Source organism: Excalfactoria chinensis, chromosome 5, assembly GCF_039878825.1.
Source record: "Excalfactoria chinensis isolate bCotChi1 chromosome 5, bCotChi1.hap2, whole genome shotgun sequence".
NCBI lineage: Eukaryota > Metazoa > Chordata > Aves > Galliformes > Phasianidae > Excalfactoria > Excalfactoria chinensis.
Genome location: NC_092829.1, coordinates 35,672,545 through 35,726,653, shown reverse-complemented (window position 1 = coordinate 35,726,653; position 54,109 = coordinate 35,672,545). Strand labels below are relative to the sequence as shown.

Sequence of the window (54,109 nt, the reverse complement as noted above, 5' to 3'; positions counted from 1 at the left end):
GTGGGCCTCGGTTTTGCTTTGTGCTTTGCTGTTCCATACCCTCACTTATTTTTTCCTTCAAGCGTGAACCTCAGGATGGAGGATATTAGGAAATAATGTTACTCCTTGGGATTTCGGAGGAGGGTGTTTCACAGGGCTGCAGAAGGAAGCAGCTCCGAGCACCCAAGCCGGCACATTGTCACCGCAGCCCTGCTTGCATCCAAGCCCATTGTCAACCAAAGGAACTTGAAAATTAAGGCCATTTATCTACCCCCTTCCTTACCCCCCACCGTGCCTCTCTTGGCAGGGCAGCTAAGCAGTTCGCATTGTTTCAAACTTAATGCTTGCAGATGGTTTTATTTAGAATTTGTTTTATTGGTGAGACATGCTTCCTCTGTTGATTAAATTACGCCTACTTTTTGTCAGTCAGCACGCTGCCCCCGGCCTCATGGCAGAGCTGGGGGCAGAGCTCGAGGCAGGGCTCGGTGTATCATTGCTGTCTGTTGGGCTGCTTTATGGGGCGGTGGGCTGAAACAGCGAAGCTCTGCGAGCACGGAACCTCGTGTCCCCCGCGGGACGCGACGACACCGGGGCGGGGGCACCCACCGCCCGCCGGGGGCCGCACCGACTCTCGCCGGGGCCGGCGGAGCAGCCCGGGGCTCGGCTCCCCGTGGCTCCAGCAGCCCGGCCCGGCGGCAGGTGCTAGAGGTAGCCGCAGCGGGAGGGCGGCGCGGGGCCAGCGCGGGGCAGCCCCTCCGAGCCGGGCCGGGCCAAGTCCCTGAGCAGCGGGCTCCCCCCGCGTCCTGCCCGGGAGCCGCTTCAGTCTTTAAAAGCCCCCCCCACCCCCTCCCGAGCCCCTGCCCGCCCGGGGCGGCTACAGATCGCCGCCGGCTCCGCGCGGGACTCGCAGGCTCCGGAGCAGGAGGTGGGAAGCGGGGACGGTTTGGATTTCGCTGGTGTTGTTTTTCTGCTCTGTGCGGGTTTTGTGGCGGTTTTTGTTTTTTCCCCTCCCTCCTCCCGCTTCCCCGCGGGCGCCAGCACCGGGCGGGCAGCTGCAGGAAGGCGGGAGCGCGGCGGCCCCGGGGAGCCCCAGCGGGCCGGGCCGGGCGGGCCGGCGGCGCCTCCCCCCGGTTCGGGGGGTCCCCGGGCTCGGCCCCCGAACGCCCCTCTCTTCCGTTCTCCATGTCATTTCCTGTGCTAATAAGATGGTGGTCACGGCCGGGAGGGAGGGAGCCGCCGCCGCCTCCGTCGAGCCCGGCCCGGCCCCGGGACCCGTCCTCGCCTGCGACTAGCGAGCGGGGCCGGCGGGGCGGCGGGGAGGCAGCGCGCAGCCAGCCGGGCCCCCCAGGGCGGAGCGGGCCCCCGGACGCCTAGGCGGGCCCCCCGCGCCCGCAGCGCCGAGGTGAGTCAGCCCCGCTGGTAGCCAAGGTGGCCACGAAAATGGCTGCGGAGAGCGGGCGGGGGAGAGGAGGGGGGGAAGGAAGGAGGCGGCGAAGGGGCCGGGCGGCACGAGGGCCCCGCCCGGGGGTCGCGCCGGAGGGCTGCGGGAAAGGGGTGCCCGCGGCGCCCCCCGGTCCGGTTGCGCCCCTCTCCCCCTCGGCCTTCCCCGGCGGGAGGCGCCCGGCCCTGCCCCGCCACTCCCCGCCGCTCCGCTCCCGCCCGCACCGCGGCGGCGGCTGCGCCCGCCCTCCCCCCGCGGCGGAGAGCGGGGCCCGCGAGTGACGGAGCCGGCGGCCAATGGACGGCGGGGGCGGGGCGGCGCGGGGCGCTCCCCGGGGGCGCGGGAGCCGGGGCCCGGCCGGGTCGGGCGGAGCGCCCCGCGGGTGGGGCTGGAACTTCTTCGCGGCTCGCCTCGGCGCGGGGCAGGGGCAGGGTTGGAAGTTTGAGGACCGTTTCCAGTCCCGGTCGTGCGCGTCGGGCGCGGGAGTGCTGCATGCGGCCAGCTCCTTGCCGCACGCCCTGGCTGCGTTCTGTGCTTGCGGAAAATCCGTCTGCCCTGTCTTTAACAGCGCGCTTGTTTGCCTGTATCCTGCGCGGTGGGAAGTGGAAAAGTTGACATTGCGCTGCCCGCCTCAACTAGCGTGTTTAGTCGCGTGAAAAACTTCACCTGGTCTGAGCCGCGCCGGTGTTTCATGCACTCTTTTTCAGTTGATAAATGTTTTTTACTTCTCCGCGAACACTCCATAGGCGCCCGATGTTTGGAGCCACAAGGAAACCCATGTCTCCTCCGCTGCATGTCCCTGAGGGGATTCCAGCTCTGCTCCCCCTTGCAGGTCCCCAGCTGTGTACACACAGCCTTGCTGGTGCCCATGGGCAAAGCTGTTGGCTTGGCACTGCTTCCTCTTCCCCACAATTAATGTCTTTCTCTAGCACCAGGAAATACAAGGCCAGCCCAGGCATTGCTTTCTGTGCTGCAGGTAGCAAGGCATAGCTCCAGGTGCTGTGTGCTGAGCAGCCTGTTTGCTATCCCTGGGACTCAGCTCCCAGCAAAGCCACCTGGGCAAGGTTTCAAACCCCTAAATTTCCCCTTGTGCAATAGCAAGTTCTATAAGCAATGAAAGTGGAAAGGGAAATGACTATTTAAGCTTTCTAAAGCGTTGTGTATAAACCCGACAATAGAAATGCGTTCCTGATGAGGACAGTGCATTCTTATTGTTGAGTGCAGATTGTAATCAGAGAGGGAAGTACTGGGATGGTGTTTGTCTGCTCCTTGCAGGGAATGCTGCAATCAGAGATACTGCATTGGGGCAGCCCATCTTGCTGCAGAAGGGCTGTGATGGCCAAGCAGGCTGGGGCTGGCTGGGCTTGCAGGCAGGGGATTCGAGGTAGCAGCAGGAGATGCTGGAGTTCAACCTGGCACTCCAAGTGCAAAGCGCAGCACTTTACTGAGCCAGCTTATGAGGAATTCCTTCTCATTGTGAGCTTTGCCGGTTGCTGTTAGGAATAACTTGCTCTTAAAATGCTTCTTTGGCCACCAGAACGTGCATTCGGTTCATGGCATCAGAACTACATCTTTGAAGTGGCTGTTGCTGATGTGGTGTTGGCATTGGTGTGAAGGTTTGCATGAAGAAACTAAAAGTTGTCCCAAAGACAAAATGATTGGGGTTTTTGGTTGATAACCAAGTAATAACACTGACATCCAAAGTGAAGTGAGAGGCTGCTAGAGCTTGGGTTGGGGATTCAGGGCTGAGTAACTGAGAGGCAATGACTTGTTCTCTGTGGTGAGAGAGCTGGTGGACATTTCTGACACTTCCTTAGCCTTGAGAATGTGCATCTGTGACCTACGAAGAACAAATTTTCATAAGAAAGCCAAAACAAGCAAAGAATTGTCTTTATTCCTCAATTTGGGTTGCAGCTTTCTGGTGTTCTAAGAGATGTGGAGTCAGCTTTCTTCTTTTTGGCCCACACCTGGGTAGGCTCTGGAGGTGCATCCTTACTGCAGCTTGGAGCTCTCTGAACACGGCTCCCTCTGTCCCCAGGGCTGAGGTGAGGCAGGGCCATGCTGGTGGGGGGCAGCCAGCACGTGCTGCTGTTGAGTGAAGCCTGGGGCTCCTTGAGGAGTCCCTCCTGTTGTATTCCTGTCTTCTGCACTATTTCACAAAGTCAAATGCCTTTTAAGCCTTTGCTGTTATGTTTCCTGGTTGTTGCTGTGCTTGTGAGAGGAATAGCCCACATCCCCCGGAGCTGTTGTTCAGAGGGCTCCTCTGTCCACAGCACAGGGAGGCAGCGCTCCAGCCTTTCATGCTCGGAACAGCTTCTCTGCAGTCAGAAGGTAAAAACATTATACGTATAATTTAAGGTTTAAGGTGCAATCTGCAGGAACTGGCAGCCCCCAGAGAGGAATCGGTAATGCATACTGCAGAGTAGCATTTCAGCACAATCTCTCGGTCACAAACAGCCATCAATAAGGGGCCCATCAGAAGGGTATTACAAGCAAAGTCATCCCACTTGAGCACTGACATTTTCATTTCTCTGCCCCCTTCCTTCACTCCTCCTTAGGCTTTGGCTCTTCAGCCAGGGTAGTTCTACATCTGTCATTTGCACAGGAAAAGCTAGTTTGTTAGTGGACAAAGCTCACCATGTCTCGTGCATTGGTAGTTGTTTTGCCCCTGAGAAATACGTTTTAGGAACTTGCATGATAATAAGAGTTGTTGGTGAAGGAGTTCAGGCTGATGCAGTGTTAGCACAGAGGATCAATTTCAGAAAAGACGTAGGTGTCTTGGGCTGAGGCTGATGGAGAATGGATTTCCAAACTTCAGTGCCTCTGTCAGAAGCCAGGTCCTATGGTGCTGCAGGGAAGGGTTCACCAATGGAGGGACAAAAATAAGCATCAGTGACAGGGCTGAGCTCCTCTACGCTGTCAGCAGCGTCCTGCCTTGCTCCAGGAGCCCACATGCATGCGGGTCCCAGGTGAGCCCTGCCCAACTTTCCTGAGTGCGAGTTGGAGTGCTGTGGGCATGCAGCGTGTGCTGGCACCCAGTGACCTCTGTTTTAATATGTATCATATTGAAGGCCAGTAATTGGAGCTGGCATTGGTCAGGGGTATCAACTGTTTCCAGGCTTGAAACGTTGTCCAGTGCATTCCCTCTCGGTACAATGAGGCTTTATTTTGAAAATGTGTTGTATAAACTATGTATTAATAAGCTGGGTGGACTTAAATGCAGCCCTGCAACTGGAAAGCTGAACAGATGGGTTGTATGTACCGTCATCCTTGAAGGGCATCCTGATTTTGCCTGGCGTTAGCTTTTCTCTCCTGGCACAATGCTCTTTACACCTTTCATTCAGTTAACCCTTGGCATCCCCATGTCACTGTACTGCAGGGTCTTTGGTAGGTTTTTGTTCCTGTGTTTCTTCCTTCCAAAATTGCTGGAGATTACTTCATGTGGTCTGCCGTTTTCCTTAAATTGGAGACATGTTGTTTGGAAAGACTAACGCAGATGTTAAAAATGCCGTGGTTTGCAGGGTCCAGTCTTCTCATCCATCCAGTGGAAATTAATGAAAACACTTGGAAACCATCTGAAGGAAAAAGCAGTACTGATGACAAACTTTTGTGAACAATAAAATACATTCTGGAGTTGTCATGTACTCGTCTAGGCATGCAGTGTTTGTTTTTGGGTTTTCTGAGCCCATAGTGAGAGCAGCCAGTTTCTGAAGAATAGAAACTTCTCGGTTACTGATTTTTATTATTTTTTTTTTAATTCCCTTTATGATTGTACAGAAAGGTTTCATATGTATGGCATATAGATAAGTTGCTCTGTTCTTCAACAAATCTCTTCTAAGCCGAGCAGAGAAGGACTGGCTGATGGGGTACAGCAGGACCTGGCTTCTTGCAGAGCCTTGCCAGCCAGCACTGCATTGCCATTGCAATGACAGCACCTCCAGAAAGGTGGATCCGCTTACTGCACGCATCCCCTAGATGTGTTGAGAGCTGGCACCAACTAAATCAGAGGCTAACGTGCTCCTCAGCTCTGATGGACTTAGCTGTCAGTTCTGTTTCTCTTTAACCATAGTCTCATTCTGCAGTCCGGTGTTGAAATGTTGCCCTTGAGGTCTCTTGGGGTAGTCAGTGAATTTTTGTAGCCTCCTTGACTTGCATGCACAAAGTCATTGCAATGTGCTCCCTCTTCTTCTTGGCCTGGAACTGAACAACTTCTTCTGTGCTTCCACTAAACCAGCGTTATAGAAATGCCCACAGCGTAAAGGATTAGCTGTTTCTGTGCAACCCAACACCTTTATGTCGAAGACGCACTTGATGGGGGGTGTTGAAGGGATGGACCAGAGGTGCTTAGCCCCTACTGGAAAGTTTTTTGCTGCATTAGGATATGTGGGGTCTGAACACCCCTCTCTGTATGGAAGGGAATGTGTGGATCGAGTGATGGTGGTGGTGAATTCAGCACACGGATATCTGATTTCTTGGCAGATCTGACACTGGGAGTATCTGGACTGCTGCCTGCACCAAGGAAAGGGGTCGGGGTGACCCATGCTTGGCCAGTGCTCGTCCAAGCCGTGTAATATGAGCCCCTAACCTGCAGACAGATTTACCAGCCCTGAATAATGTCTGTTGTGCTGCGAGATCTTATCTCCCTAATAGCCTGCAAGAGGGTACAAACGAGAAGAAATAAATATGGCTCTTGCTTTTGCTTTCCCTGCCTTTGTAGAACAGTTGATTTGTTCTCATTCTGCCTGCTGTGTTCCTTAGTGCTTTTCAGGGGCTGAGCTGGTTTGTTGAAATTTTAGGAACAGTTGAAAGTATGATTTACTCTGACTTTTACATTTTCCACCCACATAACTTGGGGCGTAGGAGGAGGAAGGTAGAATCTGTGGGAAGAAAGGAGCCACTTGCTGTGTCCTGTAGCTCAGGTGGTGCAAAAGTCCTATGACAGACACAGAGGAGCTACTGTGTGATGTTGTTCAACAGAAACAAACAGGTACCAACTGAACAAACAATACCAAATTTCTGTGTTGTTGCATCTGTACCCATAGGTCCCAGTGAATGGCCATTCTCATTGCAGTCAGGGCTGCTTGCCTAGAAGGGTCGACATGCTCTGCTGCAGAGGCTTTGACAGCTGATACCTGAAGCCTGAAGTTGGGGTGCTGGGACGGGGCCAGCCTGGAAGCCCTGGGGCCTGATGGAAGGCTGAGGGTGTCTCACCTGCCTTCAGGGTAATGAGCTGAGGGTGTGTTTTGTAGGTAATGCCAGCTGCTCAAAAAACCCAACGTCATGTGGCCGTATTAAAGATGGAATTGTGGTTTGTGCTTTCATGTGACAAAATTCAGGAGCAGTTTCTTTAAAATCAGTAGCCTGTACAAAGACAGAGCTGTTCTTGGTATCGCTACTGTGTCTGTTCTTGGCTTTGTGCAGGGAAAGGGCACTCTGGTGAAGCACGCTGAACTTTTGGACTTGGTCGGGCGGTTTGAATTTCGAGCATTGCTTGGCCACGTGTGTGCAAGCCTTTCTGTGCTGCCTGTCTGCCCCATCCACCACCACAAAACAGTCACCAGCAGGAGGAAAAAAAGCAGTACTGCAGTTAGCAGGGGAAAAAGAAACCCTTGAACTTGTCTAAAAGTGTTGAGTGAAAGTCTGTGTGACCGTAAGGTGCATACGCTCTACAGAGGGGATAGTTTAGACACTAAGGAAATATATGTGAGGCTGATCGCTGGCCTGATGCCAGCCACTGAAGGGCACCGGAGGCTAAAATGCCAGGCAGTGCTGGTAGTGCTGGCACTTCAGCCCGTGACGGTTGGGTTGCACGAATTATCTCTCTGCCTTCCAGCTAATTTTATCCTGTTGATTTTTCATGAATCATTTCCCATCTCTGTGGGTTAGAAATTAAAGTGGAAGTATGCTAGCCAGAATAGCCACATCTGCTATTTAGAAAGCAGTGTCTGGGGTTTGCTTCCTGCCTGCCCCCACACATTCCCTTCCCTTTCCCTGTTTACCTCCACCAATGTTAAATGCATTGAGGCCAGTGTTAGCCGGCCCATGTAGGGCATGGGCTAGCTGGAGCGGCTGGTCTCCAGTGGGGCCCCAGGCTGGCAGGGCTTGGCAGAGTGGCTTAGGTTTCCTCTGTGTGCCTTGTGGAATGTTGATGGACCTCTTCTAAGGGTCTGTTCCCTCTCCCAGCCTAGAGCTGTGGCCTCACTCCAAACTTCCCATCTTTCCACAGGTAAGAATAGTAGAAGATATCTGAGCACGTTCCTCTGAGGCAAAGAAAGCGCTAGATTAATGAGAGGGTCTCTGGAGCTTGTTGATGTTCATTTTTCATCTCTCTTCACATATCACAGAAAGTCCAAGAGGCTGAAAGAGTGATCTTGTTGAGACAGTCCTGAAAATAGCTGTCTGGATGGGCAAGGAAATGATGGTTTGGGTGGTATGCCATCAGGCCAGAGTAAACGTAGAGCGATTAGTGCTTGAGACTCAGTGTTGTGGAAAGTGTCTTATACTCCTCAAACAGTATTTTGTTCTTTATGAACTTCTTTAACTCAGTGCATGAAAACCCAAATAATAGCTAATGTTGGAGTAAACCAGTGAAATACAAGTGGCTTAGGAGCTAAAGGTAGTGACTGATAGGGAGTCAGCATTCAATATGTAAACTGAAGTGGCGGTATAAACAGTGAGGAGGATGAAGGATGCTCTGAGCTAAAGGACAGAATTAGTGTACAAATAAATCAGCTGCATGTGGATTAAGATGAGTGTAGAAAGTGATTTTTCACCTCTGAAAGATCAAGTCTCTGACATTGCCGTGCTAGATGAGGGGAGCATATAATTGAGCTATTTTAAGATAGGGCTTGATCATTACAGAAGAGTCTCTGCAATATGATATGCAGAGCTGCATTTTTAAAGAAGTAGGCTTGATGACCCTTCCCTTCAAATGAGGGCAAGAGAGAAGCCAGTTCTGTTTGACACCTATTCCATGATGTAGAAGAAAGTGTGACTCACCACTGGTGAAATGTGTAGTTGAAATAAGTTTGGTGATCTGGAACTATTTACAGGGACAGAACAGCTATGCAATTAGTTTTTTAGGTGGCCTTGCTGGGATAACTCCACTTGTCTGTTTGAAAATGGTTTTATGAACTTGGAGATGGGTGACCTGAACCTGATCTGTGAATCTGTCACTTACAAGAATGGGTCAGAATAGACAGGCAGCTCTCCAAAGCTTTCTGTACCAAGTTCTAGCAGAAAAAGGCTGCCGTGAGTATGGACATGCTGACAGGGATGTAATAATGAGTAGGGTCAAGGAGAAGTTTTTATGTCTGTAGTCTTTATGTTTATTTCAGATTCAGCCTTACATCAGTGTGGCTTTCTGATGCCAGTATCTTAACATACTGTAGGGCAAATTGGAACAGTGACACAGAAGATCACCTTGCTGGAAAGCTGTGAAGGTTCTGAACAGGGATATATCCAAGGCTCAGTTCTGTATGTTTTTGTTCAACACCACTATCACCATCCAAACACCTTTGAGTAGTGCCTTAAGGAACAACACTTATGTCTGTCACTTGATGGAGTTCTTGTTCTGCCCTTGGGTAGAAAAATGCTGGTGGAATGGCATCTTGTTTTAGTACTGAATTTTTGTTCCTGTTTAACTTCATGCATGTAGGTGTGTATTTATGTTGAGGAAGCCAAAGGCAAAGGAGTGCAACTGGCAGTCCTGACCAAAGATGGTGAGGTTTCTTACAGCCATTAACTCCAAAAGTAATTCTGTCCATTTGCTTAAAGGAGCCCCTTGTTGCACTGAGTGCTTCAGTCAATTCCAGAAGGCTGCAGGGTACTTTAAAATAACTGCTGACTGGTGCCCAAAACTAAAGAGATTCATGCATAACTTGTCAGCGACAGCAATTAGCAATTGAAATGAAATGCTCTTGGCTTCTCTTCCCCTTCCTTGCTAGACTGGGAGAGTTTTGTATAGGCTTTATAGGCTAAAGGTAAGGGCATGTGACTTGCAAGGGATCAGTCAGGTTGACCTAATTCTCTCTTCTGCCCTTAAACTATGAATCTGGGAGATCTGTGCTGAGATCCAAATACCAAAAATGATAAGTTTCCAGTTTAAGAGAATTGTTTTCAATGTCTTTTAAAAACCACAAGTCTCTTGCAGTTGCAGTAGCAGCTGTCTTTGCTCCACAGCACGCTGCACAGTTTCAGAGGCTTGGTTTGCATGGGAGCTTTACTTTGTCAGCATCCTGCTGTGCAAATATATCCTTACTCAACACTTAAAGTATAGAAGTTGCACCAAATCATCCAGTTTGCAGAGCCTTCTGTTGATCCATAATGTTTCGTGCTCCTGGGTCAGCAGAGGGCAAATGCTCTGGACTGACTGGAATATAGAATTTGATGTCAAATCCTGTAAATTCAGCAGTGTGTTTTCCACCTTGACTAGAAGTCGCCATGAGTTCAATAAGACGAACTAATTTATCCTAATTTGGGGATTAGCTCGGAAGTACTTTTCTGTCTTCCTCTTCTGAAATAGGTCTATCCTGAGGAAGATGGTGACAGGTTTCGATGGTGTGTTTTGCTAACAAACCGTGGAAAAACAAGAGTGATAAATTATCTTGCACCTATTTGAAATGAATAGAGGAGATAGGAATTTCCATGTCCCCTGGCTTCCTGCAATGGGAACGACACTGGGAAATTGATGTCATGGCACCCAAATGCTGTTATCTCAGTTGCTAGTCTTGAGCTGGTCATTGAAGCCTCTGACAACTCACAGCATTCCCTGCTGTAAAACAGGTTTAAGTCCCATGGTTTTAAAGGTGGTTCTTGTCATGAATTGGACCAAATCCGTTTACAAATCATGAATAATTTATTGATTTGAGTAAGCGACCACAAACAAAAACAGCGCTGGGCGACCACGGGAGTCACAGCTCCGCACGTGTGGCGCGCCCTCCCCCTGTTGGCCCCAGCTTTTATAGTCTCTCTTGTATTCTGAGTGGCTGCCGTGTTGGCCTTCCACGCCTGCGCTCCCTTGTTGCCGGGCAGTATTGCTCCGAGTGGCTTTTCTCTTCTTGTTGATTGGTCCCATTCTTCCCGCCACTCTGTTCCCCGCCGCTATGCTTTCCCGCCACTCGTTGCCACGTGGCGGGTAGACAGAAGCCGCAGAAACAGGGGCGGCGAGTGCAGGAGCCGCAGGGGCGCTTACAAAACCCGGAAGCCCGCTTGACTCCGTTCCGCACAGCCCCCTCCCCAACAACAACAACAACAACAACAACATACCCAACACAATGAACAAACTTTCACCAACTTTTTACAATCCCTCCTTTTTCTTTAAGCTAACTTATTTTGTTCATTGAATCTTTGGAGTGCCTGCCGGCTTAATGCATGTATCTCGTTATCTTCATCATCTTGTTCTATGGTCTTATATTTAGCTCCTACTAACATTAAATGAGCAGCTTCTGATCGGTTCTTTACTATCGTGGTTACCCAATTGAAAATACATTGTCCAAAGGTTAACACCATAATTAACAACAGAGGTAATAATGTGGTGAGCCAAGGTGAGTAATTAAACCAGGATTCATACCAACTTTGGTGAGCCTCATTTTCTTTTTTTTACGTTTTTCCAATCCTTCCCTCAATTTGGTCATTGTGTCTCTTACCACCCCAGTATGGTCTGCATACATGCAGCAATCCTCCCGAAGGGCTGCACACAGTCCCCCTTTTTTTTTTTTTTTTCAGAAAAACCAGATCCAATGCCCTTCGATTTTGAAGAACTACTTCTGAAAGGGACCTTATTGATTTTTCTAACGCTGAGATGGACTGTTCAATTTTAGCCAAGTCCTCATCTACAGCAATGCGCAGAGCTGTGAATTCTTGGCTCTGCCTAACTAATGATGCTGTTCCTGTACCAGCTCCTGCAGCTCCTAAATCCTCAGTGTGGTATTGAATCCTTGGTATAATTATTACCTGTACACAAAAATCATGTGATATATTCCTTAAGCCTAATTAGACTCCACCGGAAAGGTTGATGTGAGCAGTGTTGTGCTGCCACACAAAACGTGATTACTGCGAGAACTCCTAAGCACCGTCGCTCATTTATATCTCCCGGTTTTGGGGAGTTCAGTAAAGTCCAGCTGGATCCTTGCAAAGGGTCGATATGCCAATTCTCGCCCTCCTGGGATCCTTTTTCTCATATTTTTCACATTTACCCTCCGGCAGGTCATACATCCATTGACAATCCCCTTTGCCACGTTATATACCCCTATACACATATAATTATTAGCAAACTGGTCCACTAAGGCCTGAGTACCCCAATGTGTTTGTTCATGGAACCTCCGTAACAGCTTTGTAGCTACTGACTTTGGTAAAACCTCTCGTCCATCAGGTAGTATCCATTTCCCCGTTTCATTTTCCCGAATCCCCATTTGTATCATCTTTTCTTTTTCCACAGACGTGAAACAAAGCAGGGGAAGGGGATTCTGTCCACCTTCTGCAAACATGGCTGGGCAATCCTCCCTCTCGGTTACCTTATATATACACATAAGAGCGGCCCTTTTGGCCTCCTGGTCAGCTAGATTATTTCCTCTAATTTGTGGATCCAGTCCTCGCTGGTGACCTTTTACATGTACTACTGCAATCTCTCTTGGTTCTCTAATAGCTTTCAAAACTTTAAGGATCAATTCCTGATGAATTAACCCCCTTCCCTGTGAGTTTATAAGTCCTCTTTCCTCCCATATTTTCCCAAAAGTGTGTAGTATCCCATACGCATATTTAGAATCTGTATATATTGTACCACTCTTGCCCTTTAATAGTTTTAAGGCTTGCAACAGGGCATACAATTCACAAGCTTGAGCAGACCAGCTCGGGCTTAATGGTCCTGATTCTATCACTTCAAATGTTTTCCATTTACCAATGCATAGCCTGACTTTCTCTTTCCTTCAACTACTCTAGATGAACCATCTATGTATATCTTCTCCCCTGTAGGTAATTCCATGTCATCTAGATCGAGTCTCAGTTTTATTTGCTCCTCTATACTCCTAAGGCAATCATATTCTAGGGGCTCGCTGGGTTCACCATAGAGAAACTGAGCTGGGTTCTGCACTGAAGTTGTTTCTAGGGTCAGTTTTGGGGAGGAAATCAGAATTCCCTCATACTTTAACAATCTTGCATCTGTGACCCATTTGTCAGCTTTTTGTTCGTGGCATTCCAGTTCAGTCCAGTGTGCATTACAAATATCACACTCCATAACCAAATAACAAGACAAAAACTTATTGGTTGTGCAGAATCGTTCCAAATGTCCACTGCTTGGGGATTATTTAGGAACAAGGTCTCCTCCGCTCACAAACTATCAGTCCGGCATGAAGACTAGATTCCCAGTTTGTACCTTCAGGCACATTGGGAGCAACGCTGTCTCATGTGCCATTACCAGCAAGCTGCTGGCCAGTGTTGACGTCAAATCACTGGCTGCACTGCAGACATTAACCAAGGAGACGTTGACCAAAACCGGTGCTGAAATGTTCGGATCCTCACGGTGCACAGGATGGCTTGTCGTTTGGTGCCGGCTTAACCCAATGTGCCGGCAGCCAGCAGAGCCCACTTGGTGTCCCAACACAGGTGTATCCTCTGCCCATGACGAGGAGTGGCATAGGGTCTGGGAGCCATGACCCTCCGTCAGGTCTGATCAGGACCTGACCTATTGGAGTCTGTTCAGTCAGCTGATGGTCTCCCATCCGATTCTCCAGATGCTTTAAACTAAACAGTGCACACAGGAGGAGAGTGTCTGGGCACAGCTCAAGCCCCTCTAGCCCTCCCCCCTCTTTAAGTGCACGAAGACGCCCCTTCAAGGTCTGATGCGCACCCTCCATAATAGATTTGTTAGTGCTGTTGCCAGGAATGCTGAAGGTATGCTTAATGCCCCAAGCTGTACACCAGTGTCCAAAACGTGCACTTCTATATCCTGGGCCATTGTCAGTCTTTAACTCCTGAGGTGCACCCATGACAGCGACAGCCATTTGCAACACTCTTATGCACTGCATGGCAGTCTGTCCAGATTGTGCCACAGCCCAGAGAAAACCACTACATGTGTCAATTGTGACATGCAAGTGATGGAAACACCCAAACTCTGGGAAACCCGTAGCATCCATCTGCCGAACCTTATTTGGTCTCAAACCTATGCAACAACAACTGAAATGTGGAGCATCTGGGGTTCACCCCTGCAGGAAACGTGTTAGCCGAATGGCAACCTGGGCAATTCTGTACAACATCACGTGCAACAACTGGAATGTGAAACATCCTGTGTGATGACCATGCTGACTGCTGGAACCACCCACGTGACACTTGCAACACTCCACGTATATTATAGGGGGAGATTACTTTAATTTCCCCTCCAAAGCTTATCTTTTGTGCTTCCTCTACCAAGAGAGCAGCAGCTACTACTACTTTTGCAGGCAACTAGGCCAGCCCCGGCTAACAGGGTCTAATAATTTAGATAGGCAAGCCACAGGCTTTTTGCCTCCTGCCCAATCCTGGGCAAGCACCCCATAAGCTGTCCCCTCCGCACTGTTTACAAACAGAAAAAATGGTTTCTTTAACTCCGGGAAGCTCAGGACTGGAGGGTGCACAAGTTCCTTCTTTAATTTATTTAATTGTCTTTCATCTGTTTCTGTCCATTTAAGTAACCCATCTTTGTTTAATTTACTATAAAGAAATTTAACTTTTCCACTGTAATCCTCTATCCATTGTCAACAATATCCTATTAATCCCAACAACTGTCGTACCTGCCTTTTTGTTGTTGGGGCTTTTAGGGCCAAGATCCCCTCGACTCTCTCTGGGTCCAGTTTTTTTGTCCCTTTGCTCAGCAAATAACCCAAATACTTCACCTCTTCCTCCACAAACTGCAGTTTTGATCTAGAAACCCTTAACCCTTGTAAACTAAGGAAATTTAACAACTGTACACTAGCCTGCCTCACGCTATCTTCATCTGTCCCTGCTATTAACAAATCATCCACATACTGTAACATTGTTGTTCCCGGTGTTCTATTATAATCCTGTAAAATTTGTTCCAAGGCCTGACCAAATAAATTTGGGGATTCTATAAATCCCTGGGGAAGGACCATCCATCTTAGCTGTTGCTTCCCATGAGTATCAGGGTCTTCCCATTCGAAAGCAAAATAATCCCTGCTGTCCTTGTCTAAGGGGCATGCCCAAAATGCATCCTTTAAATCTATTACACTATACAACCGGTCATCTGGGTGCAATTGGCTTAATAGGGTATGGGGATTTGGCACTACAGGAAACCTGGTTACAGTTCTCTTATTGATTTCCCTTAAATCATGTACCAGCCTGTATTGGCCATCCTCCTCTTTTTTTTTTTTTTTTTTTTACTTATTTTGTAAACCTCCGCCCTGTTCCGCGGACACTCGGTACCTGGCCCTGGGCTGAGGGAAACGACACGAGGGCCCCGCGAGGTGCCTCCACCCGCCCGCTCGGCCGCCCGACGTCCGGGACGGCGCGCCGAGGGGAAACCCGGCAACCGGCCCCGGCGACCCTCGGGGGAGCGTCCGCCCGCGGGGGCGCACCCGTCGTCCGCCGCCACCACCTCGCCCTCCTCCCGGGGCCCGGGGTTTCCCTCCGTAACCCGGCGCCTGCCGGCAACTGCGCCCGGGATAAGAAGCGCGGCTCGGACCGCCCCGCCCGCGCGGGACTCGAGCCGCCCGGCCACCGATCGGACGGCCCGGACCCGGAGGCGGACCGGCGCCGCGGGGAGAGCGCGAGGAAAGAGGGGAAGGCCGCAGCGAGGGGGGCGGGTCGGTGCTCCCGGCCCCCGGCGCGACGACACCCTCCCCGCCAACCCCCCCCTTCCTTGGCAGACGGGGCCGTCGGTTCGGGTGAGGGTATGTAGGGCGGTGGTGACACTGGGACTTCTAAATCCCTTCTCTTCTTCTTCCGCCCTCCTTTTTCTTTAGAGGGTATAAATGCATAAGGTATCCAGACGTGGGCATACTCACTTTCCTCTGAACTACCCAGTCCTCAGAGGAGCCAAAAAAAAAGGCCAAAATACACTCTCCCCTTTTATGGGCTTATTGCCCCACACTAAATCATTTTGACTTTACTTTTTCCCCGCCTAGAAGGGGAATCATTCCAATTCTCAATCATTAGCCCTAATGGACTGTCTGGGGGACTAGGGGGTATACCTATACCCACACCACTAGTTCCCCCACCCATGGGACCAGAAGGCTTACTCTTCTTCTGTCCCATCTTCCGGAGCACCTTCACACACACTCACAACGCTTCCCCCTTTTCGTGGCCCAGTCCCTCGCGGGATGTGGGAACCGCACTACCGAGGGGTCCGCACTCACTCCGCCCACAATTGGACGTCTCAGTCGTTGTGCTCCGGGATACCCAACCCCAACCGAACGGATCACCGGCCTATACTTACCCACCCCGTGGGTCTTCGCTCGGTCTTCGTGCACAAAGATTACTAGGGGTTTACCGGTTTTATTTTGTTTGCGTCCTTATTTTAGGTTCGTCGGTGAAGGGCTTGAGCAGGAGTTTCCACTCCTGGGGCCGCTGAAATCAGCGGGGCGCCCCCCCAGAAGGACCCCTGATCAAATCTCCTTCATCCGAGTCACGGCACCAAATTGTCATGAATTGGACCAAATCCGTTTACAAATCATGAATAATTTATTGATTTGAGTAAGCGACCGCAAACAAAAACAGCGCTGGGCGACCACGGGAGTCACAGCTCCGCACGTGTGGCGCGCCCTCCCCCTGTTGGCCCCAGCTTTTATAGTCTCTCTTGTATTCTGAGTGGCTGCCGTGTTGGCCTTCCACGCCTGCGCTCCCTTGTTGCCGGGCAGTATTGCTCCGAGTGGCTTTTCTCTTCTTGTTGATTGGTCCCATTCTTCCCGCCACTCTGTTCCCCGCCGCTATGCTTTCCCGCCACTCGTTGCCACGTGGCGGGTAGACAGAAGCCGCAGAAACAGGGGCGGCGAGTGCAGGAGCCGCAGGGGCGCTTACAAAACCCGGAAGCCCGCTTGACTCCGTTCCGCACAGCCCCCTCCCCAACAACAACAACAACAACAACAACATACCCAACACAATGAACAAACTTTCACCAACTTTTTACAGTTCTCAAAACTTCTTCAGAAAACTCTAGGAAAATTGGTGGTGCTTCCAGTTATCTTGTAGTCCTTGATAATGATGTCCTTGACAAAATGTCTTATGCTTTTGCTGAGTTCACGGCTACTGATTGTAGTGGAGTAATTGGTAACGATTAAGCCATGTCCTGTTTGCAGGCCACACTGCTCAAATCCTGCATTGCCTGTGCCCTCTAATTTGTATTGGTGAAGTTTGAATTTTTGAGTGCCCCAGCTTGCATCTCACCACACAAGGTTGCATTCAGCCCTGCTTTGCAGCTGTTATGGAAGAGCCCAGCACCCATCAGCTGGCCTTGCAGCAAGCAGGGGGCAGGCCACCAGTGTGTCACTGTTTGGGACGCTGCTCTGCCATGCCACAGGGCAGCTTCACCCAAAGGAGCATTGTACTTTGACAGAGGGATGTTAAGCCAAGGCATCATAGTGCGGGGTTAGGCTCTCTGTGGAGGGTCCTCCTCCGAACAGTCTGCTTCTCACAGTTACTCGGTGGGGTCTCCTGAGGTGTGTGTTGGCTGTGCCATGGGCTGTGTGGCCAGCTGATACTTTGTTAAGTGGCCTGAAAGGGTTGGCATGGCCAAAGACCTCAATAAGTGAGTGCATCTTGAGGAAAACAGTCTCCCCAGGTTGTTGGTGTATGTTGGGGGGCAGCTCAGAGCCTTGAATGCGGCGCTTTATTCCCTGTCTTGGCTTATCAGTAGCTGAGTGTTCTGGATTACTATTTCTGGTAATAATATGCAACTGGAGGGAAAAAAAAAAAGTGTGAATTAAAGTCCATCTTAATGCATGGGTCTGCACTTCGAAATATTATACAAGCTGTGCAAAATGTTAAAAGAAGAGGCAATGAACTCTAGGAGGCCGGCAGTGAGAAATAGAAGGAATGAGCTGTGCAGTGAGGAGGGGATGGATTCCTATATGGCTATTTCACATGCAAGAATGTCCAAATCTGGGAAACGTGCCAGTAAAATGTAAAATTAAAGCTCTGTTTTGGAGCCTGATCCAGGCAGATAAGAGTCTGTGGCTGTTAACTAATAACTACAAGAGGGGCAGTGATAAAGGCGGCATTCTTGAGGACAGGAATTCACAGGTTTGTTCATGCCAAAACCCATTCGGATTTTTTTTTTCTTTTTTTTTTCTTTTTTTTTTTTTTTTTTTTTTTTTGTTCCACGCATTTAACATCTCGGATGAGCTGGTGTTTTCTGTTGCCTTTATTGTTGGGGAGATGATAATGCCAAGGCAGATCTTTAGGTGTGTTGTGTAACAATGTTGCAAGTTGTTGTCTACTTTGTAATGAGAATGAGAGACTGTGTAGCACTGTCTGTGCCCATTGGGATTTGCAGCAGCCACGCTGGTGTCCGGGGCCTCCGGAGGGTTGTTGGGCCTCCTACCATGACTGCCTTTCTTGTCCAGAGGAGCTGCTGTTGTGTGCAGACAGCACCTAGATCCTCACAGCATCCCTCTGACTTAGGGACTGACCTCCCTAAAGCGCTGCTGGGGCATTGCAGTAGGATGTGTGCATGCTGGCATCAGGAGGACTGAGTATCTTGGTGGCTGCAGGGACATGTGTGTCCTAGGAATGCCTTCAACAGCTAACCAAAGCAGTCCGCTCTGCTTATGCTTACATGCTGCTTCTCTGTTATCTGAAGTCTCCAAAGGAACTTCATCTTTAAGTATAAAAACACAGCTAAAAAATAAATAATCAATGCTCAAATAATGAAGTACAGGAAGGATGTGAAATGTGTGGAGTGTGCCTTAGAAACTTGTAGTTGTGGAAAACTAGGGGGAAAGGGCAAGCAAGAAGAAACAGTGGGCAGTAAAATTAAGAAAAATTAACAACAGCTTTACATGCACCAGGAACTAGAAGAGTCCTAAGTGCAGGGTCATCTACAGGCACCTGGAACTGGAGAAATGGGGAATATTTCTTCCCTCGAGGAATAGTATTGTCATCCGATTAAGTCAGCCAGTTACAGCAGCAGTGCAGCGCTCTCTGTTGTAACATTAGCTTGGGAAATAACTAAACAACAGCTACTAAAGCAGAACATTTTTAAGTTAGCTGTTTTGTCTAGCTTGAATTAAGGGATGTTAAAATGCTGGCTGAGCAGCTCTCTGTGGGCCAGAAATACTGAAAACATTTTTTGTTTTAAATATATATATATTCATAATGAGTTAGACTGAAAAAAATGTTCTGTGCTAGCGATGAAGTCATAAATAAGTAAGCTAATACCAAGTTTACTCTGGCCAAACTGGGATATTAGGTTACCTTCTATTTGATGCAGGCTTCCTGTTGTTGGAGTGAGGCACCTGTAAAACAATATAATAATGGTAGGGATTTGGTTTGGTTAAAGGGGACATCAATTACAATGCTCTATCTGTACAGAAAATAGGTATTTTTTATTTTTTGGTGACATTGCTGTGGTTTGGATGGATAAAGGTAGTGGTTGGTATGCCTTAAGTCTTTAGTGCATGGGAATTGTAAGCAGCCAGAATGATCCAATGTGTCACACTGCATGAGTGAAAACCTGACCAAATGAAAGGTTGCAGGATGACAATGAGAACCACGCTTGTCCAGGTGCATCTCTATCAGTGTCTACTAGGATTCATTTATCAACAAGTTTATCGGTGTCCTGGAGAAAAACACAGAGTTAATTTTGATGATCTTTGTGGTGAACATAAAGTCTGGGAGAATCACAGGTGATGAAAACAAGCAAGTTAGCAACAGGCCTGGGATCTTACATTTACTGGGTAAGAAAACAGCAGGCTAGGTGAATCTATGTTTAGTGGGACACCCAGAAAAGTGGGTAGCAGGGGTTGTTGCCTGGTAGCTTTTCAGGATCAAGGACTCCTGGAGCTGTGAAGTGTTTTGCCAGACATAAAATCCCAGCTGTGCACAATGGTCAGAAAGTAAATGCGGAACTTGGACACAAACGTGTAGATCTTGATCAGGGGGGTGGTGTCTCAGTGCAAGGTACTGCTTCAGCCTGTGCAGGAACATGGCTGTCAGGAATGTAACTGATAAGTTGGAGTGACTTCAGGGAGGACCATGAGAATGAAGGGCTGGGAAGTATGCTGTACAGTGGACTGGGAACCTCCGTTTATGAAACCAACACTAGATATTTTATTTCTTTTTTCCTCCTGCTCATCTTGGAGGTGTGCTGTAGTTGAAGCAGGAACTGACTCGAGGAAGTGCCCCAGCCTGCGTTGTGCAGGAGGTCAGCCTGCACAGCCCTGGTGTCCCTCTTGCTTCATAAAGCAGGAATCCCTCGAGGAAGAGGAAGCCATTGTCTGCTCACAGGGACATATGTCTGCAGCTCTTCCTACTGAAGAGCCTTAGGCTTTGTGGGCATTTAAGTTCCAGATGCCCTGTCCTCCAAGCTTTTATTTCGGCAGCATTCTCTGCAGATCGTCTGCACCACTGCCAGCATATTCCTCTCCTGTGCCAGCACAGGCCCCACAGCTACCAGCTGTGGGGCAGCATCTTTTTGTTCTTTAAGCAGCACCCCACACACACATACATGCAGCTGCTGCTTTTTTTTTCTCCTGAGCTGCTTTTCTGCAGACTTCTCAGGAAGATTGTTGCTTCTCCTAGAGGAAAGCCAGTAGCCTCTGCCTGTAGCTCCAGTAGAGACAGGACCAGAAGGCTTTGTTCTTGCTCTGGAGAATGCAGATGAGGGGTTCACCCTGCTGAAATGCTGCGATACCCCACCACTTTTCTTCTGACTTGCGTATCATAATTTGAAAAGAAAATGTATCTTGTGTTGGACATCATGTAACAGTCTCTTAAAAGTGTGCATGTTTGCATCTGTCTGCTTGCACTTACCTTGAGGCTCTGCTTTCAGAGTGCTGTATGAACGTTAACTGGTGCTTCCTTGGTATGCATGTGATAAAGGTCTTTCAGACTGCAGGTTGGCATGTGAGAAGTCTGGCTGGAAAAATTAATCATTTATTCCCCTAGCACAAAGAAGGGCTGCAAAGGCTGGGAGTAGACTTCCTTCTTCTTGTAAACAGTGTGCAAGCGCAGACCAGATTTCCACAGTACTCAGTCCTCCATAAGCGTGCGCAGCATAAGAGAATTCCTGTCTTCAGGGATTTGTGGCCCATGAACATGACTTTTAAGGGTATCCAGAGTCAAGTCATAATGGAGATGAGCTCTTCCACTGATTTTCTTGACAGAAGCTGGCAGCTCAGCTGCTGCAACCTCTCTTTCATGTGCTGTGCATGTGCAGCAAAAGGGAAAAAGGGGGATCATGGGGTCTGGAGAGCAGCTGCAAAGCTGTCCAATTTGGTATCAGGCCTCAGAACAGCCAGTTTATGTGCTTTGGGTGAGATCTTAAGATGAATGGAATCTAGATCTTTGATGCTCTGATTTATACTGACTTGCAAAAACAATCTTAGCTAAACTAATTCTGAGTTATTATCACTTTCCACATCAATATTTTCAGCAGCATCCGGTAGCAAGAAATGTGGGGGGTTAACAATTTGAAGCTTTCTGCCTTAAGAGGCTCCTGGCTCTTGTGGAGAGCTAAGGGAAAAGCATTTTCACTGCAGCAGCCTGCATTCTACAAGGGTGATGGTGATCACTCAGCTTTATTCATTGCAAGGGATGGGAAGGCTGAGAACATGACCTGTGCAGTCACTTTGGGGTCTTGCAGTAGGCTGTTACCTGCCTGTCAGAGGTGTCTGGAGCACACAGAAAGCTCCATCATCAGATGTGATAACTTGCTCTGTTCACAAAAGAAGACTGGCATATGTTAGATTTGTAGACAGGGTCTGGTTCATGCCACCATTTGTATTTCTCCTTCTTTGCAATCTGGCTGCAAAGGCTTGTTCTGAAATAATCATGCTCGGTGTTTCAGTAACACAACCTATCCATAAGTCTTAAATTCCATGTGTACCTTTTCTGTGGAGCACACTTTGCATTCCCTGTGCCTCAGGTTCCTCTGTGGTGTTTCACATTCTTTACTTGATATGCAACTGATCTGCTGTTTCCTTCTCATGGTAGAAAGGAGTTTACACCTACATTTGTGTGAAGATGCCTTGGCATTGTCCTGATGGCTGGAACAGCACCAGTTCTTGGTGCTGTGGGGAGGCCTGCTGGTTGGATCCTCATCTGAAGGGGGAAGGTTGTGATTTCCTGGATGCTCACTTTTCTCCTTCCTTCCTTCCTTTTTTTCAGAACATGAGTGAAAACTTGAAGGACTGTCTGAACCAGACCCAAGCTTCCTTAGGAGAGATGGTGACAATAAAAACAGAGGCCTGCTCTCCACACCGGGACCAGGAGTATGGACAACCTTGGTAGGCAGCTGAGCTTTAGTCAGATGCACTCTTTCCTCTTCTCTCTGCATCCATACTTGAACCTCACAAAGTTGCTAAAAAACTCTCACTAGTGAGATTTTCCTTGAGGTGTGTGGCAGGGATGTCACCCTTTCATGTGCTATGTATGTCTGCTGCATGGTCTAGTTCACATCTGGCCTTGTGGTGCTGGCTTGTGTGGAGAGCCATGCCTTGCCTTTGGCCAACACATTCCGGGGCTTTAGTAGAGCAAAGCAACCTTTCTGCTGGTGGGAATCTTCTCTGCATGTATCTAATGGGTGGGTGAGCTAGCTGCATGTTATGCATGGAGGTGTTCTAGCTGAAGCCACAAAATCCTGTAGGATTTAGCCAGAAGGTATCTCAAGTACTGTCTTTTGGCAGCGCGGGTTAAAATTTGAATCATTTCTCTGCTGCAGGTATGAGGACTGAGTTGTTCAGCCCCTATGGCCTCATTTTCTTTGTTCCTCTGTTTGATTTCCCAGGTTTTAGTAGGTTAAAGTTGTCTTTCTGTTGTTTTTCTCCCCAGCTCTGGAAGGCCTGATCCACAGTCCATGGATGTGGAGCCCAAGAAACTGAAAGGGAAACGGGATTTGATCATGACCAAGAGTTTCCAGCAAGTGGATTTCTGGTGTAAGTGTACTGTTAGTGAGAGAACAGTAGTACCTCTGTTTGTATGGAGCTCAGGCTTCCCTAACTGGCAGCCTGTTGTCCTGGGGCAGGAAGCAGGGAAAGAAAAAGCCAAGGACAAATGTGCCTACTCTCTGAAGAAGATGCATTTGATTAGGAATGCCATCACCTGTCTCCAAAGCAGGATGAAGGATATAGCATGAGGGTATTTCTCTTCAGTGACATTGGTTTTCCTTCCCATCAGGTGTGTGACCAGCAAGTCTCTCTGTTCTGACTTTGCAGACAGTGAGTGGGTTTCACTGTACATGAAGCCATCAGTGGTAAATCTGCATTCACCATTGGTGATTGCATGAGGGGATAGAGAGGCTTTTATTTTTTTGTTAGAGCGTGCTGGTTTGGGATGGACAGGTATGAGCTGGGGCAGAGCAATTGCTGAGAGGCATGTGATGAGACAAGTGGCAAGTCTACGTGGTGATGGGAATTTCAGCTCTACCTGCCACTGTGGCCTTAGCCGAGCTGGGGATAGAATAGTAAGGTGAAGTAAGCTGCCCTCAGCACCACGTGTTGTTCGAGCCAGAGTGGGTGTCACGTCTACCCAACCTAACCCCTGCTCCCCTCCCTCCCACAGTCTGCGAGTCCTGCCAGGAGTACTTTGTGGATGAATGCCCCAACCACGGCCCCCCTGTGTTTGTTTCTGACACACCAGTGCCTGTTGGCATCCCTGACCGGGCAGCACTGACCATCCCGCCTGGCATAGAGGTGGTGAAAGAGCCCAGTGGGGAGAACGACGTGCGCTGTATGAATGAGGTGATCCCCAAAGGTCATATCTTCGGGCCATACGAGGGGCAGATCTCTAGCCAGGACAAGTCTGCAGGATTCTTCTCGTGGCTGGTGAGTGAGCGTTCTCCCTAAAGAAATTACTTCCCAGGTCAGAGCTGGTACTTCAGGGTATAGATAAGCAAAAGGAGATCAGATGTCATGACACCAGCTATAGAAAGCAGAGCTTGCTTCTTTTCTCCCTCTTGCCATATTCTTCCATCCCCACTCAGTCTCTAAGCTTTGTCCAGCACAGCTTCCACTCTGATCATCATTTTGAAAAGAATAGAAGCAGGTCTTCCAATCCATCAGGAACCGATCTACGTGTATTAGATATTGTCTTTTTTTTACTTTAGTACCACTTCTGTTAGCCTGTGAGGCTGAGGTATCACAGATATCTCTAGAGACAGAGTCATCAACAGGTACTAATTATTGTTGGAAATAAGGTGTGGGACTTGAATTCTAGGTGGGGAAAAAAAATGAGAGCTTCTAGTATGAAATACTGCTCACACTCTTCTGTCTGTAAAATAAGTGTGTATGTCAGCTCTGGCATGTAGGGGAGGTTCATCTTTTGTATCTGGGAACTTAACCATTTTGTCAGTTGCATCCATAGTGTCATGTTACAGATATTTGGAATGGAAAGAAGTCTCTTAATTCAGAGTGGCTTCCACACAAATATCCAGTGCAGCAGTCTGCAGGACTGGGCAAGTTTAGATTCATTGATTCAATTGCCATGCATTGCTATGCATTGTTTCATGATCTGAACTGAGGCTGGAAGCAGAGCAGATATAAAAGTCTAAGTCTGCCTCCTGTCAGAACCAGCCAGTTCACATGCTGCATCTATTCTGTCCTGCAGATAGTTGACAAGAACAACCGCTACAAATCCATTGATGGGACAGATGAAACCAAAGCAAACTGGATGAGGTGAGTCCAGCTCTCTTCTCTCTACACTTCTGGGGCTTTGTGTTCCAGAGAGAGGCCATCAAACACTCCTTGTTTTGTGTGACAGAAAAACAAACCTGAACAACAGACGCTTCCACAGAGATTTTGCTCACGCTCTTTCAGTGTTTGCTGTGTTGAGAACCCCTTCCGAGCCAGTTTCAATGACAGGAACTAAAACAAGGATGTGTATAGAGGATGGCTGTTTTCTGGAATGAGGACAAATGATAAAGAAAAGCCTGTTTATCCACCTTTAGAAATGCTGGCAGATTTCACTCTTTTTTTTTTTTCTTTTTTTTTTTTTTTCTTTTCTTTTTTTTTTTTTTCTTAATTTATGTTCAGATATTTGAAAAATGCTTTGCATAATCCCCAAAGTAATTTATTTTGTTTGGGGTTTTTGTCCTTTTCTGTTTGACAGACATTGAAAGAGGTCCTTTTTTCCCTAATTTGAGTTTCACTTGAAACAGCTGTCTGTGGTGACTATCATTGGTAGAGTCAGCTCTGCTGTGTTATGAGAAACATGGTGTGAGTTGCTGCAGCTCCTCATGCAGGGATTGTGAGTGTGCTTGTGCTCCCTCTGCTGGCCCAGGGACTTGAGAAAGCAGGGCCCAAATAACAGTATTGAACCAAGAGTACAGCTGGCTCTGGTTTGTTGACTGAAGTGATAAGAGAAAATGTCTGCAGAATAACTCAGTGCTTCAAATATCTGCATATGTAGGTCATTTCTGCAGCCTCTTGAGGCAGAGTCAAAGCTCTGAAGTGTCCTTGTACATGTGGTGAGTCACCGGACTGTGACATCGTTGCATACTGTGGCCAGTCCCACATTTGGACCAATCCTGCTTTCAGGCATTGAATTTTGGAGGCAGCTTTTGTCAAGAAGGCATTTTTTTTACAAGATGAAGTTAGCGTTGGAGTTAACTGGTTTGTTGGCCCAGATGTCTGAGAATTTCAATTGTCAAGTCATTAGAGGCATGAAATACAGGCAGATGCAAGACCAATGTAGCTAATGAAAGCTGGTTGTACCAACTCTTGCTCCACTTGAGTCTGTGCATTGATAGCAGCTGTTTTAACAGGTATGCTTGTGAGGTTTAACAAATCTCATTCTTATGTAAGTATTCCAGCCGTTATGGCAGTTTACTACTGGATGGGAGAAACCCTTAGTCCTATGCTGAAACTGGAGTTGTCACTCCAAAAAGAAGCAGCTGTGCAGGGGACAATTAGGTAAGGGGATGATGTGTATATTGAATTAAATAATTAACTTAGAAATCTGTGAGATTTTTCTGTTTTGATTATATCATTTCTTTATGTGGGCTGGATGGCAATGACACTGGGAGTAAACAGTCTTGGAAAGCAAAACTTGTGTGATTAACTGTTCTTTCTAGTACCCTGACATAAGTTGGATATCTGGATTTATATGGGCTCTACTCATGGTCCCAGCACCAAAGAACAGAATGTTCTCGTTTAAACATGTATTTGCCATGATTACATGTAAAGATGAGTGTGATCTGGGCTATTTTTTACAGCCTTGAAAAGCAAGGAGGTTGAAATTGTGAAAAGGGTAGGGGGAGTTAGGAGGGTGTTTGCAGCGCTTCCAGGGAAGTATGTCTTGGAGGACATGTGCAAGCTATACCAACCTTACTGATCTTCCTGGTTTTACTCTTGAAAAATGTTTCCAATAGCAGTATTACTTGGAGTCTGACTGACAGTACAAGTGAAGATACCAATCTTCAATAATCACTGCTTTTGTACATAACCAGCTTTCAAATAGAGATGCCCTTGATATCCTGTGTGAAGACGTTACGTGTCACAGAGATTACCCACAGAAACTGTACTTTCAGGACGCTGTAGACAGCGCTCTTTTTGTTTTTCAGATGATGCTCTTTGCCATCACTCACAGATGGAGTGCTTTGCAAAGCAGATCTACTCACCCTCTGGGTAGGTGGGTATGGCATGGGGAGGGGAGCTTGGTCTGACTCCTCTCTTCTTGTAGATCTGGCTATTGTTTTTGTTGTTTGACTGCCACATCTGAGTCCATTTTCATGTTCCCTCTGAGAACAATTTGTACATCACAGCACTTGCTGTTTTAAGTTTACCCAGGGCAGTGGAAGGAAGGAAGGAGTACAAAGCATAGCAGATGGCATAGCAATGGTAACATCCTCTTGCCCTTTCCCTCCTTAGTCAATAAGTTGAGAGGCTCCTGATGCTGAGAGCATGTTCTCCTAATCTGGCCACTGGCACCATAAAAATCCTTTGTCTAGTGTAAAGCACTGCTGTTTCTACTACTGTACAAAATTCCGTGGCTTTGAACTGTAGGGATGTGTGTAAACCTCTTCCTCTGTCGTTTTGTTTCTGGGGACTCAATGACCAAACACCACAAATCATGGCAAACCTCGGATGAAATTGTTGCTTTTGGTTTGGACACAAACCACCAGCTGTTGCTCCTGGTTGCTTCTGAGGAAGTTCTGTTACTTGGTTTATGAGTATATTACTTAATAAATAAATAAATCTGACCAGAAACTGAAAGACACTAAGAAAGAAAGTCCAGGAAATGCTCCCACCCTGTATTTGTATCACTTTGCCTGGACTGAGGTGCAGGATAGGAAGCATCTGCAAACTGGTAGTGCCTAAGCAACTTGTTGGAGTGCTGTACCTCGTGTGGAGTTTCCAGGCTGATTTTGGTATATATAGTCTCTCCTTTCTTACATGTGACTATCTCAGTTCTCAGGTTTCTGGCACAGCTCAAATTCATCCTCTCCCTCAGCCCCTGTGAAAAGGTTAGTGCAAGATTTCTTCATCTCTTTGTCCTTTGCCTTCCTCTTGGTCTCCTTCTACCTCCAAACACAGTGACAAAAAAGGCCACGGGGAACAAGATTGTTTTGTGTATCTTCCTATATCCTCCTTATAATGGAGACATTTGCATGTTGTTCTACATTGAATAATAGATCTTGGAAGGGATCTCTGTAAATTAACCTGCTCAAAACAGAGCCCACTTGGGTCAATAGGTTCTTAAGCAATGAACTGCTCTATCAATTTTACAAGACCTCTTCAAAAATAAATATTTTGTATACATATGCATACTTAAATATATTAGGATCGCTGGCTGGCTGTGTGTTCAGGAGGAACAAAAGCCACCAGTCTATACATGAGTCATTTTGTTGAGCTTCACATACTGGTCTCTGTTAATTTTCTCCACTTGATAGAAGGTTCTTTGGTGCTAGAGACTGAAAGCTATGCATTGCAAATGGATCCTGAAGTGCTGCAGCATATAATTCTTTTCCCAGGGCTCTGAAGAAATTACGTGCTTGCTTCTTAGAGGCAAAGAGAAGTAGAGCTGTTTAATGTTTTTGTAGAGTGATCAAGTGCCCGCTGCTGATGTAGTTTACAACTTCACTTTTAGATTGTTAGATGTACAGTCTTGCACTTCCAGATTGACCTGGCTTGAGGTGTAAATTCATAGCCCTACTGCTGGGCCTCCTCTGGAGCCTGGTAAAACCCACTCAACATACCATCCAGGTGCCTGCAGCTAACAATGACTGCTTCATGTGATAACTTGCATGCTAGGGGAAGTGCATGAAGGGACAAAGATCACTGAGAGAAAGCAGTAAAACTGTCTGCATTTTTAGAAGGAGGAGGTTAATATTCCCATTAGGAAGCTAACATTAATTGAATTCATGATTAAAAGTGGCCAGAACTCTTTATGTGGCTAGTGTACTATTACAGTACTTGCATAGTCTTAAATAGTTTTGACCATAGTCCTCTTGGAGCAAATGAGAGGAAGCCCTGAAATTTGAAAGCTGAGTCTGCCCCAGGTTGTGCTGAATGTGCTTGATGAGATGCTCTGTCTGGGAAGGGGAAAAAGGGGTGAAAATGCCCCATTGGTGCAGCTGTGTTGATGACAGCAGCCATGGATTCAGCAGGGTAGAGAGAGCACGGATTTCCTAATCTCATTAGAAGGGTCTGAGCAACTCCAGAGTGAATTATGTTTTGCAGGCTCTTCTCTACCAAGGGACACTTTGCAAAATATTGTTACTCCTTTTCACTTGAGGAGCATTTCACTGGGGTCTTGTTTCTAATTGTTAATAGTTCTGTGGGTACTTGCAGCATGAAGGAGAAACAAGGATGATGGTTGACAGGAGCTGCTTTGCCTTTCTGTAAGCTTTTCTTAGTCTACAGTCCAGAAGTGTGCCTTTCACTTCTGCTGAGCCATGGCAGTGCTGAAAGGCAGGAGGTTCCAGCAAGGCCATCACCAGCATGGAATGAGTGGGAAAACAGCAGAGGCCTTTGGCTTGTACTAACTTTTCAGAAAGTATTTTGGGGTTGCTGAAGTCTCTCTGTGAGAGAGAACATCCAGCCAGGATTTTAGGATTAAGTCTGATTTCTTGGAAGAGGAAGTCCTGAGCTATCCTAGTGGGAATTTTTTTTTTTCCCCTAAGATGACAATAATACTAACGAAGCATCATTGTTTTCATTTAATTTAGGACCATAAAGAGAAAGCATATGGGGAAGCTGATAGATATTCCGTCTCACAGTGATGCTTCAGAGCAGTGCTAAGGTTGTTAGGTGTCCAAACTATTAAGATGTTTTCTTCCTACCATGTTACTTTTTAGTATCCTTTCTCAACATTAGTTTTCTAGGTTTGTAGTACCAACTTTTGGGAGTGATTTTTGTTAACACTGAAGTGTTCTACCTCAAATTTGTTGTGTTCTCAACCAGAAGTCCGTGCTGACACAGATTTCATTTTAAAACTCTTCCTTTCAAAATTCCCAGAACTGTATCACATGAACACTGAAAAAGTTGACCTCATAAAAAGAAGTTGTACTTGCTTTTAACTGTTTGAAGATATGAAAAAAAACAGTCCTTCTAAAGCACATTTTGACCTCTTATTTTGCTTTGCTGGTATTCAGATCAAGGTGTTAGGATTTCTCCATGGCCCAGCTTGTCTGTGGCTGCCTGATCTCTCCAGTGCTGCATTGCTTATTTATACACAGGTTTTCATTGCCCAAGCCATGGTTTACTCCTCTGTCTGTAATCCCATTTTGTTTATATATAGAACAACATATTCACGTGGTCTGTTTTCCTTCCATAGGGAGTAGATCTGCTCTTCCCCCTTCCTGACCCCAAGGAAAAGTAATATTTAGGACTAAAACTTTGGTTTTTTTTTGTTTTTTTTTTCTTCTCAATGGCCTTAGGCTACACATTGTTCTCTTAAAGCAGTAGAAGCTAGGCATGGGCTCCTGTCAGCAGCAATGACAGCAAAGCCTGGCCAAGAAAAGCAAGTGGGTGTCCTCATTCCTTTTGAGAACAATAGCAAATGGCAACCATTTCTGGTAATATAGAAGGTCACTCTGAAGCAGACAAATGTTGGAAGCTCAGAACCCGGTGCTGAAGAAGAGTCTTTTCCTTAGGAAGAACAAAGGACAGAAATTGCCCATGGAACTGCTTAAGATCTCTCTACCCTGGGGAAAAAAAAAAAAAAAAATCTAATTTAGTGTAGCCTCTGCATGAGATTCTATCAGTTTTAATAGAGAGAGAGATGTAAGTTTGCCTTGTGTGTTCTGCCAGGCAGAACAGTAAGGTGCGTTTCAAACCTTTACATTTCCTCAGGAGCCTGTTTTCAAGCAGTGTCACCTTAGCAGCTAATTCGTGAATTCAATCGAAAGTCTTCTTGCTTTTTTTTTTTCTTTTTTCTGTACACAAACTGCAGTAACTTATAATGAAGCAGTACTGAAATCCTCATGCTACAGCATCAGGCTTAGTGTAAAATTGCATTATAACTGTAAAGCTAGAAAGGCTCTTTCACACTGGTCTCGCTTGGTATTTGTTTTTTGTTGTTTGGTTTTTTTTTTAAGCTTGAAAGTTGCTTCTTAAAAACAAAGTGGCTACCTTTTTGTGGTACAATTGAGAGGAAACTGAGGTTGTTACAGGTGGGGGGGAAGCTCGATCCCACCAAACTCCTCTGCCCAAGTGCAACACTGGTCAAGTTGTTGGATGGAGGGGGATGCTTTGTGCTGATTTCCTTTTATCCAATTGTGCTTTGTGGGATGTTCAACTCAAGGAACATGGCTGAACGAAAGAGGAAGCCCAAGTTTTCCAAGGAAGAACTGGACATTCTGGTCACTGAGGTGACCCGAAATGAAGCCATGCTGTTTGGGAGGCAGACAGTGCGTCTGTCTCACGCTGACAGGGACAAGATCTGGGAAGACATAGCCAGACAGATCACAGCAGTCAGCCAGGTCCCCAGGTCGGTAAAAGACATTAAACACAGATGGGACGACATGAAGAGAAGGACCAAGGACAAACTGGCATTCATGCAGAGATCCCTTTCTAGCCCCAGCTGCAAGGAGCGGCCCTCGGCCATCGTACTGACCGCCCATGAGAGAGCTATTGAGTCAACGCTGCATTCATCACACCATGTGCACAGCTTCCAGAGAGCAGATCTGGATGTGGTTGACAGCCCGTCAACAAGCTGTAAGTATTACTGCCTTAACACCTCTTTGTCTTATGCTTGCCTATCTCAGTTTGATGCTGGAAGAACACTGTCTGTTTTGTGAGGTGCTGGGTTGCCCGTTAAGCCAGGTCGTGCTGCAGTGTTTTGTTTCAAGGCAATCTTGCCTTCTCTGGTGATTATGGGGTGATGAGATGGATTGAAGGAAAGTTGAGATCATCTTTATCTCATTATCTAGTCCTTTTCCATTCTGTCTTCCAAGGGTAGATACCGGATTCCACTTTCTTAACAAATCATAAGCCTGAACTAATCCTACAAGTCAGAGAACAACAGTAGATGAAGAACAACTGCCTCCAGTCTGTGAAAGACTATTTGTGAAGGATTAGGATTTCTTCATCTTGCATGTACCACATTAAAATAGCAATGCTCTCAAGCTGTGAGCCCTTGCCTGCCACTAGTGGATCACTGCATGGTGACTGTCTTTCAGGAGGGCTCCTGGGGGCTAGCTCAGTGATCCTCAACAGTTGTGCTATGAAGCCAGGCCAATAATGGTTTCTTGCTAGCAGTCTGAAGGCTCAGTGCAAGTACAGCTGGAAAAAGTAGATGATAGTGGCTCCCTTCTCAACATTTCTTTTAAGTAACTACTGTCCCTGCTTTCTAAGTTAATCTTCCTGTACCACAACTCTTGGACACCTTCCAGTGTTGAACCACAAACTGGTTTTTGAGTCTTTCCCCAGATGCATACTTATGTTTTCCTTGTCTGGACGTGGAACTTCTTGGTCTGTGAGCTTTTAGGGATACACAGGAGAGAAGGAAGTGATAGCTTGTTGGAAATAAGGAAACTAATATTTGAAGGATGGCACTGTCCTACCACATTAGATCTTAACTTATATCTGACATAACAATATTAGTAGGAATGTAAGGACAAAATCTTATATCTGATGTAACAATGTTAGTAGGAATGCAAGGAGAAAAATCTTTCAAGTAGTGACAAGTGGTACTTGGTCATTCTTTACATTTATTTTGGAATAGTTGCTTTATTTCAGAGGTAAAATTAATACACCTTGAGCACGCAGGTAGAGTGCAGTTGTAACAAGAGAAATGTCATCTTATGCTTGGCATGGTTGCTCACACAAACTGACAAATCACTAGATATTTATCAGTCTAATAAGAAATTTTCAGTGATATTTTGCTTTGGTTTTTGTTTTTCTTCTATGCCTGCCTATCTGGTTACCTTGCTCAGTGGTGGCAAGCCACATAGTCACCTCGCAGTACAGACTTTGTGAGCAGTGAGTTCTGTGTCAATGTCTTTCTTGGTGATGAGGACATAAATAGTATGAGTGCAGCGATTCTGCATAAGGAACAAAATGTGTCAGGGATGTTTTGGAGCTGGACTAATGGCCAAGAACCTCTGTCCCTCCAAAAAATTGGAGTGTTCTAGCTAGTTGTGGTTTTGGGGAAAGTGAGTCATTGCTACTGTCTGAAATTGACTTATCTTCTAGTAATGAGTAACATTATTTGCAGGATACCATGGCAGCTTGGATTCCTTCTGTTGGCTGAGTTCACCTGCTCTTCAGGCCTCTGTAATGAGGCTTGTTAACCAGCTGCTAACATTGCAGCAAGTGCATGTTGAGTTACCACAAGCTACAGGCTGCAGGGGTGGGGGAAGGCTTTTTTCATGTTTTTTGTGATATCTTGAAACAGAAGTCAGAGTTGTGAGGGATTTCACATTAATGATTCCTGATTCCTCTTTTGTTTAAGCTGATGAAGAGGAGGAGATGCCAGGAACTTCTCAGGAGCACCACTCCTCATCGCTGCAGAGGGCCAGTGTAGAAATCAGTCATCTCTCCAGGCCCTCCTTCCTCCACACCTCTTCCTCATCGGAGCACTCAGAAGCTATCAGCCAAAGGCAGGAACTGCACCATCCCTCACCGTGCACCTCCTCATCCTGCAGATCCCCACGTCCCCAGACAAGGAGCCCGCCTCTCTCCAGCTTTGATCGCCAGCTTCTTCATTCCCACCTGCAACAAACAGACCTGTTCAGGCAGTTCTGCCAGGAGCTGGTGGCTATTCAAAGGGACATGGCAGAAAGCATGCATGTCATTGGTCAGAAGATGACCGACCTCACCAGCCAGGTTGGCCAAATGTGCCAGATCCTATCAGAAATCCGTGATGGGGTCCAGAGTTTTCATAGGACACAGAGCCCAAGTGTCACATGGGGGTCTCTTCTGCAAGCAGCTTGCTCAAAACCACCCCCTGAGCCCAGTGCAGAGTCTAACCAACTGCCTCCAAAACAGACCACTCCTGTACGGACTACCAGATCACGAAAGAGAAAACACAATATTTAGTCTGCCTATATAAAGTAAAGAAGGTTGCACTGTCCAGAGCTGCTGCATGCTCACGTGGCCTCTCCAAGTATATTCAGAGTATGTGGGGAAGGTTAGCAGCCAAACCCAACCCATCTGTCCCTCTGCTAACGTCTAACAAAGCACTGTGAATTACAGCAGCTGAGTTGTATGGCTTTCCCTCTGCACTGACAAAGAGGAATCTCAGACCTTACAGAGCTTGGGATGTAGGGCATCTTCCTATTCATAGAAACGAGAAGATTTAACTATTTTCCCCATGCTTTAAGTGCTTTATAAGCTAAGAGATGCAGTAGGAATCATTATCTCTTTTTGTGCCTGCAAATCATTATTTACTGAGACAGTGTCCTAGAGAACTCGCTTTGTTATCAACCTACAGATTGACCCTACTACTGCCTTCCCATCATCTTCCTGCAAATTACCATATGCACAGTGTGGAGTCTTAACTAATAGATGCATCCTTTACAGCTCTAAAGATTTCTTGCTCATTATTTTTATCTTGTGCTCAGCAATAATGGGCAATTCAGGGCTTACTGTGACTCTTAGGCATAGGTTTGGGAAAAGGTATGTAAAAGCAGAGTATATGCAAGGAAGGGAAGCAAGCACAATGCAGCAAGATCTTTCTGCCATCAGAATGACAGGAGAGGAGATCCAAGCTCTTCATGGCATTAGACTGCTGAGAAGGGCTGATCTGGTATGTGCCTGCATGCTGTAGTACCACATGCATTTAAATAAGAGTTTAATCTTTTTCTCCTTCAGTCTATGTGAAACTTACATCTCCTTTCACAACTGAAGTTAAAATAAGATTATTTTATATGTGATGGCTCTTAAACACAATTATATCGTATTATTTTCTTTCGTGTCGTAATCTTCAGTTTTGAACCACCTCTCCCTCCGTAATATCTAAGAGACTGCCTAGAAATAAGGGAAGAGACAGGGCTTCTGCCCTTGAGAACAGTTTGTTTGTGTCACTGTAACTCTGTTAACTTCAGTACTTGGACTTGCTTAGTATTACTTGGGATGGAATCTGTGCTGTAGTCTCCTGTTGTGAAAAGTTTACATCTAAATTCCAAGCTATATAGTTTAAGATCTTGAACATGTTGGCTTAGTACTGCTTCCTACTCCCATACAAGAAAGAACAGTTAAAACATTTTAGTTCTTTAGTCCTGTATGATGTTTCCATGTACAATCCCAATTCTGAAAGTAGGCTTTAATAATGTCGCCTCAGGTGGAGGTAATGTATTTGGCAGCTCTTTTTACAGCATGACTGTTCTCTGCTTGATTTGCACATCTGCACCTACTGTGCTGCCCCATCTCTGAATATGTCTGGGTCATTATCATGTCATGCCCCAGCAGGGAAGAGCATTGAGGTGGTACCTACATGCAATTAGCACACCACTCTGGGCTGTCCCATTGTGGGTACAGATGGGTTGCAGAAAACTATTTAAATCAGTGTGAGTGCCCAGTGTCGTTGCACATGTGAGCTATAGGCTTGACCAAAAAGCTGTATAAATTTCAGTAGGAATTGAACGTAGGCAGCACAGAGTAGGAGAAGGATGTCATATGTGTTCTTGGAGGATCTTCTTCATCAATCTGTTTGGCCTGTCCTTTGAAAGCATAGTGCACTTGCTTCTCTGGCAACTGTATGTCTCCTGTGTCAGACATTCCTGATGTGCTTTGCCTTTTTTTCTTTTTAGTTGTTCTGTAGTTCTAACTCAAGAAATCTAGTGGTGTGGTAAAAGGCCCCTCTTCAAGGAAGTAGAGCTCTAGTAAAGAGAGAACCCTCCTTTCTTCTGAAGAGTGGCCCACTTTGGTTTCATACAGAGGAAGCTCCTTGTAGTGCTTACCTTCCTGTGAGGACATCCTTTTACTTCTCTTGTACTGTTTGTATTCTGCGAACATGGTCTCTTAAAGGGAATGTTTGGGAAAATGCTAGAAGTGGATCTCATAATATGAATCACAGAGAAGTGAAAAATGGTGATATGTTTTAAAGGCTTTCTGAGTCATTACAGTGCTGCTGCTATATATCAGAGATAATATTTTATATTTTTATAATATTTGGTCCCTTATGATGTTATCCCATGGATATACTTGATACGATTAGCTCCTTTGATGTTTTCTGAGGGTGCGGGGGAAGTTCCTTGCAGGAACCCTCAGGTCAGCAGAGGAGGAGGTTCCCTGCAGTGCTGAGCTCTTGGGGAGTTAGGAATGTTGTTGGTATCATTGCTGCCATCAGTTTGCCTGTGCAAAAGGCTTTAGAGAGAGAATGTGTTGTCTTGGCACAGGAACTGCAGTTGTCAGTACAGCCCCCCAGAGGGGGGGATTGTAGATTGTTCTCCCACAGTTTCCTGTTGTAAATTGGCCTAGATCTGGGGATTTCTTGCCTGTCTGGTGTAGACCCCTCAGTGGAGTGGCTTTTCTGTACTGGCTTGCTAAGGATACTTACTGTTGCACAAAGCATGTTAACTGGCTGTTGAAGTAAGTGCTCGTACCAAAGCAAACTACTGTGCTCAACCCACTATCCTCATGTCTTGTCCATGCTAAAAAATTCTCAAAGTATTTTTGTTAAGATTACAATAAATATATAACACTTTTAACAGAGCTGCCATTGAGTCGTTTGTTTCTCTCAGCAAATTTTTGTCTGAATATGCATCAAGTCGCTCTGGATTGTACCCGTCACAGCTGATGAATCTCCTCAGGAGTCCTCAGCATCAGAAGGCCAAGGTGGGTGTGGTGTGATGGTGCTCCATAGGCCTCAAGCAGTATTTCTGCAGCACCTCCCATTGCAGAGATGCTTCCCACATCCATTTTGGAAAGGCCTGTGGCCTTTTCCTTGTGGTATTCTGTGCTGGCAGGATGTCAGCAGAGGGAAAGGGAAGGCATACTGCAAATCCTGGGGAGAGGGTTAGAAGCCTGAGCCCCTGGCTGTGGGTGTCTCCCTTTGCTCCTCACCATCTCTCCTGGCTGCTGAGGCTGGGGGAAAACATACTCTGTCAGCTAGAAAACACTTGGATAGTTGTTTTTTTTTTTAAAGTGTGCTTGCTGGACTAACCCAAAATTTGGTAAATTGATTTCCTGAGAGAGCTGTGGTTTAGAAAAGAATGATGAGCTGGAGAGGCTGCAGGAAGAGTGGTCCTGCAGAGCAAGGAACCATGGGGTTGGTCCAAGACTTGCAGCAGCAAGCAGGAGCTTATAGCTGCTCTCCTTTGGTACCAGAACTGTCACATGTCCTGTCCTGAGCAGCCTGGATAGAGTCCGTGTTGCTCTCAAGCCTTGATGTGAGCTTGGTCCATCCCAGTACTGGGAGGTCTGTGCCTCAGGATAGACAAAATGACCTGTTGGCAGCTCCGGGTGGCAGGGCCTGCCCCAGCAGCGGTCCCATCTGGTTTCTGCAGGGGTTGGGGGCTCTTATGACATTCTCTGTCCTGGAGGTGCCATGTTTCTCTCAGATGTCTGAACCAAGGTGGCTTCTTGCCTCTGTGCTATGAGCTTTGGGCCAGGGCTCTCCTCAGGAAGCAGTTCATGTCCCTGTCTTGCTGAGCAGGCTCTGGGTTTTAGATGGCTCCCTATGGCCAAAAGAATGCTCCCACCTCAAACCCATGATGTACAGCAGCCCTGTACAGCACATTAGCCTGACAAGTGGCATATAGATTTGTCACAATCCTTCCTAACCTGTGTAATTTGTGCCTGTAGGGCTAACAAGTCAGGGCTGGGTAGCGTTGGCTGGAAAATTGTTCTTTTATGTGGATGATCTCATCCGCACTCACATTACCTCAGGAAAGCATTGCAGATACAAACCTTTCTTTCTCAAAGCCAGTTCCTATCTGCCAGCAGCACTGAAGAAATGCAGTAAAGGCCAGATTATTCTGCAGCTGTCAGCTAAGGGCTCTTTCCTGGTGAGGTTTCCAAGTGCCGGTGGCCATCAGGCAGGAGGTTGGAGCACATGGGTGGGTGATGTGCTGCTAGCAGGCAGTGGGGACTGCAGGGCATGGGCAGCAGAGGGATGTGGAACAGCTGCAAGGTCTCTCCTTGGCTGTCACTAGAAAGCAGTGTGGCATTTTGCTGGTACTGGGGGGCGCATCTTTGAGGATCACCTGTGCTGCAGAGCATCAGACTGATGTTGGCAAATGGCCGCATCTCAAAGGTGCTGTGGTATGGCCATCTGAATGCCCAGCACAGCTTTAGCAGAGCAATGAATAATGGCAGAAGTGTTAGCCTGGCTCAGCAGCTGAGCACCATCATAGAGCCTCCTTCCCAGCACACTGCTCCAATTCCTTCTCAGATGTACAAACAGGAGGGCTAAAGTTTCTTTGGTTTTGTGATTAAAAAACAAAGGTGTTAATAAAAGTCAGTGTTTGGCCTATTTTGGCAATGTCTGAGCTGGCTGCTTAAATAGCTGCTGAAGATTGCAGAGCATCCTGGTAACAAACATGGGAAAAATATAGCTGATTGCAGGCACATGCACAGTTGCTTAGCATTAAAACTGGAACTGCTGGAACTGTGGGCAGTCTGACACATTGCCAGTGTGTTTTCTGTGTTTTGTGGGAAGTTTGAGTGAGCTTGTGACCTTACGTGTGAGTTAGTGTGATCTGATGCACAAGGGCTAGTGCCTTTATCCGTGCACTCTCATGGCCAGAAAAGGAGAAAGCATTTGAGGAGAAATTGACAGTTTCCTTAAGCCAGAGAAATAATCATGAGCCATAAGCAATTTTTTGGGCAAGAACTAGTAGCAGCATGGTGCTCACCTCCATTAGTGTCACCGCAGCTGGAAGTGCTAAATAAATGAGGCAAGTGGCATAAGAGAGTAAGCTGTTTTCAGCTGTGAACCAGTCAGATCTGCTCTGAGGTCTTCTAGTCCCAAGCAATTGTTATCAGCCTGTGTGTGGCAGCAGGTGAAGCCATTATTACCAAGCCTTTTCATTTCTGCTGACAAGAAAACAAGGAGTGAAAGGGTGAATAATATGGTCCTGCTTGTAGATGTTTGTCTTAACAAGGTGCACAGAAGAAAACTTGGAGTGGTGAATTGTTGTTTCTGTTGTGCTGAAACTTTGCTGATATAAATCAGGAAAACAAATCCCATGCTCAGAAAGAGATCTTTTTGTCAGCACTGCTGGGAGATCCCACAGTGCAGTGTTGTGTTTTAGGCAGTTAGGGTTTCTCTAGACTTGCAGGGCTGAATGTCCAAGTGCAAAACCTTCCAGTACTGACACTTCCTTCATCTCCTTTTGGACTACCAGTGACACACTGTGCACACTGAATGTGTATCTCTCTCCTGAGTATCTCAGTTTTGCTTGTCCAAGAGGAGAGAAGCAAGGAAATATGGACTCTCCTAGAAAGGAAGATGATGCACAGGGAAGATACTGGCAAAATCCTGCCATATTCAGGATGTCCCCGAGAACAAGGGAGGCCTGGGATGTGAAGTGATGGTGGAGAATCCAGAAGTCCTTGCTTTTATCACTAGGCAAAGAAGCTTCTGCCACTGAGAAACTGTACCTCTGTGGCTGGCAGAGATACTCCTTCAGGTTGGATGTACGTTGTTGTAGTCCCTTTCCCAGCAGAAATGGACTCATTGGTTTAGTGTTCCCTGGGTGTCCATGCTTGTTGTCGTGTACCTCTGGCAATTTGCACACCATTACTTTAACTTCATGCTTTCCAGTCTGGCTGTGTCAATGCCTCTTTCTTCAGGTCATTCTGGTGTCATCGTGGTTATCATCCCACTGCAAGTGGGGCTGTAGGAGAGAAGTTTGTGCTTCATGCCTGCCTTGTCACCCTACCCTCAGGTACGTGATCATATCCCGGGAGGAGAGGGAGCAGAACCTGATGGCCTTCCAGCACAGTGAGAGGATTTACTTCCGTGCCTGTCGTGACATCCAGCCTGGGGAGAAGTTGCGGGTCTGGTACAGTGAGGATTACATGAAGCGGCTGCATAGTATGTCCCAGGAGACCATCAACAGAAATCTCACAACAGGTGAGTCCCTCTCTTTCTGCCCTCTCCACAGTCTCTATTGTCCATCACCCTCATTGCACCAAGTGTAGTGGGTGAAATAGGTGATGCCCAGCCTGTGCAAGGAGACTTGCATTTCTACAAGCAGCTCATGTCTTGGCAAGAGCCTCCAGTTCTGCAATGTATGGGGGTACAAGAATGATGTTAACACTATCTTGGAGATCATGAAATAATTATTTATGTTGTGTCGTGTTGTGTTGTATCGTGTTGTGTTGTATCGTCTTTGTGCTGCTAGAGCCTGATACAGTGCCCAGAGAGCACAGAGCTCCTCCATCACAAGGCTCTGTGACCTGAGAATTGCCAACCTGATGATCTCATGGCACTGGGTTTTTCTTTGACCATGATGCTTTCTCTGGCTCTTGTGAGGAAACTCTGTCTGGTTTTGTGTGTATACGTAAGAGAGATTTCCTTGGTATGTTTGTATGTTCATTTTCCTGGCTTAATTTATCTCCTCTTTCTTCAGAAAGATAATGCGGGATCAGCGTGACATCAGCTAGAGACTCCTTAGTCTCACAACCTTAGAGTGCTTGTACGAAGTACAGGAGGCTTTGTACTTGTCAGTTTGATTCTTCCCTGGATGAAAATCATTATCTTATCTTAGCAATAGTCATGCTGGAACAAACCCAGAGGTCCTTTAGGTCAATGTAATGTGAGCAACACAGGAAGCTTTAGAGGAAGGCAAAAATTCTTAATGCATCTGTTCATCTGTACAATGCTGAGACCTGTAGTTAATTAAGGGCATTTCTTTCCAGGCGTTGCCACAGAGCACCAGGGCCTCAGAGGGGCAGCCACACTAAATATAACTTTCTAATTAAGATTCCCATGTATATTATTACTCTGCTGCTGTTGCTGCCTTGACTTGGTAAAAGGTGTCTCCTCGTTAAGTATGGGGTGGACGAGTTGTCCGGAAAAAGCTGGTTGTCCTCCATCACCTTGGAGTTCTTATGCACTTGCAGCGCTACGTCTTGATGGCTGTTCTTGGGCAATTCCCACATCTGAATTAACACTGGTGTGAGTGCGTGTTTTCGTGTTAATCATCTTATAAATCACCAAGTGGTTAGGTATGCATCCCATGCAGATGTTAGCTATCCAGGTGACTTAATACTGTCTGAAAGTAATGCAGAAGACTGGCTGTGTCCTAAGAGAAGCTGTGTTGCAGCCGTGGTCTAGAGGGGCACCAGAGCCAGAAGCAAGTATTCTGTCATACCGCATTTGCCTTTAGTCAGTTTGTCATAGTGCTGTGGTTTGTGTGAACTGAAGTGATAACTCACAGTCTGTTCAGCTGCTACGAGTATCTGCCTCTGGGCCCCTGAGGACCCACCATATTCTTCCACACGCTCAAGTGGAAGCCCAAGTGGCTGAAGAGACCTTCTTGGAAACCTCTGACATCTCCATGGGCTTATCTTGCAGCCAGCTATGCTCTGGGCTGCATTTGCTAAAGGAGCACAGAGGTGTTCTTTAAAATGAGCATGACGTGCTAGGCTGGAGAAGCATTGTAGCCACAGCCAGGAAGGCACTTGGAGGTGATCAGAGATAGGCATAAAAATATGTATGTCTGCTTTCTGTTTAAAAGACTCTAAATTCCCTGCAGGTGAGCCTGTTAAGTGAAGCTTTTTTAAAGCTTTGCTAACTTAAAAAAAAAAAAAAAGTAGCATGGTCCCCAGGTTCTGTTTCTGTTAGTAGATTCTGAGCCACCTCATTAATGGAGTTGAGAAGTGTAATACAAGGGATTGTTGTGTGTTTTCTAGCTTTCTCGTAGGGTCAAATCATTAGGTTGGCTAGGGGAAGAAATCACAGAAAAAGAAGAAGGATCCATTCTCTAAATCCTTTCCAGTAGTTGTTACAGTCCATAATAGGGGAAATATTAGGACAGAGACTCAAAGCTCTGCCCATAGAAAATCTCCAACAGGACGTGTTGCAAACCAGATCTGTTGTTACAAATTCACACAAGAAGCGGTTGGGGGTCCCAGCTGGCGTCAAAAACTAGTACATACCCCTGCCATCCAGGCCAGCCCTTTTTACGGTGCCTTACTCTAACTGTTTTGAGTCTTGCATCTTTTCTGCATTCTTAGAATTGCTCTTCTTAGAGGGGAGTGGTAGCTTTTGCTCCGTAACTCTTATGAAAGCATGAATATTCTTTAAAAGCATACAAAAGCAAAAACAGCATAAAGCAGCGTCTTGTTTGGGAAGCCATCAATGCTTGAAGTTATTTACAAGATAGAAGAATGATGGAAATTGAGCCAAACCTATCGTCTTTTGAATTTCCAGGTAAGGAAATATGGCTATTCCCTTTATTTTAAGCAATTAATAATTTGTATGAGGTTGCTTTTATTATTATTTTTTAATCACTGAATGGCCATGCTCCTAGACTTTGCTGGCACAAGCTAGATACCCCATCCTTGGAAGGCATACACCCATTGTAGCTCAGTTGGCATTGTATACCTTGGGATTTAAACATGCAAGTTATTTTTACTCCTTTGCCTTTGCATTTCTGGAGCAGCCTCCAAACTGAAGGAGAGTAATATGGTTTGCAATCTTTGTGCTGTGGCATGCACTGATGCTGGGGTTCTCGTGAAACAGTCTGAATCTCTTGCTGCACTGCTGTACATTTGATACCTTTTACCAAGTCAAAACAGGCACAGGTCTTCCAACCAGCCAAAATGGCACTGGGCTCTGGGTGTTAGGTTCCACTGTGATTAGTGATTACTGTGTAGGCTCCTTCCAGCGCAGATTGGTTATATCACTAGGTTAAACAAGCTGCCTATAGTTTCTCTTCTCTTTAAAGTGTGTGGGTCCTATTCTGCTGTGGCTACCCAGGACTGTCTCTGTTTTTGCAGACATGCCCATTAGTAGGGCTGTTTCTCTTGTGAGCCTCGGTTTCCACTGTTTCAATTCCCTGGCTTGTAACGCAACCTACAGATCTGCGGGGATTCAGTCTGCCTTTTTGTTCTCTTTTGTTCATTTGAGTTTTAGATTGAAAGATGCTGGTCGGTTCCTGGTGATAATCCCCACCCCTCATTTTCCTTTCTAGGAGACAAAAAGTTACAGAAGGAAAAGTCAGAAAAGAATGCAGATAATCAAGAAGACACAAGGGGTCCACTCCACTTGAAGCAAGGGAAGAGCCCCTACAAGCGCAGCTATGATGAGGGGGAAACCCACCCCCAAACAAAGAAAAAAAAGATTGACCTCATCTTCAAAGATGTCCTGGAGGCTTCTTTGGAGTCTGCTAAATTTGAAGAGAAACAGTTAGCAACAAGTACACCGCTTTCCACAAGAGCAACATCTAAATACCAGGCTGAAGAGATCTTTGAGAGGTGCGGCAATGCCATGCAGCACGGTTCCCTAAACCTCAGCAGAAACCGAAGTGAAGAGGAATGGAAGTTCCCTCATGGTTCCTCTTTCAATTCTGCCAAAGAAGTGGGAGTCCTTGAAGACGAGGAAGAAGAGCCTCTGTCACTGAAAGCAGACAGCCCTACCGAGCTGTCACTGGCTTCTGCAGAAGGCAACTCCCATGAAATTCCTACCACCTCCTTCTGCCCAAATTGCATCCGGTTGAAGAAGAAAATCCGAGAGCTACAGGCCGAGTTAGACATGCTGAGATCTGGGAAATTACCCGAACCACCTGTGCTACCACCCCAGGTACCTGAGCTCCAAGAGTTCTCAGACCCCACAGGTAAGCCTTGCCAAGTATCAGCCTTCTCCAAACCCTGCCTAAGGAAAGTATTGAGATGCCTGTGTGCGGTGTACCCATCTAAAGCATTTTGCTCTGAGTATTCAGGTGAACAAGTGTTTCCATGGAAGGTTCATTGTCAGGTTTTGTGAACGAATGGGACAGCTGACGTTGTGGGCACTGTGGAAGACTGGGAAGTATGGGAAAGACTCTGTACGACAACTTGCTCTATTTGTTGCCGTTGTAATCAATCATGCACTGCCAATAAAAAAGACATTCCATTGCAGATAGTTTGTTTGCTGTATCTTTGATGCATTCTTTTTCAGCGGAATCCCATCCACAGTGTCTTACATGCTACCAGGAAACAGTGCTTGAAAGTCTGAATTGACTCAATGGTTAACACTGGAATGTGTGCTCTTTGTGTATGAAATGATGTCCCGCTGTGTTCCTCATTGGAAGGCACTCTGTTTTCTCCACTGCCTTAACACAAACATGTGTCCCTTTCTGAAGATGTTTCATTTCTTCCAGGAACATGCTATTGAGCAGCAGGAGCCTTCACCAAGGGAACATTTGGGTCACACCATGCGTTGTGCAAATAGTCAGGATGTAATATCATTACTTTTGTCTGTTGTGGCATGTTGGAGACTAAGTTCATAAGGAGATATATCGATAAATGTTTCCTTCAAAGCTGTTACTCAAATTCTGACTGTTGTGGTTGTGGGCAGAGTGTGGCCAGCTTGTCAGGCAGCATTCTACCATCACTTGTAGGGTGTTTCTCTAACTTAGAGTCTTGGTAAATGCCTTATTATACCTTTTTTTTTTTTCCCCTTCTTCTTTTTTTTTTTTTTTTTTTTTTCTAGCTTCAGAAAGTATCATCTCTGTTCCCACCATCATGGAGGATGATGACCAGGAGGTGGATTCTGCTGATGAATCAGTTTCCAATGAAATGATTGCTGCTACAGACGAGCCTTCCAAGATGTCTTCTGCAACGGGACGGAGGATACGGCGGTTTAAGCAAGAGTGGCTTAAGAAGTTCTGGTTTCTGCGGTACTCCCCGACACTGAATGAAATGTGGTGCCATGTCTGTAGGCAATACACAGTGCAATCCTCTCGGACTTCAGCTTTCATCATTGGCTCAAAGCAGTTCAAGATACACACAATAAAACTTCACAGCCAGAGCAACCTCCACAAGAAGTGCCTGCAGCTTTACAAGCTCAGAATGCACCCAGAGAAGACAGAAGAGATGTGCCGAAATATGACTTTGCTCTTCAATACAGCCTACCACTTGGCACTGGAGGGCAGGCCCTACTATGACTTTCGGCCTCTGGCAGAACTATTGAGAAAGTGTGAACTCAAGGTAGTAGATCAATACATGAATGAAGGAGACTGCCAAATCTTAATCCACCATATTGCTCGGGCTCTTCGGGAGGACCTTGTTGAACGCATCCGACAGTCTCCCTTCCTCAGCATCATTCTGGATGGGCAGAGTGACGATGTGCTTGCTGACACAGTTGCAGTGTATGTGCAGTACACAAGCAGTGATGGGCCTCCAGCAACTGAATTCCTGTCTCTTCAGGAACTGGGCTTTTCTACAACAGACAGTTACCTCCAAGCATTAGACAGGGCCTTTTCCAGCCTGGGAATTCGATTGCAGGATGAGAAACCAACTATTGGCTTGGGTGTTGATGGTGCTAATATTACTGCCAGCCTGAGAGCAAACTTGTTCATGACAATCAGAAAGACTTTGCCGTGGCTTCTCTGCTTGCCCTTTATGGTACACAGACCCCATTTGGAGATTTTGGATGCAATCAGTGGGAAAGAACTGCCATGCCTGGAGGAGCTGGAAAACAATCTGAAACAGCTGCTCAGTTTCTATCGTTACTCTCCCCGACTCATGTGCGAGTTGAGGGTCACTGCTTCCACCCTGTGTGAGGAGACTGAGTTCTTGGGTGACATTCGAGCAGTGAAATGGATCATCGGGGAGCAGAATGTGCTCAACGCTCTCATCAAGGATTACCTTGAGGTTGTGGCCCATCTCAAGGATGTCAGCGGCCAGACCCAAAGGGCAGACGCTTCTGCGATTGCCTTGGCCCTCCTGCAATTCCTGATGGACTACCAGTCAATTAAACTTATCTACTTCCTGCTGGATGTGATTGCTGTACTTTCACGTCTTGCCTATGTCTTCCAAGGGGAGTACCTTCTTGTGTCGCAAGTGGATGATAAAATAGAGGAAGCTATTCAGGAGATCAGTCGGCTAGCAGACTCACCAGGGGAGTACCTTCAGGAATTTGAGGAAAACTTCCGTGAAAGCTTTAATGGCATTGCTGTGAAAAACCTACGGGTGGCTGAAGCCAAATTCCAGTCAATCAGAGAAAAGATCTGCCAGAAGACCCAGGTGATCCTAGCCCAAAGGTTCGACTCTCGTAGCCGGACATTTGTGAAAGCCTGTCAGGTATTTGACCTTGCAGCTTGGCCCAGAAGCACTGATGAGCTCATGAGCTATGGGAAGGAGGATATGGTACAAATATTTGAACACCTGGAGACAGTCCCGTCTTTTTCCAGAGAGGTTTGCAGAGAGGGAATGGACACCCAAGGGAGTTTGCTGATGGAGTGGCGAGAACTCAAGGTGGATTATTATACCAAAAATGGTTTTAAAGACTTACTCAGTCACATTTGTAAATACAAACAGAGATTCCCTCTCTTAAATAAAATAGTTCAGATCCTCAAAGTCCTTCCCACCTCATCGGCCTGCTGTGAGAAGGGGCGCAACGCCCTGCAGAGAGTGCGCAAAAATAACCGCTCTCGGCTCACACTGGAGCAGCTCAGTGACCTGTTGACGATTGCTGTCAACGGGCCGCCCATTGCCAACTTTGATTGCAAGCGGGCACTAGATAGTTGGTTTGAGGAAAAGTCAGGCAATAGTTACGCGCTGTCAGCTGAAATGCTGAGCAGGATGTCATCTCTTGATCAGAAGCCGATGTTGCAGAGTGTGGACCATGGCTCTGAGTTTTACCCCGATATTTAGGAAGGAATGCCTCAGATCAGAAAGCTGTTGAATAATTTTTTTTTTTTTAATCTATACTCTAAACTTTGATATATTATATAAAGTATATATATATATATTATATATATTAAGGAAAAACCCACACTGAAAAGTTTAAAATTAAGACGATGTGCGTCTGATAGAAGCTAAGCAGAATTTTAAAGATTGAGACAATGTTTAGAAATTTACTGGTGTCTCCGACCATGGCAGCTGCAGTGTAGGTGGCAACATTTCATTCTTTAGAAGCATGTGCTGGGGCCATACTCTACATGTTCAAACCTAACAATCTATAAGCTAGATGACGGGTCTTTGTCGGCCTTCTCCTCCCGGCAGTTTCCTTTATATGTGTGTTGTCGGTTTGTTGGGTTGGGTTTTGTGTTTGTTGTTGTTTTCAGTTTCAATCTCTGCCTCTCTTTTCTTAGTTCAGTTATTGAGCCATTTGAACCTTTTGTTGACGACCGTCAGATTTCTGATTTTCGACAGAGCATCCTGTGTGTTTATGTTGTCCCTGGATCTTCCAGCTCCATCTGGTTCTCTCTGTTGGAGTGGGAGCTTTCTACACTCACAGAGACTTCTGGGATTCTGGAAAGGCTGGGACCAGGATTTTGTTTTTTTCTGATTCAGAAACAGATGCCTCCACTAAACTGTGATACCCCTTTCTCAGTTCTCCCTACTTTTGAGCTGTAGAGTAATACTTGGCTTTCAGCTCCTTTTATGATAACCGTAGTACCAGTTTATCATACGTATATTATAACATGATGTCATGTGCAGACTATAAAATAGCAAAATAGAGAAGGCAGGGGGAAATTTTTGCATTTATATTTTTATATTGTAGGAAATAAATATATATATATATATATACACACACACACACACACAACTATTCATACAAAACCAGGGCTGCTGTGGAAGCTAGACAGCCAATGAGTCAAGAGCCATTTCTGGGCAGAGATTCAAAGGCTTAAAAAAAATTATATTCTAATTTACGTTATTTATACTATGTCTTTATAATCCTAGACTGTTGTGGGGGTTTTGTTTTGTTTTGTTTTGTTTGGAATAACTGAAAGAAAAACCTGCTGCAGTTTGGTGGCAGGGGCTATCAATGCAAGATTATCTTGGATTATAAACATGTGATGATGTCCTGTAAAGGTTCACGTATTCTCTTGTGACCAAGGTAACATGTTCCACAGCACAGCAGACTGATGACAGCAGGAAGAAGGGATGCTCTGCTTCTTCCTGTGAAATATTTCTTCCTTTCTTGAAGGGATGCAGAGTCCAGCCAAAATGTGAATAGGGGACTTGCACCTTCTATCACAGAGGAGATTGTTCTGTGGGCTTGGGGTTCTTGTCTTTTTATTCTTTTAAAGTAAATGAGCTCCACATGTTCACACAGTATCACTTCAGGTTAGAAAAGCAAAAAAAAAAAAAAAAAAAAAAAGGCAAAAAAAAAAAAAAAGAAAAAGAAAGAAACTAACAAGGTGCAAAAACTCCACAGATGCTAGTGCCTTGCCCCGCTGATGTGGCATGGACAGCACCAACCTGACCAGACCATCATGGGAGTGAGAAGCTGTTGTTCAGAAGGTCTCCGAGCTGACAAGTTCTCACTTCCCAGAGGGATGAGCTTTGTGCCAAGCTGTGTTGTTTGGAAACGTGATGGTGGTATCAGCAACACTGAACCTGTCCTTTCTCCTGTTACCCCCCTGCCCTTGGTCTTGGTGCTAAGATATCTCTAGAACCATTGCTGCTAGTTGATAGCTTTTCATTTATATAAATATATATATATATATAATATTATTTTATTTTTTAAACTTTTTCATTTGTTTTCAATGGAGATGTAGCATGTTTGGAACCGATCTCTCTTGGAGTCACTTTCACTGCCAGGGTTCACACACTGTCTTCCCCGGGAAAACACGCACTTCTACCTAGATCTCACCTCCCACTAACCCATTTGCCCTCAGTAGACCTGCACAGTGGATACCACTGTGCAGCAAAGCCACTGCACACCACATCAGCTCTCAGACTCACGGACACAGCTCAGCTGGTGTTTGTCAGAGCTTTGGAAATGCTTCCCCTCTATCCCTGTGGAGAGGAGGAAAGGTGGAGCCTGCTTAGAGCGCTCACAGGGCAAACCCTTCCGTCCTCTGCCCTGGCTTGGCCCCATAGCAGTTGAAGAAGGGGCAGAGCAGCCCCTGCAAGGCCGGTGGGCTGCAATCTGTAGCACTTACTCACTTTCCCCCATGCTGTACCTCAGATTACACGTGCTGCCGATTTCTGGCTCATTGGGACAGTTGGAGCAAACGTGCCAGGGCCCCTGGTTTGCCTCTTGTAGCCTTCAGGCATGTCTCAAGCTAGGCCAGGGCATTAAGTCTAGGTATCAATATGCAACACCTAGTGAGCAAAAAATGGTTTTATTTGTATAAACTGTTTTTAATTACAATTTTTTTCCTGCCTTTCCCAATAAGATATGTGATTAAATTGACCCATTTATCTAAAGGAGCAAGAGTTAAGCTGGAAACCCTCTGGCACAGTGAGCAAGGCAGCTCTTTGTGTGGTCACAGCACAGGGATCTCTGTGCACAAGATGTCTGTGGCTCTGCTGATGGTGCTGCCTTAAATCTGCCAGAGCTGTTTCCTGCCAGGGAACTGGCAGGTCCTCCCATTAGATACGATTTGAGGAGATGTAAAAAGCAAAAAGCAAGTCCCTGTAGAAGAATTGCTGCTTCATGAGCCTCTGGCCCAGAGATGAGCGAGGTAAACTTGGATGTTTAGAGACAGGCAGATGGGGAAAAGTGCTCCTGCTCAAGTGTGCACAGATGCATGGGAAACTGGGGCAGAGGGAGTAAAAATAACAAGAAGAGACTTTCTGTAAGCTGCACTGGGTGCTAGGGAGGCTGGCAAGGCAATTTCCCTCCTCCCCTGTTTTTTTAATTTACTTCTTTGCTCAACTCTGTACCTCTTTGTGGGGGAGAAAAGGAAATGATCTGCTTTTCTGTTTGTGACACTGAAAGCTCCTTGGAACATGGCTTTTTTCATGGAGGCCATCAAATGGCCTGGACTACCTGAGGGAGGGGATACTTGGCAACAGTGTCCAAGAACCTCAGTAAGCATGGGCAACATCCCAGTGCTTGTGCTGAGCCACCTGAACTGCCTGTGTGCAGCCTTTGAGCACTTCTGCTTTTTTGTTGCTGGGAAGAAAATGGTGCCCTGCCTTGATTGGCAAGGTAAAAGCCACCAGGGACTTGTAGAGAAATGATTCCTATTGTTTGTCTCTCCTTGTTGGTTGCTTTGCAAATCCCATTCCCATCAGTGACATCTTTCACCCAGGTACTTACTCCCAGTAGCAGTGGGTGGCTTTTTCTCCAGGCAGCCAGCTGAAAAAGGGAAAGCACTTGTTTCTTTTGTGATAACTCTGCATGCAATTGTGAGCAGCAGTGTCCATGGGAAGAGCATTTTCCCATGACTGGACATTGCAGTTAGCTGTGAACAGGAAAGGTCAGAGATCCCTTGCATTGGTTATGGGGGGAAATGAGAGCCTGGTGCAGCAGCAATAATGCAAACAATTCCCCATCATTCCCCATCAGAAAATAGATGCAGCCTTTGTACTAGACAAGCACAGGTGCTTTGCAAGCTTTCCCTCCAGGTTTATCCGCCTATCTCAGATCTGTAGCTATTACTCACATGGATAGTCCTGTGGATGGAAACGTGACTGCCGGCACGAGCAAGGCTGCGGGAGGGGGAGAGGAATAACAATGCAAAGCGCCCTCGGCTTTTCGGTGCCCTGCCTGGCCAGCCTTGCCTGAGAGCAGGTGTCTTTTGGTGCTCTGTGTGCAGCCCGCTCCGGGCTGTGAGGCAGGGAGGGTACCTGGAGGGCAGAGAGAGGCCGACCCAAGTGGGAGGTCGCGGTACTTCAGCTTTAATCAGTGCCTTCCTGCTGCTCTGAACAGAGGGGAAGCTGTTTTGTTATGTGTTGCTCGCAGTTTCATGAGCAGTTGCAGCAGCAGAGAGAAGGCTTTGTTTTTCTCAGATGAACTCTTTATCTTCTCCTCCCCTCCCCTTCCTAGCTAGGGCATCTGACTGTGAATAATACGCACTTCTCCAGACCCCAGAGCTTTTATTTCTGGCCTGTGGGCTTTTGGGTTGCCAATTTCCCCTACCCACTTCTTGCTCAGGCTCCTTGACTCTTACTGCCTGCTGCAAAGCAGAACCCATGAAGCACATGCAGACGTGTCCTTCTGCAGGGCTTGTCGATGGCTGGAGCAGTCAGCGCCCTCTGGCCACAAGACTGAACTCAACAGGGATAATCCTTACGGAACAAGAGACCAAAGCTCTTCCCATACCAGCAACAGCACGCGGGAGCCACGGGATGAGCGGCAGAGGGCAGGGTGCCCACGTGTCTTCTGTGCTGGGGCTTGCGCTGACCCTGGCTATGTCCCCCGTGCCGGTTGAGCTTTTGCTGATAGGAATTCTGAGTCATGATTGAGGCTCCATCTATCTCTTTCTCATAGCACAAACTCAACCAGGTGGCCCGCAGGGTCTTCGGTGTCCCGTTTCCTTCTTATCTTATCCGTATTGCTGTTTGTTTGACCAATGGGTAAAACAACCAAAACAGGCTTGCAAATAAGCAGCAACATGCTCTGCTTTTGCAGATTCCCCTCTCAGCCCTGTCAGAAGAGGTCTTAAAAGCAGAGAAATGGTACGTTGCTCCCCCAGCCATTGTATTCAATGCAGTAACGCCTATGCAATTCCTGTCTCCCTTGGAGACATGTATGATGTGTGTGCATGTAAGCTAGTGTATGTATACAGTACATATGCATACCGTCTATATATTGTATATACGCACATCCCAGTACATATACACACCATACAAAAGATAAAATCACACGCTTATATATCTATAAATAAAATCCTATATATTTATATATTTCTATGTTTTCAATAGATATAAAGATATAATATAGAGATGATAGAATCAACCAACCTTGTGTAAGGCTGGCCCTGTGTTCTGGCACAAGGCATGTAACACTGAAGACGTTGGACTTTGGGATGGTTTTAGCCATACACTGAGGCCTACATTTACATGTACAGCACTCTGCAGGGGGAGGCTTAGCTGCGGTTCGGACAGTGGGTCCCCTCTTGGCATGTTAACCAAGTGCTTGATAAAGATTGTCTAATGGGAATGTCTCAGTGTGGGAACACGCTCAAGTATCCTTGTCTTCTCAGTAAGCCTTTGTAAGGTCCAGCGTGCTCACAGCTGGACAGACACATATCCCACCCTCATATGCACTTTTCTGTCTCTGCACGGATGTGGTTGGCAGCTGAGCATACCCGTGCTGCAAAAATGTGGCTCTGCTTTTCCCATCCTCCATCGCTAGCACAGCACGGAACAACCATGTGTTTGTGCCATGTTTTGCATGTGGCTGTCGGTCAGAAGCGCAGCGATGGAGCTGGAATAGGGCAAGGAAAGCCAGCACGTTATGCATGAGGGATGGTCACAGGATCAGAGCTGGCAGGGTACTGTGCTGAGCCCAAGCAGCCAATGCAAAGTGGCCATGGCACATCAGCCATGCTGTGTCCACGCACCTCTCCTCAGAGTCCCGGGTGCAACGTGGCTGCTGCAGACAGGCTGCTGCTGGGCTGGCAGGCACTGGCGGGGCCTGGCAGCCCCTCACTGCTCTTTCCGTTGTCATTTTCACCTTCTGCTGGGAGGAGGGTGGGCGTTATCCTGACCGTTGGTTACACTGGTATCGCATTGTGCGAGCTCCCCCAAACTCCACACCCCCAGGCTTCTTGCCTCCACACAACTGGTAATCCACCTCAGCCGTGTCCCGCCTCAGCTGCGGGCAGCTCCCGGCCCCGTTCCTTACCAACCTCATGGAGGGTCTCCTCTCCCCAGCCCCCTCCTCCAAATGCCACTGACACTCGTGCAGGCCTGGCAAGCGGGCACACTGCCACCAGGCCACGGACTCTGATGCACTGCACCTCACGTCAAATAAGCTCGCTGTGCCAGGTAGGGGATTACATCTCCAATACTGTAATGTCCCAGATGCTATGGGAGGGCTGCAGAGCTTTCTGCCAGTGTGGGGTCCTCACCCGACTGTTGACGAGATGTGTTTCTCGCTTCCAGAAAGCAGAAAGTTTTGTCCCTGACCTCTCTGTACCCCCACCCAAGCACAGCCCTGCTGAACTGTTTCAAGCTGTCTCTCACTCACCCACCATACACACACACACACAATGAGAGAAAATTATCTAGAAGTCTATTACTACATATGTATTAATATGTTAATATCACTCTTTTGGAGAACATTAAAATGTTATTACTTTACAGACTATGCTTTATAGTACCTGTGTGAAAGGACCTAGGACACTGGATACGAATAGAGCTATGTTGATATATCATAGTATGTACACGAGAACTTCCTTTTGTCATATTATCCTTGTAATGTAAAATGATTGTTAATAAAAACAAACAAAAAAAAAAACAACAACAAAAAAAAAACAACATTTAAATTGATCTAGTTGGGTTGCTAATTCTTTATATCATGATTGGAGGTTAACTTAAAGATCTGGATGGATCTGCAGTTTTCCAGTTGATCCTATAAATGGATACCCATGGATAACCAGTGTTATGTGATACAGGAAAGTTATTTAGCCTGCTGGCAATCTTCCCTCTTTTAGTTTGAAGCCATTCTCCCTTGTCCTATCACTGTCAATCCAGGTGAAATGTCTATTCCCCTCCTGCTTCTAAGCTCCCTTCTAGTACTGGAAGACTGCAGTGAGGTCTCCAGCAACTATGTATGGGATAAAGGCTTGGTTCTGCTTTGAGGATTTAAACTGGTGATTTGCTGTGCCCACTCATGTTTGCTCAGTTCACAACACATTGGTGCTGGGCAATTTGCTGCTCCCAAATGAAAGTACATGCAAATTCTGGCCTTGGAGGAGGTTTGGGCTTAGGGGACTCACAAGCTGAGGAGAGAGCTGGGCCTTGGGTAAAAGCATGTACTCAAGAGAATAAATGGCTTTTGGAGGACAGTTATACATTGGTTTCAGAACTGAATGCCCCACAGCTCAGCCAAAAACAATGAGAGCCACAGCGACTGGAAGCAAGGGGCTATTTCCAGACTCAGAAATGAAAACAGCCAAAAATTATTGTTCATTTATAAACGTTTTGTTTTTTTTTAGTGGATACCTTGAAGTCATGGAGCAATTACAGATAATGTGCCATTTCCTGGCAGCTTTCACTGCGGTGACTGAAGTCTGTTTCTGAGCAGTAAGTAAACCCAACAAAACCTGGCAGCAGCCAGGGCTTAGATCCAGCTCAGTAGGCACAGGGTTTGCTGGGCGCTCCAAAGCCAGTGATGGAAAACTCATCCTTGGAGTTTCATCTTTGCTCATCAATCGGTAGCATACAAAACAGGACAGTGCTTTGTTTTCAGCAGGTCAACAGCGCAATAGCAATCAAAATCCATTGCTCATTTGTAATTAGCTTCCTTTTTTTGTGCTGCGGACACCTGACCACTGCTGTTGGCAGTGACTGCCTCCTTGCTGATAGCTTCAAACCGAGGACTTAAAAGCAAGAGTCCTTCATGCAAAGTGCACAATCTGAGTCACTGTGAGGAAGGGAAGCTTGTACAAATTTATCTGATCTAGGACTAAGTTTGCCCTTCGTTTTTAGGACCACTGATTCTCATGTCAATATGAGTGAAAAGGAAATTGAAAAATTCCTCTGTGATGGTTGTCATAGCATTAACGCCTGGCATGCTCTTCCCCAGCTCTGCTGGTGTCCTGGACATGCTCCATGTGGATGGCTGTGGTTACAGGCTGTCACTCAGAACTTAGTTTAGCAAAAAAATAAAAGGTGTTGTCCCTTCCTGGAAGTGGCAGGTCTGTGGGGAAAATGGGCTGTGCCAGAGGGCTGGACCCATGGCAGCTCAGGGTAGCAGGCACAGGGGAACGTTGACTGCTGCATGCAGAACTGCAGCCATACAAACGCAGCCACAGCTCGTTTACAGGGGCTCTAAAAATATCCGGCAATCAAAGGCTCCCGCAGAACAGCATCTGTGCTAACTAGGCTTCTCAGCTCTCTGAAGTCCCTCGTTTGAAGTTGTTTTGATCCAAGGGAAAAAACAAGTTTGTTGTCTGTGCTGCTGTCAGCCGTCACTGTTTCTGGGGGGATGGTGCAGGGTGGGCAAGTAGTGTGGGGGACACAGTGGGCACAGGGGGTGCAGCCCTCTCTGTGGGACTGGCAGCAGCCCACAGCCTCCCCCCAGACTCGCTTTGTGGCTTCTCATTGTGCTTGAACATTGACTGTGGTGGTTGACAGAGTGTCCCCAAAC

The 54,109-nt window shown here is 46.7% G+C and overlaps 1 protein-coding gene across 4 annotated transcripts; it reads left to right on the top strand.

The window, feature by feature from the left end:
* The first annotated feature begins 794 nt into the window (after positions 1-794).
* Positions 795-52,238, top strand: PRDM11 (PR/SET domain 11). Of its 4 annotated transcripts, none has more exons than XM_072337270.1 (8): positions 795-904; positions 21,734-21,852; positions 22,397-22,500; positions 23,126-23,388; positions 24,170-24,237; positions 38,841-39,028; positions 42,096-42,737; positions 43,595-52,238. In XM_072337270.1, exons 2-8 carry the CDS (start codon positions 21,737-21,739, stop codon positions 45,757-45,759), a joined length of 3,546 nt encoding a protein of 1,181 aa, XP_072193371.1. In that variant the 5' UTR covers positions 795-904; positions 21,734-21,736; the 3' UTR covers positions 45,760-52,238. The 4 variants fall into 4 exon arrangements, with proteins under 4 accessions (XP_072193371.1, XP_072193370.1, XP_072193372.1 ...); XM_072337269.1 differs by lacking the exon at positions 795-904 and adding an exon at positions 1,197-1,381; XM_072337271.1 differs by lacking the exons at positions 795-904; positions 42,096-42,737 and adding an exon at positions 1,197-1,381.
* Positions 52,239-54,109: the final 1,871 nt, after the last annotated feature.

What these genes read in the sequence shown, in the direction of transcription:
- PRDM11 (XM_072337270.1), top strand. Translation starts at nt 21,737, where the DNA reads ATGAGTGAAAACTTGAAGGACTGTCTGAACCAGACCCAAGCTTCCTTA. An exon ending in CAGGAGTATGGACAACCTTG is followed by an intron (nt 21,853 to 22,396) that starts GTAGGCAGCTGA and finishes TTTTCTCCCCAG; the next exon opens with CTCTGGAAGGCCTGATCCAC. An exon ending in CAGGATTCTTCTCGTGGCTG is followed by an intron (nt 23,389 to 24,169) that starts GTGAGTGAGCGT and finishes TCTGTCCTGCAG; the next exon opens with ATAGTTGACAAGAACAACCG.